The sequence below is a fragment of the Haemorhous mexicanus genome, chromosome 16 (assembly GCF_027477595.1).
Source record: "Haemorhous mexicanus isolate bHaeMex1 chromosome 16, bHaeMex1.pri, whole genome shotgun sequence".
Classification (NCBI taxonomy): Eukaryota; Metazoa; Chordata; class Aves; order Passeriformes; family Fringillidae; genus Haemorhous; species Haemorhous mexicanus.
Window position 1 is genome coordinate 7,573,461 of NC_082356.1, and position 70,322 is coordinate 7,643,782.

Genomic DNA, 70,322 nt, shown 5'->3' on the forward strand with positions numbered 1-70,322 from the left:
GGAAATGGTGGGGATGTGTTTCAGGAATGCAAAGGGCCAAGGCCTGAGCCCCAGCCCCTGGCAAGGCAGATCCTGTCCCTCCCTCCTTGCTCAGGGCTCTTCCCGGGATGGGCACTGGGATGTGGGGATGGGCAATGCCAGGGGCAGGACCATGGAGCGGCCTCTGCCAGGCTGCTGAGCAGGGACAAGGAGGCAATGAGGCCCCAGGGCTGCCAGGGTCACTTGTCCCCTCGTGGCCTCAGGCCCAGGGCCAGCAGCCATGGCCAAAGTGCTGCCAAGGTTGGCTCTGTCAGGGCCTGGCAGCTGCTGCCCATCCCTGTGCCCTGTGCAGCCCAGGCTGTCCTACGGTGTCCCTGCCCTGGCCTCTGTCCCTGCAGGCTGTGCTCATCCCCCGGCTGCCCCACCTGGCTGGCCCCTTCCTTTGCTGACAGCTCTGCCTCCTGCCTGCCTCTGCCTGCCCACACAAAGCGTCAGCCTTGATACCAAAAGGGTTAATTCAATTTTTACCATGCCAGTGAACTTTTAGCACAGGACCAAGGCATGCAGGGGCTGCTTTCCCAGGAAGGATGGTTGGAAGAGAAGAAGAAGACATCTGGCTAAAGAATGCAGTGATAGATAAAAGCAGGACTAAATCTGGGAACTTGGGGTGGGTTTTATGGTAATGGGTAAATTGTAATACACATTTAGCAACTCTATATAAGCAACACACTGGAGAATTACATGTCCACATAAGGTTAGGAGTTATCCCTCACTAGACCTCAGGCCTGAATAAATGATCCCCTCTTAAATAGCAAATTAGTGTTAAGGAGTCTTATTCTGATATTTTGGAGATGTGGTGATGGCAGGGCCTCACGGAACCAAGGAGTCAGCTGTGACACTGTGCCAACTCCTGGACCAAAGGGTCCATTGTGACACTGCAGAACCCCCTGGAAACAAAATCCATTTTGGCACACTGGGCCACACTGAACCAATGGCCCATGGTGAAACTGCGGATCCAAGGAGATCATTGTGACCCGGAGAAACCTCTTGGAACCAAGGGGCCATTGTGACACAGCAAGGCCTTGTGGAACCAAGGTGACCGTGTTCTACTGCAGAACCTCATGGAACAAAGGGACCATGGTGACACAGCAGAACCTCATGGAACCAAGGTGACCGTGTTCTACTGCAGAACCTCATGGAACAAAGGGACCATGGTGACACTGTGGATCCAAGGAGACCATTGTGACTGAAGAACCTCATGGAGCCAAGAGTCCATTGTTACACTGTGGGGCCCTGTGGAACCAAGGGGAGCACAGTGACTTTGGGGGCCTTATGGAACAATGGAGACTCTTCTGACACTTTGGGACCCATGGGAACCAAGGGGACATGTCCTAGGTTGACTGTATGATACTTTTATCCCCAATCATCTTGTTCCGTTTATGCTGAATGGTAAGTTTTGCACCTTTAAGACTTGCTCCAAGGATTGAGGGGGGGAGAGGAGGCGCGCAGTTTGTTTTTCAGACACTGAACTCACTCCTACACATTCCTGCTCCTGGACTGCATTGCCTGCAGATGAACAGACGGCAGGACAGGGCTCTCTTTTTTTTTTTTTTTTTTGCTTTTAGTTAGTTTAGCTAGCTGAGGCAAAGAAGTTCCCAGGACTGTAGGTTTTAGGTTTTTTTTTTCCTTTTTTTTCCCTTTCTTTGGACCTGTTCACACCTGCTCTGGACTGAACAACCATAAGAGCACCAGCAGCTCGCATCAGTGGGCCGGGCCGGGCCTGGGCCACGGCATTTCCAGCGCCAGAGGGACTGATAAGGGACTGAATGAGCTGAACTGGAATCTGGGGAGGGGACTTTCTGGGTTTGTCATCTCTTTTGGAGCAGCAAGGGGTTTTGTTGTTTAATATTGTTTAGGTTTTCTTGTTTAATAAACAGTTTTTTCCACTTTTCTCCAAGGAGGTATTTTCTCCCGGACCGGTTGGGGGAGGGGCGATAGAATCCGATTTCCTAGAGGAGCCCCTTTGGGGGTTCTCTCCCAGATTTGCCCAGAACCAGGACGGGGAGGTGTCCCTGCCCATGGCAGGGGCCTTGGGACTAGATGATCTTTAGGGTCCATTCCATCCTTACCATACTGTGATTCTGTGGTTTCCTTCCCATGCACCCAGAGCAGCTTTGAAATCCATTCAGTGAAGACACAAAGCTCACACAGAGTTTGGCAATGACCAAACTCCCTGGCCCAGCAGCACAGGACTTTGTTGCCCAAGTCCTCCCCTTGTGACACTCAGCACTGTGTTCTATTTGCACAGACTGAGAGCTGCAAAGTGACAACTGCCACAGAGGGAGAGGAGCAGGTGCTGGCCAAGGCTGCTCCTTCTACAAACAGCCTGGGCTCAGTGGGGCTCAGCCACCTCTGCTCTGCTGCTGTCTGGGCACTGGGAGGTGGTCCAGGCTCAGGGAGCCCATTTCTAACTCAGCTCCGACCACCTGATGATGGATCCATGTCAAATGGACCCATCCTGGAGGCCAGGGGCCTGGAGGGGCTCAGTGATTGTTCACTAAAGCTCTTCTGCTCTGGAGCTCTCTGGCCTTTGAGGAAATGCTGGCAAAGCCACGGCATGAAAACCTCTCCCTGCACTGCCTGGGCTGTTCTGGGATCAGTAAGGCAGACCCAGCATTCTGAGTCCTGGCCTGGCACGGGAGACTCCCTGGAAGCTGCAGGGCCAGGGGGGATGTGCCAGCACTGCCCTGCTGACCAGGGACTCTTCCCAGCAGTTCCATGGGAGCCCAGTGGGCTCAGGCTTGCACCATGGCTTCACTGAGGGGCAGAGAAGCAGGGCAAAGGAGCTGCACCTGAGATGCTGCAGTAAGCCACACTTCCATACTCCAGTGCTTCCAAGGGTTTGAAGGTCACCTTGATTTCAGCCGAACAATTCGGCCCGATTTCTCCCTCCTACAACAGAGAGAGACAGCAAAACATTGCTCTGCACACTTCACACTGCTTGTTTGCAACCACACTCCTGTAAGCCTTTGTTCAGAGCATCAGTGATGAGTGAACCACCCAAGGAGCCAAGGAAACCCTCCAAACCCAGCTCAACCCAGCGCTGGAAGCTCTCAATGCTCAGCTGATCAGCTCCCACTCTCCACAAGATTCCTGCTGCTCTGACACAAGCTCTTGGTCCCATCATGCTGCTGGCAGCCACAGTGGGATGCAACTGCCCCTGTGCACTGGTGGCTCTTGGCCTTAGATGGGCCATAGGAGTGATCAAGAAGAGAACATGATGCCCTTCCTTGAAATGCAAATATTAGTTAAGCTGTTTTGAAAGAAAGCAGAGGTTGGGATTATTCTGGGCTTTACTCCAAGATGAGAAGGGATTTTGCACTGTGCACACACCAGGTACTCATCATCTCTCACAATGCCAGCACTCAGAATCAGGGCTCTGCTTGATGGGAGCACGTGGCAGTTTGCTTGCATCACCAGAAAAGGAAAAGGTTTTGTGTCCCTGTGTGCAGGAGAACTCCAAAGGCCCATTTCAACCTTGCATCCTGGTGTCCAGGCTCACAGATGACACTGGAAGGCAGACTCAGAAATAGTGCAAGGCATGCTTACAGGAGGGGATTGGCATTTCTGGCATTACCCTTGGGCTGAATTTGGCCTCCTTTTGCCAGGGAACCATGGCAAGCTTCAGGTCAGTGTGTGAGCTGGCAGTGCTCCAACAGCCTCTGCTGAACCCCACGTGTTGGGGGAGCCCCTGCCTGCAATAACTGCTCCCTGTGACACTGCAGGGACACGCACACAGTGCCTTGAGCAGCTCGAGCCTGACAGCAGAGCTCGGCTTTGTCAGGCTCCCAGCCCTGCCTTGAGCCTGCAGGGCACAAATGCTTTGAGCAGGGAGCTCTGCAGCCACTCCAGAAACTCCATGTCCTCCCTCCCACCACATGGGGCCAGCTGAGGATCTGCCCAGTGACTGCAGCCGGGGAAAGGGGGACGGGGGCAGGGTGCTTGGGAGGAGCAAATAGAAGAGGAGGAGGAGGAGGAAAATGAGGTTCTCAGCTATCACTTACCATTGGCTCCATGGAAAAAATGTCATGGGAGAACAGCATGGGGTCTTCTGGCACCTTTGCCATCTTCTCCTGGACCATGCTTTTGAAGGAACTAAGGGAAAGAAGAGGGTGTATCACCTTTGGAAAGAGGGGCTGGCAATTCAGGAAATGTTTAGGGATGTTGCCAGGTCATGTAGGAAGAAGATTAGAGAGACAAGAGCCCAGTGAGAACCTGAGGAAATCCAGTCATCACAATCGACCTTTCCTTCCCAAAATGCCATCCCTGGCTGGAGTATCAATGGAACTGGAATGCTGAGTGCTGAGCTCCTGAAGGCCAGGGACACACACCCCAGTGCCAGGGATGGTTTGCTTGGCCTAAACCCTTCAAATGCACCAACACCCCCCTGAGGCCAAACATTAGTTTCACTCTTGGGCCATGGATCTCACTGAAATGCATCTTTCAAACCAACCTCCTCTTCTCTTCATTCTCTTCTTCCTCACTAGGAAAAGCCTTCCACTGGAAGTGGGCTGTGATGTTACTCCTGTTCTCAATGAACACAGTTCTGTGGCTTGACATGGTGATGAAAGTCTTGTCAAGCTCCACGGAACTTGTGCTCAGCCCAACGTTGACATCCACAGCTTCTCCGTGGAGCTTTGTGTGGATAATTTCTTCCCCTGGAACAAAGCAAAGGGGAGTCTTTGCTCAGCTCACTGCCTGATGGAAGCACAAGGAACGGAGCAAACCACAGGGCACAGAAGAAAGTGTCCCAGTTTTGAGCTGAATGAGCAGTTCTTGAAGACCAAGGAATAGTTACTGTTGAATTTGCTGTGTGGTTCTTCGGTTTCTTTTCCATTGAAAACATTCTGATTTAGCCCAAAAAGGACACATTTCATTAGCATTTCAATGAGAGCTGCTCTAAGAAAAGGAGCAATTAAAATTCTGAAAGAGTGAAAATGCAGATTAGAGCAATACAGTGACCTGGAAACAAGACCCAAAAGGAGGATGCCATTTACAGTCTGAAGGGTCCAATCCCAGCTCAATGAAGCACCATCAGCAGGAGCACATCAAGGAAACAGAACAGGAGGTTTCTGTGTATTTACCAGCAATGCAGTCTGGGACTCTGGGTGGTCATGCAGACTGGTAACTGCTTGCTTGGCCCACCAGACAAACTCTGTGCAATGTGCTGGAAATAATTATGCAGCTGTGTTTGTGCATGCTTTGGATTCAAAAGGAGCAATCAGCATTGGTCACCAGGTAAAGAGCTCTTGCCTGACAAACACAAGACTCTGTGCTTTGGTGCTCAGGGACAGCCCAGAGGAAAAGTGCTTCTGCCCAGCAGCTGCTGGGCTTTGTGCTCTTCTACAGCCCCACTGAGCAAACAAAAGTTCCTGGCCTTGGTGCTTTGCTGCTGGTCAATCTGTCACTTCAAAGTGTCTTCTGGGGACTTTGGTGATGAATGCATCACACACAAAAACAAAGAGAACATCTGGCAAGCTGAGCTTTGTTCATGTCAGCAGTGACAGCTGATGAACTTGCTTCAGGTTCTGCTCATGAAGGACCTCTGGCTGCAGTGATGGGCTGAGCTGTTCCCATTGCCACTGGGGAGAACATCACTGCTGGCTGGTGGAGAAGCCTTGGGCCAGCAATGTTTATGGGCTGGACGTGAGACTTTGGAGGGAGGGGAGGAAAGACAAGGCCCCAGCAGCCCCAGAGCCAGAGCAGTGCACGTGCTCCTGCATCTGCCCCGGGGCTGATGCCAGCCCTGCTGCAGCTCTCTGCTGGGGCTCGGGGGATCAGTGCCTGCTGGGGGCAAGGCACAGGATTCTTTCCTTAGTCTTTTGCCAGAAATTTCATCAGAATGAGGACATGGAGGAGGACTGGTGGAGCAAATTCTATGCGTCCATGAAGGACAAGGACCCCAAATTCCCGTGGGGAACCAACGAGGACAGACTGAATGTGAGCCAGAGCCTGGGACCTGCACTGGGACAGGGACAGCTGGGGACAGGGATGGGGACAGAGACAGGGAGGATAAAGGGAGTGGGTGAGGACAGGGATAGGGATGAAGGTGGGGAGGGGACAAGGATGAGGATGAGGAGGGAATGGGACAAGGATGAAGAAAGGGCCGGGCCCGCGGTGGGGAGCAGCCCCGGGTCTGATCCAAGGCCAGCCCTGCCCCGCAGATCTACGGCTGCGAGCTGGAGGCGGTGCCCGAGTTCGAGGGGCTGCAGGATTTCTGCCAGACCTTCCCCCTCTCCAAACCCGGCCGTGCCCCCGAGCCCGTGGGCAGCTTCAAGGTGGGTGAAGCCCTCCTCCCCGTGGGACACCGTGGCCGCGGGGCGGGACCCCCGGAGGGCACCGAGGGTCTCTCAGGGGCTGTTCCGCATCTACCCCGTGCCCCAGGAGGGCGGAGCCGCCCCCGCGCCGCGCTGCTTCCAGCGCCTGCCGCCCCGCCAGCCGCAGCCGTGCCTGCTGCGCGTCTACGTCGTGCGAGCCTTCGACCTGTCCCCCCGCGATGTCACCGGGCTGGTGAGGACAGCGGGGACGCCCGCGGGGCCGGGCCGGGCGGGGCGGAGCGGCCGTGTCACCGCGGTGTCCCCTCCGTGCCCCAGAGCGATCGCTACGTGCGGGTGGCGCTGGGCAAGAAGACGCTGGGACAGCGGGACCAGTACGTGCCCAACACCCTGGAGCCCGTCTTTGGCAGGTGCGGTACTGTCACCCCCGGGGCGGGTGGCCCGTGTCACTGTCACCTCCAGGGGGCACTGGGGTCGCTCACCAGGTCACCATTCCCAGTGCTGTTGTGCCACCAGATCCCTGTGCCATTCCCTGTGCCACCACCTGTCCCACTCCCTGTCCTGCCATGTCCCTGTGTCCTCACCTGTCCCACTCCCTGTGCCACCAGCTGAACCATTCCCTGTCCTGAGGGACAGGGAGGGGACACGGGGGGCTGGGAGGGGGGCCAGGAGGGGACATGGTGGGCACAGGAGGATGGCACGGAGCGGGCACAGAGGGGGAATTGGGACACGAAGAGGGGCAGGATGGGGGGCACAGGAAGGTTTGGAGGGCACAGAAGGGTTTGGGGGGCACAGGAAGATGGCACAGAGGGCCAGGGGCGGGCACAGGGGTAACTCCCAGCAGAGGTGCCACTGCCCTGTCCCCAGCGCGGGCCCCGCGTGCTGGCGGGACCAGCTGTGCCCCAGCCGGGCCCTGGAGCTCCTGGCGGGCACCCGGGGGCTGCCCGGGCCCCGCTTCAGCCGCGGGGGCACCGCCCTGAGCCTGAGCGGGCAGCGCTTCGAGCTGCGCCACTTGGGTGAGGGGAGGGACTGGGGGAGCTTGGGGGGGTGTGGGGGGTTTGGGGGGATCTGGTGGGGTTTGGGAGCATGTGGGGTGGGTCTGGTGGGGGTTTGGGGGGGTTTGGGGGGGGTCTGGGGTGTTTTCCAGGGATCGGGGGGGGGGTTTGGGGTATCTGGGTGGGTCTGGGGTGTCTGGGGTAATTTGGGGGTGTTGGGGGGGGTCTGTGAGGTGGCTGTCGGGTGGGTGACAGGTGGGTCGGTGTCACTGAGCGGGGCCACCCCCCGCCGCGACACGCCGGGCCCCCCGGGAGCGCCTGGCCCTGCACGTGCTGAACCTGTGCGAGCTCGTCCCGGAGCACTTGGAGACCCGCGGGCTGCAGAGCCGCGCCCAGCCCGGCCTGGAGCAGGTGACAGCGACGCCGGGGACAGAGACACCGGGCTGGGGGTGACAGCGACACCTGGTGGGGAGGGGTGATGGGGACATTGGGGTGACAGAGAACGTGGGGATGAGGACATCGCAGGGACAGCGACGCTGGGGTGGATGCCAGGGACCCCAGGAGTGGGTGATGGGGCCAGGGGGTGACAAGGACAGGTGCTGGGGGGACAAAGGAACCCCGCGGTGATGAGGAGCCTGGGGCCGTGGGGACAGAGAGGGGACACTGGGGGACACCCGGGGACATGGGGCTGGTGCCACCCTGTCCTGCTGTCCCCAGGGCAAGGTGCAGATGTGGGTGGACATTTTCCCCACCAGCCTTGGCCCCCCTGGGCCCCCTGTGAACATCGACCCCCACAAGGCGAAAGGGTGAGTGAGGGACAGGACACCCTGTGGGGACAGGGCCACCCCCCGTGGGGACAGGGCCACCCCGGGTGGAAGGTGACCCGTCCCTGTCCCCTCCCGAGGTACGAGCTGCGCTGCGTGGTGTGGAACATGCGGGACATGGATCCTGGGGACATCAACCTGCTGGGCCAGCGCATGAGTGACATCTACGTGTCCGGGTGTGTCCCCATCATGTCCCCTGTCACCCCCCAGCTTCTGTCCTGCTCACTCCAGAGCCCCTTGCAGGTCCTTTGTCACCAGAGGGTCCCTATCAGCCATCCCCAGGGTCCCTGTCACCCCAGGGTGTCCCCATCCATGTGGGCACAGTGGTGACAGCAGTGTCCCCTGGGGGGTGGCACAGAGGTGACAGCGGTGTCCCTGCAGGTGGCTGGATGGGCTCTCCGAGCAGCAGCAGCACACTGACATCCACTATCGCTCCCTGAACGGCCGCGGTGCCTTCAACTGGCGCTTCGTGTTCCCCTTCGAGTTCCTGGTGGCCGAGAAGCTCTGCGCCATCCGCCGCAAGGTCAGAGACAGCCAGAGAGGGGACAGAGTGGGGACACAGCCCAGGGACACGTGCGACCTTGCCGTGTCCTCGGGCAGGAGCACGTGTGGGGTTTGGACGAGATGCTGCTGAAGGTGCTGCCCAAGCTCATCCTGCAGGTGTGGGACAATGACAAGTTCAAGGTGGACGATCTGCTGGGTGAGAGCCCGTGTCACCACCGGGGGGACACCGCAGGGGACAGGGGACAGCCAGTGGGGACAGGGAGCACCCATTGGTGATAAGGAGCTCCCCCAGGTGACAAGGAGCTCCCCCCAGTGACAGAGCTGTCCCCTGCCCTGTCCTGCAGGGATCCTGGAGCTGGAGCTGATGCAGCTGCCCCACCCGGCCTGCAGCGCCTGCCTGTGCCGGGCCACACTGCAGGACCTGCCCTGGTTCTCCTGGGCCTGGCTCTCCCTGCCCCGGTTCTTCCGGGCCCAGCTTTCCCGGGCCTGGCTCTCCCTGGCCTGCTTCTCCTGGCTCTGGCTCCCCCTGACCTGGCTCTCCTGGTGCTGGTGCCGTGCCCCGGCGCGGCAGCGCTCGCCCCTGAACCTGTTCCGCAGAAGGAGGGCGCGGGGCTGGTGGCCCTGCACCATGCACAAGGACGGTGGCCAGCGGCTCTTGGTAGGTTGGGAACGGATTGGGGACACCCACACGGGGCTGGGGGACAGCAGGGACAGGTCCAACCGCCCCGCAGGGGAAGCTGGAGCTCAGCCTGGAGCTGCTGTTGGCGCAGGAGGCCGAGGAGCGGCCGGTGGGGAAGGGCCGGGAGGAGCCCAAAAAGCACCCGACCCTGCCTGAGCCCAGGTGAGCCCGGGGCAAGCCAGGAGGGGCTGGTGGGCAGGTGACAGGCGGTGGCTGAGCCCGGTGTCCCCGCAGGCACCCCAAGTCCTCGTTCCTGTGGCTGACATCTCCACTGAGCCTTGTCCGCCACGGCGTCCGCTGGCGCTACCTGCTGTGGCTCGGCCTGGGGCTGGTGGCACTCCTGCTGCTCCTGCTGCTCCATTCCTTCTTCCCGGTCAGCGCCGCCCCACAAATACCCCGCTGGCACCCCTGAACATGCCCTGACTGCCCCGTGTCCCCCTGCAGGGCACCCTCAAGGTGAAGGTGGCTGACCCACGCCAGCTCCTGCCGGCCAAGGAGCAGCCGGGCACGAAGCCTCCCCTGACGGAGCGCTGAGGAGGAGCTGCCCGGCTCCCCAATTTCCTGGCTCTGAACCCCCCTCCCAAGCTGCTCTGGATGTCCTCGGTGCATTCTGCAGCCAGGAGGGGGTTGTCCCATCCGGAACGCTGGGGGAGCTGCCCATGGATGTTCCCTCCTGAACAAAGCCGTGTCCAAGCAGCACCAAAGCATCGTCCCTGTCTCTGGTGGCTCGGGGAGGGCATGGACGCTCTAACCCCAGCCCTGATCCCAAATTCAGCCCTAACTCCAGCCTAGGCTCAGCTCCAGCTCCCAAACTCAGCCCCAATTCCTGCCTTAATCCCAACGGCGTCATCAGCCCCCACCCGAGTGCCAGCCCCAGGCCCCTGGGCAGGACGGGGACACCCCTGGGGAGTGTGGCTGCGAGGGAGGTGGGAGCAGCACGGGCTCCTCTGTGCCTGGTCCCGGATCACGGTGGGATGTGGAAGGAGAGAGCCAGCCGGGTGCCCTGACCGTGGGGCCCAGCTCAGGGAAGGAGGAGGGACAGACACTGGCCGGATCATCCCCCAGGGCAACGACAACGGACACTGGCAGCCATGCCCACTCCGCGCCGGACCCTGGGGAAGGAGGGCACCGGCCGGAGCATCCCCCGGGGCCAGGAGGGCCGAGATGCCCTGGCCTGGCCCTGCCCCAAGGCAATGTGAAGGCTCCTGGTGACCAGGCCCAGTGCACCCAGGCCCTGCCCCTCCCGGGACCCTCTTAGCCAATCACATTGCTCTGTCCTGCTCTATTCCCCACCCCCCATTGTTTGCACTCTGCTCCCATTGGCTGCGGGTGAGGGGGCGGAGCTAAACCTGCCTATATAAAGCAGGAGCAGGTGCTGTGCGATCAGTTCAGGTCCAGCGGAGGCAGCGGAGCAGAGGAAGCAGAGGAGGCAGAGGAGAGCGGAGCTGCCAACACCAGAGCCGCAGCACCAGCCGAGCCCGCAGAACCAGCAGCCCTGGAGCTTTGGCACTGGCCGGACCCTCGGTGTTGCCAGCCCGGAGCTCCAGCACGGGGTGGTCGTTGGGGGGAGGCTGGGAGGGACGGGGACCCACCGATGCGCCGCTCTCGCCGTCCTTGCGCCTCTTCTCACTGCCGCCTTCTCGGTACCAGCCCCTCCGAATGGGAGCGGCACCAGCAGCGGCACCACCCCGGCTCAGCAAAGGTAAGGGCCGAGAACCGCCGGGGCACCGAGGGACCACGCCGGGCTCCCAGATCGGGGGCTCGGCCACCGCCCCGGCCTGCCCAAGGTAAGGGGATGGAGAACGCGGCAGCGCCCCCAAACTGGGGGGGGTCAGACAGCAACCCCGGCTCAGCAAAGGTAAGGACCGACAACCTGGGGCACCGAGGGACCACGCCGGGCCCCCCAAACCGGAGGGGTCTGGCCACCACCCCGGCCTGCCAAAGGTAAGGGACAAAATAAAATTGGCAAAAAACACATTACGTGCCGTGGCTGTTCTTTGATAGCTCCATGCGTCACTCGCCACTCGCACAAATCACAGAGCACTCCCAGGAGTGGGGCTTGGACCCCCAAGAGTGGGGCTGGGACCCTCAGAGACCCCTCCCCGTGGGCCTGGGACCACCAGAAATGGGGTAGCAACCACCAAAGACCCCCACCCCATAAACCCAACCACCCCAAAAATGGGCTTGGGATCCCCAGAGACCCCTCCCTGTGGCCATGGAACACTCATAGACCCCTCCCCATAAACCTGGGCACCCCAGAAATGGGGCTGGGACCCCCAAAGACCCCTCCCTGTGGGCCTGGGACCACCAGAAATGGGAGAGGGACCCCCAGAGACTCCTCCTCATAAACCCAAGCTCCCCCAAAATGGGGCTGGGACCCCCAGAGACCCTTCCCATGGGGCTGGGACCCCTCAGTCCCATGAGGTTCCGTTGTCACGACTCTGCCCTGGGTGCCACCAGGTGTGGAACGCCTGCCGTGTCACAATAGAGCCTCGGTTTCGTCATTCCTGGTGCTGTGACGTCATGGAATTTATGGAGTCTGTCCTCGTCCTGGTGTCAGAGAAAACTGAAATGAAAATTGGACTTAATGGCGTGAGTTACCCTCCGCTAGGATTCCAATTATCCCCATTTCCAAGGATCCAATTCCAACTTCCAATAATCCCAATTTCCCAATTCCAATTTCCACTGGGAAGAAATGAAGAGATGAAAGTGAAAAAATAACAGTCTTTTATTAACAAGCAGGGACGCAACATGTAGAAAAAAGAAGTAAAGAATTTATTGGAATTTTATGGAATTAATGGAATCTGTCCTCATTCGGGTGTCAGAGAAATTTAAAAATTGAATTTAATGTCCTGGAATCCTCCTTTAGGATTCCGGTTATCCCAATTTCCAATAAACCAATTCCAGTTTCCAATAATTCCACTTTTCATCGGGAAGAAATGAAGATCTGAAAGCGAAAAAATACCAATATCTTTTATTAACAAGCAGGAAATGCTCCCAAAATCCCGAATTTAGCGTGGCCCCGCCCCCACCCCGCCTTCACCCCTGCCCCTGGGCCACGCCCCTTTGGAACCCTCCGCCTCTCGACCAATCAGATCGCTCGTCTGCATTTTGGTCACGCCTCCCCTCTGTTTGCTCACAATGCGGACTGTTGGTTGCTCCGCCCCCATGCTGTTTTCTCAATTCCCATTGGCTGTCCTGTGTGGGGGCGTGGCTCAGGCTGGGTATATAAAACGGGTGGCGGGAGCAGGGGGCTGAGTTCGGGATCAGGATCGGCGGCGGACCGGAGTGGGCGGAGACCCCTGGAGCAGGGCAGGCGGACAGCGGAGGATCCCAGCGGTGGACACTGCAGTGGCCAGAGCCTGGAGGATCCCAGCGGTGGACACTGGAACGGCCAGAGCCCCTGGACCGGAGCGGCCGGACACCGGAGGATCGCAGCGGTGGACACTGGGGCGGCCGAACACCGGAGGATCACGGCGTTGGACGTCGGGGGAACCACAGCGATGAACACTGGTCCACAGACCGCCCCCACGCACATTACGGTGAGCACGAACGGAGCCGATCCGCCCCCTCCCAGTAACGGGAAGGAGGACGGAGATGATCTGACTCACCCCCCTGCTCAGGTGAAGACGGTCCCGGCCCCCCACAGCGGAGGAGCAGCAAGGGTCCGGAGACCCCACCGGGCACTCCGCTCCAGAGACCACCTCCGCACACATTACGGTAAACACGAGCGGAGAGGATCCGACTCCCTCCCAGTAAGGGAAGGAGGACGGAAATGATCTGACACCCACCCCACCCCCCAACAGCGGAGGAGCGATAAGGGTCCGGAGACCCCACCGGACACTCCGCTCCAGAGACCACCCCCCGCCCACATCACATCACGGTAAGCACGAACGGAGAGGATCCGGCCCCCTCCCGGTAACGGGAAGCGGCTGGATATAACCTGACTCCCTCTTATCTCCACAGTGGGCACAGACAGTCCCGGGAACTGGGGAGCAGCGGGGCTGCGGAGACCCCCACCCCCCTTCCCCCCCCTCATTAAATTAAACACAAACTGAGACGAGCCGGCCCCTCCCGGTAATGGGGAAGGACGGAGATGATCTGACCCCCCCCCGTTCATCCCCGCACGGGACCGGGGTGGAGCTGAACCCCGAACCAGGCCCTCCTAAACGGGGGACAACCGAGACCAACCGGGCCCTTCCTTAACAGAGGAGAACCGGGACCACCGGGCCCTCCATCATGGGGGAGGACCAAGCCCACCGGGCTCTCCTCAACGGGAGAGGACTGAGACCGGAGCCAGAGACAAGCCTGTCCCACCTGAGGGAGGTGAGGAGGGCTGAGACCCCCAGTGCCCCTAAATGTAGAAATGGAGACCCCAAAAAAGACAGCCAGAGACCCCCACCCCCTGTAAATGGCGGGAGGATGGAGACCCCCCCCCGCCGGTGTCCTTCAAGGGTGAGAAGGGTGGAGACCCCCCCGAGCATCCTGCGGGGTGAGAGGGGCAGGGCAGCATCCCCAGAGCCCCTCCAGGCAGCCCTGGGCCCAGAGAGAGCCCCTGAGCATCCCCCAGGCTCTGGGCAATGGAAACCAGAATTTACAGAAATCAAATTTTACAACAGATGGGGAAAAAAAAAACCAAACTAGAATTTACAAAAATCAATTTTACAACGCATGGAAAAAAAAAATCCAATTTTACAAAAATCAAATTTTACAAGTTGTGGGAAGTTTTGGCTGATATTGACGCCCCCAAGGAGTCACTTGAGGTGAAAACACGAACAAATCACAAAGCCCCAGCCCCCCCCCCGGGGCTGTGCCCATCCTTGTCACACCTGGGGGCTGCTGGGGGTCCCCACCCCTGAACTGGGGGACCATTGGACCCCCCCCTACTTAAGGGAGGGGACAGAAATGAAAAGTGAATTTAGGGAGGGGAACCCCCCGGGCCCCCTCCGACCCCCCAGAGGCAGAGGGGATGGACCTGGAGCGTCTGGGGGCACCAGGCAAAGAAAAAGGGCAGAAATGAATTCTAACAGCTCGTAATTTGGCTGATAATTTGATTTATATTTTGGCTGATTATTTGGCTGTTTATCTGGCTGACTGTTAGTTTGGCTGATACTTTAGCTACTTATTTAGCTGCTATTTGCTCTCCCAAGTAGCACTTGAGATAAAAATGCAAACAAATCCCAAACCCCTGGGCTTGGGAGCACAGGGCAGCCAGAGATTCCATCCTTGTCACACCCAGGGGCTTTCCAAGTGATTAATTATTTAATTATTTAATTGTTCTGTGGATTTAGAGGCACAGGCCCCCCCCAGTCCCTCTCAGTGCCCCCAGTGTGACATGGATGGAGACCTCTCGAGTGCCCCCAGGCTCTGAAATAAATAAAATTCAGTAAAATCTGACAGCACAAACCAGGCGTGGACTGATTATTTATTACAATTTATTATATCATTTATTATTTTTATAGTATTTATAATTTATATTAACTTTATATACATGATATATACTATTTATATTAATTACTATTCCTTATATAAAAATGTGACATTTATTATGGATTTTGTTTAATGGCTAATAATAATAAAAATTGGGGGCTGAATGTAAGGTCAGGCTTAAAGGTGGGGTTTGGTTTAGGGCTGTGGGTTTAGGAAGGGGCTGCAGTTGGGGCTGGGTTTGAGGTCGGGGTTAACCCTAAGCCAGCCCCACTTTTGGGGCTCCCAGGCCCATGGGGAGGGGTCCCTGGGGGTCTCAGCCCCACTTCTGGTCTGCCTGGGCTCATTTTTTTGGGGTCCCACTCCCACTTTTGGGGTTCCCGCGCTCATTTCTTGCCCCGCCCCCGAGTGGGCGTGGCAGTGCAGCAACGCCCAATACAGGGCCACGCCCCCTTCACAAAATTCCCGCCATTTCCCGCAGCTCTCGCAAGACTTGGCGGCGCGGGTGGGGCTCCCTCAGAGCAGCCCGGCTCGGCCTGGCCGCGCTCCCCTCAGCCCTCCCCACTCCCTCAATCTCCTGCTCCCCTCAGCCCTCCCTGCTCCCTCAGTCCGTTCCCTCAATCTCCTGCTCCCCTCAGCCCTCCCCGCTCCCTCAGTCCTCTCCCTTATTCCTTCCCGTTCCCTCAGCCCTGTATGCTCCCCTCAGTCCTTTCCCTCAGGTCTCTCCACTCCCCTCAGCCCTTCCCGCTGGGGAATAAAGCCCTCTGCAAGGACCCTTCTGAGAACGTGGGCTCCAAAACCCTCCTTCAAGGGCCCTTTTGGGCTCCAAGGCTAATAATAATAATAACAACAACCGTCCCCAGGACTGAGCACACAGCACGGGGTGGGGTTCACGCCCAGGAGTGCAGCCCTGGGCCCCTCCTGGAGCTCGGGGCAGGCTCAGCCATTGGGGGCCGAGGTGAAGATGCGCAGGCCGGGCATGTGCGTGATCTCCTCGCTCAGCGTCTGCGGGGCAAGCGCGGTTCAGGGCCGGCTCTGGCCTTGGAGCAGCCTCAGCCGGCAGCCACAGCCCCACAGCCAGGGCTGCTGCACCCTCAGCCCCTCTCTCCCATTCCCTCACACCCATTCCCTCTCCTCTGCTCCCTCTCCCATTCCCTCTCCCCCGTTCCCTCTTTCCCATCCCCTCTCCCCATTCCCTCTCCCCAATTCCAGCTGTTCCCTTTCCCTCTCTTCATCCTCGCTCCCCTGTTCTCTCCCATTCCCTCTCCCCCTTCCCCACACCTGGGTCACCATCCTGTGCTGCTGCACCGGGCGCTTCTCCCGGAACAACTCCGACTCCACGTGGATCTCATACATGTCACCGCAGCCTCCTGGGAACCCGGGACAATTAACACCAATTAACGTCAATTAAAATCAATTAAAGTCAGTTCAAGTCAAGGCTTGAGCACCCTCACACTCCTGCCCTGTCTGGGGGTCCCCGCAGCCTGGGGGGGATGGAGACTGACTGGGTTTAAAAAAAACTGGGTTTGGGGTAACCAAGAGCGGGTTTAGGCCCAGCAGGAGCGGGTCCCTACCTGAGATGCCCACCACCTTGATGGCCGAAGCCCGCGGGAATTTCTCCCGCAGCAGCCGCGCCAGGCGCGACTCCCCGCCAGGAGCGGCAGCGCAGGAACAGCTGGGGGGAAACGGTCCTGAGAGCCCCGGGGGGACCCCTAAAAACAGCCCCGGGAGCGGAGGGGAGGGGAAAGTGAAATAGAAGCTGCCGGCACCGGAGAGGGGCACAAGAAGCTGCGGAACCCCGGGAGATGCGGGCGAACCGGGAGAAGGAGGGGTGGGAATGGGAGCTGCCATCACCGGAGGATCGGGCGGTGGGAACGGGGCCTGCGGAGGGGCGGGGGGGTTACCTGTGCTGGGGGGACATTGTGAGGAGCGGCAGCACCGGGAGCGGTACAAGGAACGGGGGAACACCGGGAGACGGTGGGGAACGGGGCCCGGGGACGGACACCAGGAGGGAGCGCGGGCCGCGGTTACCGGCACCGGGGGGACACAGGGGGAAACGGGCCGGGAGGGCAGCACGAGCAGGGGGAGGGAGACGGGGACAAGGACAGAGGGACAGGGGACTGACGGACACTCACCGGGCCCCGGCTCAGCCCCGCCGCCGCCATCCCGGGGGCGCGCCGGGGTCACCTCCGGCTCAGCCAATCAGAGCGCGCCGGTGACAAAAGGGGCGGGGCCAACGCTGCACCCCACGAGCGCCCCCTGGTGGTTCGGAGGACCAGGAGAGGGCCCGCCCCCCCGACGCCCCCCAAAGGGTCCCCACCAAGGGTCCCCTCCTGCCCCCATAAAGGTTCCCCTCCTGACCCCACAAAAGTTCCATCCTCCCCCCACTCCATTCCCATATCCAGGGTCCCATCCCGACCCCCAAAAGGATCCCAAAATGATCCCATCCCCCCTCTCATCCCATAGATGGGCCCTCATCCTGATCTCCCCCCCAAAGGACCCCCAATTCCCATGCCCAGAACTCCATCCAGACCCCCCAGTCCAAAAAACCCCAACCCCAAAAACCCCACAAATCCCTATCCCAAAAACCCCAAAAATCCCAATCCCAAAACCCCAATCCTGCCTCAAATTCCCGCTACCAGACCCCCAATCCTAAAAACCCCAACCCCAAAATCCCCAACCCCAAAAACCCCACAAACCCCAATCCCAAATACCCCAAAAATCCCAATCCCAAAACCCCAATCCTGCCCCCAATTCCCACTACCAGACCCCCAATCCTAAAAATCCCAACTCCAAAAACCCCAACCACAAAAACCCCAATCCTGTCCCAAATTCCCACTCCCAGACCCCCCCAACCCCAAAAACTCCCATCCCAAAACCCCAATCCCTCAGGAATTGCAGCCGAGCCTGGTGTTGAGTGCAAAAAATAAATATAAAATTTATTAAAACACCCACAATATTTTAAAGGTATCGGGAATAATAACACAGCCCAACTCAGAATAAAATACAAATTAAAAATAAACAACAACAGAACAAAAAAAAAAACAAAAAACAAAACCAAAACCGGAGGGGAGGATCCAAACTTGCAATTTTTAGGAATCCTAAAAAATAAATTTATTGAAACATGGGTGGAAAGAAAAAGAGGGAAAAGGGTGAAAAACAACACAGAGAGAAAGGGAAAATGATACAAAATAAAATTATCGGCATAGATTTCCTGTCCTAGGAGTATCTACAGTTTGATTACATGTTAATTAATTCTTTAATTAATTATTCTTATTGCCTTGAGACGTGGGAAAAAATTCTACCGCTCCTTGATCCACCCCGAAACTTCATTTCAAGTAACCCCAGAGCCGAGCCCAGCCAGGAACCCCAAAGGATTTGGGACCCCCTGGTGCCTCCCCCGCAGCTGCCGCCATCCCCAGAACATGCCAAAAAGCGCAGGAACAGCCCCAAAGAATTCCCAAAATAAAAATCCCATTATTTGGGATTTTCAAATAATGCTGGAACACCTCAGAAAAAATCCCCAAAAAAATCCCAAAATAAATCCCAGAAAGTGCCAGAACACCGCCAAAAAAAAATCAATCAAAAAATGCCAAAACAAATCCCAAAAAAATCTGGAACAACCCAAAAAAATCCCAAAAAAATCCCAAACTAAATCCCAAAATGTGCCAGAACACCCAAAAAAAATCCCTAAAAAAACCCCAAAAAAATCCCAAATAACGCCGGAACAGTCCCAAAAAATCCCAAAATAAATCACACACAAAAAAAAAAATCCATAAATAAATCCCAAATCACGCTGGAATACCCCAAGAAAAATCCCCCCCAAAAAAACCCAAAATAAATCCCAAATAACACCAGAATACCCACCAAACAGATCTCCCTGGGGGCAGAGCATGGAGAGCATCAGCTCCTTGGGCTCCTCAGGAGCTGGGGCAGGAACAGGATGTGCTTCAGGGCTTTGCCCACAGCTGGGCAAACGGGAGAAAAACCCCAACATCAGCAACAAACCTGCCCCAAACCTGCCCCAAGCAGGCCCCAAATCTGCCCAAAGTCACTCTGGATACACAGCAAACAATCTGCCCCAAATCCCACCAAAATCCTCCATGGTTTGACCCAGGGCTGTCTCAGCATTTTTAAGGATTTTTCAGAGTTCCAAGAAATGATCTCTCAGCTCTGTGGGAAGCCTCCTCTAAACTGATGGTGTTGTGAGATCTCCTCTAAGGAATCAGATGCAGCCCCAATTATTATTACAGAACCACTCCAACAGTTTGCTGGGTTTAAAGCATCTCTGTGCTGGGGGAATTTTGGAGGAGACAGCTATTGGATGGTTCATTAGTCTGTCACCCCCAGACCTTCACTCCTAAGTGCCATTCTCTAGAGCCTTGTTTTAAATTACCTTTAGGGAATTCTCTCCCACTTAGAGCTTGGGTGGTGGCCAGGCCTCAGCTCTGCCTGGACAGGAATTTGCCAACAGAGCCAGATGTTTTCTGCATCAAAACTAGATTTGAGTGGCTTGCACTTGGCAATCTGACCCTCTAGACATGACTGTTGAACTATTTTTAAAGGGAGCTTGGGAATTATTGTCTGGAAATAATGATCCAAGTCCCCCCTGCATGGAGGTTTGTCAGCTGTTTGCAGACTCTGGGATGATGGTACATTATTTCAGAGATTGCTATTTACCTAATTCCACCTATGTTGTTAGCTTTGCCTGCTATTTGAAATATTCCTGATTGTTGTATCCAAATTATTCCTAATTGCTGTAAGTTTCTTGTCCACTGCATGTATTATTTTACTGTGATGTTGCTTCATACTCATAACAAAAGACATGCATCTCATTCTTGAAAACAAAAAAGAAGAGGAATGAACGCCTTAAGAACGTTCAAATATTGCAATATGGACATGAGAAATTTGGACAACTAATCATTCTTAATAATGCAATATTTACATGAGAAATTTGGAAAAAAGCTCACCACATCTAAATCCCAACTGAGTGCACCACAGTGAAGCCCAATTGATTCATTACCTTCAGGAGAAGATGTGCCTGTGTTTTATCATCAGCAGCTCAAAGCTGTCACCTGTTCATTCCATCAGACACTGATCAGCTCTGAAAAAATGAGGCCCAGTGCAAAGAGAAATAACCTCATCACCTTGCAGCCTCTGTGGCCAGAGTAGGAGCAGGAGGAGGACTGCCAAGACATGGCTGGGTCTGGAAACTGACAGAGGCACTTTGCCAACAAAAGCCTCATGGCACCCTCATGGTACAGTGCTCCTACTGACCTTCTCCAGTTATTCTCTGTTCCAGCTCCCAGGAGGACATTCAGGGATGGCAAAGATCAACATTTCCAGCTAATGGACTTTCTCATCCTTCTCAACTAATTGGAAACAATGGTCCTTTCTTTCCATTTCCCCAAGAGACACTGGACATTATTCTTCTGTTTTCTCAGGCTGCCAAACCCTGTGTCAATGACTTGATAGAATTTGGTCAGTTTTGTTGATTGTAATTGCTCTTTATCTATCTTATCCCATATCTAATAGATAACCAGTGATAACCTTGATAATACCCTCACAAGAGTGAGCAGTTTCAACATCAGAACAGAGGAGCCTTTTTTAAATGAACAAAAAGGGGGAGATGCCATAGACAGGTAGAAAATTGATAAAAGAAAGGCCCTATGAAATCAGGCCTTGCTCTGCTCTATTAACAGCTGGCCTGTCATCTCCTCTGAGTGCAGCTAAGCAGTTACAAGTTCCCAAGTGAAGCGATTTTGAGAATGAGACTTTGTGAACAATCTATTCTGAGGGTGAGAAACAAATGCACCTGCAAGAACAAGGGATTTGTGCCATGAGAATCAGTGAAGAGAACAGAAAAACAATACAATAGAGAGATTTGATGCACAACTAAAATCTATTTATTAAACAATAATAGAAAAACTGCTAAGAAATTTGTTAACTAGCTAAAATTAAACAAGATGTCTAATAAACTGAGTATAATTAGTTGTGTGAATAAAAAAATTAGGAGTCCTTCTCCATCCCATGTGGTTTTTCTGGAATTTCAGTTCCCCCCCTTCTTTTGGACTTTGGCTTTCCCCTTCTGTGGGGCTTTGGTGACCTTCTTCTCTGGGGCGTTGGTTTCTTTCTTCTCTGGGCCTTTCTTTTCCTTCTTCTCAGGGGATTTTGTTTTTTTTTTTGGGATTTTGGTTTCCTTCATCTCTGGTGGTTTGCTTTTCCCCTTCTCTGCTTTTGGAGGCTGCTTCCCCACACAAACTCCCTTCTTTCCCTTCTTCCACCTCTCTTCCTCCTTCTGCCTCTTTTCTTCCTCTAAGGTTTTGGCCTCCTCCTGAAGCTTTTGAGCGGGCTGCTTCAGTTCCCTTCTGCAGACAAAACAGAAAACATGGCTGAGAGTCCCACCAGAAACTTGGGCTCACCAGTCCTGGCTGGCCCTGCACTTCATTCCTTCACCCTGAGGCCATTTCCGTGAATTCTCCTCAACCCACAGAGGCTGGGAACATCCCAAGTGAGGGCACTGGTGGAAGGGGACCTCCAGGACCAGCCAAACCTGAGCTTTGCCATCATCAGCTCTTGACTGTGCAAGCTCCCTCTTAAGGCTCAGCCAGAGCCCTCCAGCCCAGTGCCAAAGGCTGATCCACCAGCTCTCTGTGCTGGTGCTGAAAACGCCCTTTGTCTCTTGGCTTCCCAGGTTAGAGCAGAGCACAGATTGCTCACATCTGCTTCTCTCTCCTACCATTCTTACTCAGCTCATTCAGCCCCTTCTCCCCGGGCACAGCTGAAGCATGATTTTAAAGGGTTAAGATTTCAGCTGAGGGTTAGAAGCAATTCCCATGGATCAGGATGTAAGGTAGATAGGCAGACCATAGGTTAATGATTATGAGATGCTTAAGCTGGAGCTGATTGTTCCATTGTTTACCATTAGGAGCTTCTTTCTAGAAGGAAGGGGAGTAAGTGAACTGTTCCAAGAACAAATTGAAACCAGTAGAACAATGGTTAGCACCTGGGCTTGATGTCAATCAATCACTAAGCAGGGGACCTTGGATCATGCCAGAGGGTCACAGAGACCTGATGAAGACATTCCTGACTTCATCCCTTAAAACCACTGACCAATTTCAGACCACCGACCCAATTCAAGAGAAGAATTGCACAGGTGTGAAGGACCAATGGCCTCATTTGAATACAGAGCAGGGATGGGAGGGGCTGGGGCTGTGCAGATGTATTGTATGTAAGATCTTGGGAAATAAAGAGAGGGCAAAGAACCTTGGGCAGCGTGGTCACGCCTTTTAGGGACGGCTCTGGTGCCGCCCGCCGGTGTTAATAAACACACCACTGTCTGACTTTAATTAGTTAGAGAGTCTCTGTCCCTCATCTTCGGTTTTAAGGACTCCTAGCCTGCTCCTTAATGAGAACAATCCTGTCAGTCAGAAAGCAAAGGCTGCAGGAACTCCTCTCCTGCCAGACAGGCTCTTGTCAGCCAGATTTCCTGCTGGAACCCAGCTGTGACCAAGCAAACCAGGGCTGGCTGCCGTGGAAACCATTGGAAGCAGCCTCATCCATCTCCTCCCCATGAAACCAACTTCAGCCTGGCCTGAAGAAGTCCTGATGCACAGGCTTGCTTTGAGCAGCCTCCCCTCCCAGCTCCACACTTGGCCTGTGTGTCCTGAGCTGGGCTGCCTTGCTGGAGCTGAGCTTCTCCTGTGCTTGCCTACTGCTGCAGCTGAAGGGGAGCCTCAAGGACATGAGCTTTTCTGGGTGCTGTCCCACCACAAGGAGAACCTGGCAGATCAGCATTGCAAGGACTTCATCTGGGGCAGGAGCAGGACCCAAAGCAAGGTTTGGTCTGTGCCCCATGCCTGCCCATCCCACAATCCCACTGCTTTGGTGAAGAAGGGAGATGATGAAGAAGATGCCACTCAACACCATGGACTTCAAGACACCTCCAGAGGCAGTGCCAAGGCAAGCCCAGAGCCCAGCTCCCTGCAGGCAGCAGCTAAGCCAGGAGGGCTCAGCACTCCAATAGAGCAGATGATGTTCTCTCTCAACAGAAGAAGGTCCTTCCTCTCTTGGGAGCCAGGGAGCTCAGAGTGGCCATCCCTGTGTTGCTTCTGGCCTTTGCTATGCAGCACCTCTGAGCTCAGAGTCCTTGGAGCAGGGAAGCCCTGCAGGGACAAGAACCCATGGCAGAGCAGTAACCCATGCAAGGCTCACTCACCTGTCCCTGAGAGGTGCCTGAGAGCCACAGTTGATCTCCCGGGGGCTCAGGGAGGAGCTGACACTTGAGGCCTCCCCGGTCACCAGCACCTCGCAGGTGGGGCCTCCCTCCATGTGGCACAGCTCCGTGACATTGGAGGTGCTGCTGAGGTGGCCAGAGAAGGTGGAGGAGACCTGCTGGCTCTGTCCTGGCTGCAGCACACCTGAGAGTGGCAGGATACTGAAAGCCTGGATGGAAGACAGGAGAGATTGAGGTGTTGAGCATGGAAATGGATGCAGAAGAGCATCTTGGAGCAAAGTGCAGCTGGACCTGGAGGGGCCTATTCTCCAAACACTGCCAGAATCACCCTCACCTCATCCTGCATCCATGCCACTGACCAGGGCAGGGACCATGGGGAAAATCTTCTCCCATGCTCACGGGTCAATGCATTAATTAGTACATTACATGAAAGGGAACTGGGATGTCTCCCGGCAGTAGAAATTCTCTCTGATGCACAACTTGCCTTGAAAAAGTTTAAAAACTTCCTGCTTTTAGAGAAGGAGAAGACTCAGAGTGAAAGCTCTTGCAGCTGAGGGAAGGAGTCCAGCCCAGCTCATCTGACTCCTGAGGCTCCTCCCCTCCCTCTCTGATTGAAATGCTGCTTTCTCAAGGTGCTACAGCAAAAGCTCCTGCAAAAATTTCCTATGGACCACCTGAGGAGTTCCAGGGGGAGCAGTGCCCTCCACAGGTGCTGCACAGCGTCCTTGGGCAGCCCCACAACGTGTCCTGCACGGCCTCTCCAACAAGCAGCTGCTTCAGCAGCACTTTGTGCTGGGCCTGGAGGGAGGGGAGGCCCCTCTGTGGCCAATGCTGAGGGCCCCCAGTGGCACTGGGAGCTCCAGCCCTGCTGGCCACACTGACAATGGGCAAGTGAGACAGATTCCCTCTTGCCTTCCAGGGGAGTGTGCACTACGTCCAGGGAGCACCTGAATCCCTCCAAGCCTCGTGGGAGGGGAGGGTTTTCAGGAGTTTGTGCTGGCACCTGAAAAACAAGCCATTTTCTGTGCTGGGAGGAAGAGACAGCCACTCTGCAAAGTCTCCCTTTGTAAGAGAGCTTCAGGGCCAGCAGTGCAACAGCAGCTCTGGGGTGAAAGCAGAGCCCTGCACACAGGGAGTCTGGCTGGCTTGGGAAGAGGCTCCATGGAGATCAGGACTCATCCCAGCTTGCTCTGGGAAGGAAGCTGGAGCTCTGAGCATGATGATGCAGATAAAAGTCTCATCTTACATTGGGAAGGAAACAAGGCAAAACATCCCACACTCAGCACAGGCCTGTAGGATCTGAGTCAGCTTCTCCAAGGAAAACTCTCCTCTTTCTCCCTCCCACTCACCCCATGTCCAGCCACTGGCCCTGCTGCCCAGCCCACTGCCAGGGCACAGGACAGCAGGGCAGCAAAAAGGGAGGTCAGCACGAGCATGACTTGGTGCTGGCAGGCTGGGGAGGCAACACAAGCACTGGGTGGACAAGAAAATCTACCTCTGCTCCTGAAGACTGGGCAAGATCCTGCACTTCTCTCAGGGCTGGGACTGGCTCCTCCCTTCTGATCTTGAAGTTCCGCCATCGAGATGCTGAGGAGTCCAAGCCGGTTCTCTTCTCCTTGGGTGGTTGGGGCTTGAATTTAGGTGGGTGAAGCTCATCTCTGGAAAATAAGAGAACTATGAACAGGGACCTGCAGTGGGAGGGAGGGACACCTGCACCAGCAGCTCCTGGTCAGGATGCAGCCCCTGGCTGGGTGCTGGCACCTTGAACTGAGAAATGGTTTGATCCAGCCCTTCCCAATCCAGGCTGGAGCAGCTCTGCTCTAAAGGCAGCCCAGGGATGACACTGAGCTGCTGCAGCAGCTACAACTGCTTGCACTGAGCAGCTCCAGAGGACAGGCATGAACACCTTGTGGGGATGCCAAAAGCACAGTGGGAGAGGAAAGGACAGAGAAGGCAAGCAAAAAGGTGAGATCTGAGGCACCCAGGGGCAGACCCAGCCAGTGCCCAGCCAGCACAGCCCCCCCCAGTGCCCAAGGCCAGAAACTCTGCAGCTCCAACAGGGATTTATCAGGAATGTTCCCCTGACACTGCTGGGGTTTTGGTTGACATTTTCCAGCACTCCCAGGTGACTCAGGTCACATTCCCCATCCATACATACACAGGCTGTGGTGCTGGGATCCTGCCAAGCTCTGTCAGCCTTGGGCTTGGGGAGGTTTCTGCCAGCCGTCCTGAGCTCCGTAACTGTGCTCTCTGTGCCAGGAAGCAAGCAAGAAAGATTTTTAAAAAAACCCAAACCAAACTACAACAGGGAAACCTAAAAAACCTTCAACAGCTCAACCCTGCTCACGTTATTTCTTTAGGGACACCTAGCACTCTCCAGCTGAAATGCTGGGCTTTTGGGGAAAAAGAAAATTACATGTTCACCTCCAAATTGAAAAGGATTAAGGTAAGAGAACCTTTCAAAGTACAAATTATTGGCCCAAAGGTAAAAGATTTGCCAGAAATCTCTAGTTAAGACCATGCTGACAGTTAAACAACTGGTTCTTCTGGTGGGGAGAAACCCTCCTCTTTAAGGGAAGCAGCCTGAGAGTTGAAAGCAACTGTTTTGTCAAACTTCAGGCTCCCTGGCACAGCCTGCACTGCCTGTCCTTCCTGTTCACTGAGTTACAGGCAGTGCCACAATGGCCCAGGTTCAGATGTTTGCTGCCATCCAGGGAATTTGGCATCACCATTTCCATATGTCTTAAGATAAGTTTCAATCTTTGCATCCACACTTCAAATGCCAGCTTTCCTTTCTTTTATAGAAAGCTCAAGGTTCTTAGAAGTCTTCTGACCTCCTCTTTTGTGCTCAGAGAGATGGCATTTAAACCAGATGTTTCCAAAGTGAACAGCATTTTAAAGAACAATGAACTAAAATGACCCTGGATCCCAGCTTAGCCCAACTCCATTCTGTGTCAGACACTGAGATTCCCACCTCTAAGGCACGAACTGTTTGTGCCACCCATCCCTCCTGTCCTTCTCCACAGCAGCCTGTGCCTGTTTTCCCCAGAAGAATCCCTGTCCCTGTGCCCCCTGCCAGGAGCAGTTGCCCACAGGCACACAGCTCCCCTTGCCCTCACCAGGGGGTTTCTCTCATCCCCGAACACGCCGATGAGAACGTTGGTGCGATGCTCGCCCAGCGCCTGCACCTCCACCACAACTGGGATCTCTGCTGTGCTCTGGGGCTGGACAATCCCACAGGGCTGGGGGCTGGAGTAGAACACAGCAGAGTCCTCCTTGCGTTTCTGGAAGGGACAGAATGAAATGCAGCTTCAGAGGCACCTCTGAAGAAACTTTAGACTCCTTAACATCCACCGCAACAGCAACTTACACACACGTTTAAAACTCCCCAGGACAAAGGTAAAAGGAACAAACAAGATGCAAGAATTGGAGGCTTAACATTCGCAGGGGATCCTGCAAGGAGGCTGCCAGCACAGGCACTGGTGTCTCTGGATGCAGCAGCTTTTCACAACCCTCTAAGATCTCCCACAAGAAAACACCCTGAAGACTAGAACATCAACTGTTCCCTCAGCAGCTTACACTGCCTCCTCAAGTTTACATTCGGGTAGGATCCTGTTCTCAGACGATCTTTAAGACTGAATAGAAAGCAGCAAAGTCTTATCCAAACCATTTTTTCCCCTAAGAATCTCCTCAATAATATTTGACAGGAGGAGGTGGATGTGATGCCAAACCTGGGGAATAAGCCCGTAGCAGCCAGGGAGGTGGCTGGGATTCCTGATGACGAGCTTCTTCTCATAGGGCACCTTCAGGTGGCACTCATCGTACTGGAGCACATAGGGGGACACTTGGAGCTCAGGAACGAGACATCTGGGCAAAGAGATGACCCCAGGGGAATCAGAGATACTGAGAGAATGGAGAACGTTTACCCCCAAAGATTGTGCAATGCAGCAGAACACATTGGTCACTGTCAAATGGACATTTAACAGCCCTACAGGGATAAATTGCCTTCTGCCTCTTCTCACTCAAACAGGTCCTGTCAAGGAGGGGCAAACCCTGAGGCAGCACCCAGAGGCTGCCAAGTGCCCCAGGCAGAGCACTTTGTGCCACAGCTGCCTCAGCCCCTCCTTTGCCCAAGAAGCCTTGCAAGGACTCCTGTCACAGTCCCAGTCATCCACGAGCTCTGGGGGAGCCTTCCCAACAAGGATCAGGGCTCACTAAGGCTCAAGGAACACACAGCTCCAGTGTCTCAGGAAAAATGACTCCCTTCTCTGCCATGGTGCTGTTGCCCTGCCTGAGAACTCAGCTCTTTGCCCCAGCCCTGGAGGGCACGAGACACCAGCTGCCCTCCAGAGTGGCTGATCACCCCCTCCCAGGCCCTGCAGCTCCCTCCCTCCTTCCCTGCACAGCTCCAGGCACTGAATGGCCCCAGCTCCACCTGCTTTACAGAATGGCAGCCCAGGCACTGACTGGATGGCTCTGCCTGGGACAGGGAACAGCACCAGGGAGCTGCATCCCTCTGGGCATTCAACTGGCACCCACAGCAGCACTGCAGGATGGAATTCTGCTGCAGCAACAACGGCCTTTAGTCTCAACTCTGAGAATATTAAAGCTCAAAATGGGAAGGAGAGGGAAGGAGAAAAACTGGACTGAGCTGCCACATCCAGGGCTGCTTTCCCCTCCTAAGACCTTGCCCTCGCCACTCTTGCTGGGAGCCACTTCCCCCCTGCCAGGTGCCCTCATGAACAGAAGCAGAGCCTGACTCTCAGCAGGCTGCTTGCTGTGGCCCAAACCAATGCACGCTGGTCACAACCAGCACAACTCCACCTCTTGCAGCAAGAAAGAGAGGAGGCCCTCGGGAAATTTGTTCCACCTCAAGCACCAAAACCCAGGCCAAGAAATGATATCATTCCTGGTCCCTTTAGAAGAGGGCCCAGGACCGTGCTGGGCTGTGAGCAGGGCTGCTTTTCACCACAGGCTGCTGCCCAAGCCCTGCTGTTCTCATGTCCAGCTGGCACAACATGAGGCCATTAAGCAGCACTTCTCCTTGGCAGCTGCAGCCAGCAAAGCCTGTGCAAGGCAGTGCCTGGGGGAGGCCAGGCAAGGGCTGGTACCTGGCTGTGATGAACAGTTTTGTCACTCCCTTGCCAATGCCCTCCAGGTCCACCAGCATCCTCCGGCGGAACTCCATCACCGTGTTGGAACACAGGGTCACCTGGTGGAAGAGAAGAACAGGAAATTCTTCCTTACAAAAGCTCATTACCCATGTGTGATATCCTCCAGTTCTTGAGGAGGATTTGGCCTTCATTCTTCTGCAGCTCCATGTGTAGAGCACAGTCTCAGAGGAACAAAAGCCTTCTGGCAATACCAGATTTGTTAAACACACCTTGCTATCAGGGCATAGGTCAGCTACATTCAGACATTAGACTAAAGCTCTTTGCAATACTGAATTCAAATTAGGGGTCCAATTTCTCATCTGACTACAATGACATCCATGCAGAGGAAATCTGACTTGAACAAAATGAGTTCAGCTTTACAGCAGCAAGCTGAGGGCAAAGTGTGGCCCAGCAGGTGCTGGGCACTTCATGGCTGCCGTGGGACCCAGAGCCCGGGCTGGCTCTCAGAACTCTGGCCCCATGCCAGGAGTGGGGAACTGCCTCAGGATGGGCACTTACCAGAGGCAGAACCCTCAGAGCCACTTGCTCTATGGTGCAAGAGACAAGCCACGACAGGGAGCAGGCAGAGAAGAAAGGAGGAGGCTCCCTGTCTTGAAGTTCCACAAGGAAAGGTTTATTCCAAGCAAGGGGATCAGAGGCAAAAGAGCCCTGGGCACTCCTGTGAAACGGCTTTTGTACAGACACAAATCGGGGGGGGGGGGGGGCGGGGGGATACAAACAGCAAACCAAGAGGGAATCCTCAGGGGAGCAGGGAGGGGATTACATCAAGTGTACATCTGGGGCCACTTGGGGTAGGAGGGTGGAGAGGATGGCTCACAAGGGCCAATGGGACCTCCAGGAATAGGGGAATTCCAAAGGAGTGTTGCAGACAGGGAATGGCTTGAGGTCAAATTGGCAAAGAAGGCTGGGGAACAAAAGGGGGTGGGTTGCCTTGAAAGGCAGGGAAAGAGCTGGAACAAGGGGCAAGGAATGGCATGAGGGACAGCTTTGAGGGAGGGTGAAACCCAGGGGTAAACCAACTCGGGGAGAACATGGGGGTACAACAGAACAAACCACTTAAGAAGAAATCAATAAAATAAATTTGAACCACTACACATGGCTGCAAAGTTTTCTGTCCCCTCTAGAGATTCCTGCAGTGAACACAAATCATTCTGCTCCCCAGGAGGGGGGAAATGAGACCAAGAAGAAAAGCTAACTGCTTTATACAATGACATCTCTCTAACAGCCACCTTCTGCCATCATCCTTGCTCTGCCCACTTGCAATCAAATCAATTGCTCTCAAAAACACAAGAATGGCTTCAGGCCTTGACCATAAGGTATGTGACCTCAGCAGATGATTTTGGAAACCAAACAGTGCTCCTGGAGGAACATCCCGAGTAAGCCAGCTAGCAGAGGCCTCCCAGCAGTGCAGATCTCTCCCTCCCACCATGCTCAAAGCTGGCACCAGAGCTAAAGCCCTCCCACACTCCAGTGCAGCTTCAGCCCTGGTGCTGCAGCGTCTGTGGCTGGACTCTGGCTGTACCTCGATGTCCTGGTGTCCCTGGGGGAGGATGGTCCCTCGGCTGGGATTCATGGTGAACTCCCTGGGCTCAACATAGAAATGGATTCCCTTCCTCCAGGCTGGGTCGCTGTGCCTGCGGATCTGATCCACGCTGTCAACAGCCGGCTGCGTGCCATCGTCCGACATGCGGAGCTGGAACGTCAGCGGCACCGCGGAGCTGTTGGTGAGGCGACAGCGCTGGGTGTAGGGAAAGCCTGGCAAAGGACACAAATATCCAGTCAGGCACCCATGATGGCATGATCCTGGGGTGAATATCCTGGCAGGATCAAAGTGGGATTGGAGTTCAGCTCTTTATTATCTGAACTACAGCTCACCGAGAAGGTGCGTGAGGAATTAATCGTCACTTAGTTCCCTTTGACACAGTTTCCAGATTCCAGACTGCAGCCTTGAAAATGCCCACTCCTAGCCCTGCTCAACACTGCAAGCTTCTCTCTTTGGGATGGGGAGGAGCTCCCTCACCTGCCCCAAACCAGCACCACTTATCTCTCAGTGATGGGTGTGCATCCAGACCCAGCATTTACTCTGAGAATTCAAGCTGTCAAATTCCCTGGGAAGCCTGCCAACACTCCCACTGTTTTCAAGAGATATAAACAGGGAGTCGTCATTGAGAAGAAGCTACAGCAAAAGAAAGTGAGGATGGAATCAGGAACTAGAACGTGAGGCAAAGCACCCTAATGCAGCTTCTCTCTGCAGCATCCTTGAGGCATCTCTTGGTTTGGGCCAAACAGACTGAGCACGGGACAGCTCAGAGCCCACTCAGCTGGGGGCACACCCAAGCCTTGCTTTGAGATTAGCAATTAGGAATCAGGTCCCACCTCACCCAACAAACAGGGACATCACAGCCATGCTGCTCACTGGGATTGCTGCCTGCAAGGGTTTAGCCCACTTTAGCTCTGAGATTTGCTTTCCATCCTGGAAAGCCAGAGATACAGCCACTCATGGTGGGGATGTCCTGCAGAGCCCGCAGAGCAGCCACAACCTGCTCTGCAGGGCACACCTGGCTGGGCTGGCCAGCTCTGTGGGGAGGAGACTTCTCCCCAGGCCTGCTCACCAAGAGTCCCTGGAACACAGATGGGGACTGCAGGTGCAGCCCAGAGCTTCTCTGGGCCCATCCAAGTGACCACTGCCAGCTCCAGCAGTGACTCCAGCAGGGAGGTAGGAGAGGCACAAAAAGGACAAACCCAGATGTCAAAACCTCAAATGAGACTGAGCTCAGCACATGCAGACAACAGTCAACAGTTACAAAGAAGCAAAGATACAACAGCTGCCTTCAGCTGGAGAGACCTTAGGAATGAAATTGGATTCAGCAGGATCAATCTCCTGGTTCAGAACCATATTTCCATCTGTTGCCTTGCTTGTTTCATTTCTTCACAAGGCAACTTGACAAGTGCCTCCATGCCGATGCAGGCTGGGGAAGAAGCAGCTCAGGAAAGGCAATGAGTTTCCTTCCAAAGTTCAGGAACTTCATTGTTCTGGGTTTAGGCTTGGCAGTGAATGTTGCCCTTGGTCTGGGAAGGGGGTTTTGGAGTGTTTTGGCCCTGGGGCTGGGCTTTTCCCTTCGGGGTTTTTTGGGATTTCGGGCGTGATACTGGGGGCGGCTGTGCAGTCGGAGCTGAGCTCGGGCAGGGAGCGGAGCTTCCCTTCCTCCCGCTCGGGGATCGAAGCTCGGCCGCTGCTGCTGCGGGAGGTTGTGTGCTTGGCCCCGGGACTGCCCTGGCTGCAGCTCAGCGCTGCCATCGACCCTGCCTGCCTGCCCTGCTCCTGCCTGCTGCTGCTCCGCACTGCCGACATCCCCCTGCCCTTTGGCAGTTTGCAAAAGGAGCATTTCCTTCCTTCCTCCCTTCCCTTCCCTCCTTCCCTCCCTGCACCGGCTGGGAGGGGATCACTGCCCTGCCGGATCCCACAGCTCCTCCTGCTGGGACCCGAACTCCACTCAAGGGGAAAAACGGGACTTGGCGCCTGGGAAACGTCTGTTCTTGCCTTCTTATCTGTGCTCTCCTGATCGAGTCTAGGAAAGAACTGTTATTCCTTTTCCCATAGTTTTGCCTGGGAGCCCTCTCATTTCAAAGGTAGAATTATTTGGAGGGATGGGCTCATCTTTCCATTGCAGGAAGATTCCCACCTTCCTTGACAGACATCTGTCTTTCAAAGCAGCACAGAGACACCAGAAAACACTGACTTTATATTCCTTGCTTCTGTTGGATCTCCCAATGGCAAAATGCCACCTGAGGCAGCAGCAGCCCTGCAGTTCACAGCCTGGAGAGGCTGCTGGGGCAGAGCGTGAGTGAGGGATGCTGTTCTGTTGGAAGGCACAGATTCCTGAGGCTGTGTCCCAGCCCAGGGAACACTCACCAAAGGAGATGTCCCCGAAGTCGAGCTCAGGGAGGTCGAAGTGTAAACTCAGTGCACTGACGCTGCCCCTGGAGGGCGAGGACAGAGGAGGAAACGGCTCGGTTAAAGGAATTGCAAAGGTCCGGCTGTCCTGGCTCGGGGGCACAAAACCTGGGCTCAGGGCACCCTGGGTTTCCAACCAACACAGCCCCATGTGCTCAGCACAGGGCCCCGTGCACAGGAGGCAGCTAAAGCCAAGTGGCCAGCAGCCAACAGCCACTGATGGGCTCTGGGCACAGGGCAGGCAGGAGAAGCCCCCAGGTTGTTGCTGGTCCCATGAAGGACCCTGAACACACACCCAGACATGGCTCTGTGCCTCAGTTTCCCCGTCTGCAAGGGGATGGACATAAAGGTGTCCCCACACACTTCTGTAAGCAGCCCTTGCAGCCACAGGTTTCCTGCTTTGCTCCTTCTTAGCTGGATCTGCTGTTCCCATGGAGGAGCTTTCTCAGCAGAGTTTGACCCACACAATCATTACAGACAGAATTCTGAGACATGAATCCAGGCCATGCCCAATCATCCTCTGAAAGGAGCAGCAACAGTTCTAGCCAGGGGACAGATGGATCCCAGAGGAAAGGACCAGCTTGTCAGCAGTGCACCAGCTGGCACAGCCAAGAGCAACAGCTTCAGCAACCAAACCAGGGTGTCCTGAATCCAGCACAGCACCTCAGCTGTTCTTGAACTCAGCAGACAAACTCCAAAAGTCACCAACATCCACTGAAATCAGCACTTGAAGCTGCACAACACTCACCAGTTGATTTCATGATTGCTGCCAATCAATGCCCACTCTGCCTTTTGGTTCAAACTCAAGGAGCAGTGACCTGGGCCTTGTGTTGTGTTCACAGGACTGCCCCTGGCTCTGCTCTGCACATCTCAACAAGAGACACCTGCCCTTGCCCAAGGAGAAAGCTGCTTATGCAGAAACACCCCTGATCACTTTTGGGGAGGGACAGAGGAGAATCAATTATTTGATGGTGAAAGGTTCCCTCTTGATTTCCAAAATACAAAAGCAGCACTTTTCCTCCAAAAACAAAGCCAGCATCATTGTTTCTCCACTGTGGGCACACCTACTTGCCACTTTTCTCTTGCTAGGTAAGAACTTCCTTGCTCTTTTTTATCCCTCTCCCTTATCTTATTGGTGTAATCCAGTGCAGATTGCTTCCATTTCTTTACTGCCTTGAGCCAGTGCCTGCCAACAGCAGCAGCCCAGCTCCAAAGCTGCAGAGCAGCCAGAACAACTCTCCTGCTCCCACTACATTATCCCAGCAGCACATGGCTCAGCCTGGCAGGGACAAGGCCTCACGCTGCTGTGCTTCTGAGGACTGAGCTCTGCTTCCCCTGTGATCAGCCCTTCTCCCTTGTGCTGGGCCAGGATTATCTCTTGCCATGGCCCCAGCCCACAGGAGGATGCCCAAGTCCTTGGGACAGTTCCTGCTGCAGTTCCCTGACTCCCACCTCAGCCCTTTCCTGGCTGTGCCAAGGAGGCACCAGAGCACTCTGTGCACAGGAGCTGGGAGCACAGCTTGTCCCCCCCAGCAGGGCTGGCAGAGGTGAGCTGAGGCTGCTGCTGCCCACCTGCAATGGATTATTAACACAAGTTTTTACAAGCACTGCTGCTGCTGCAGAATCAGCCTGGCTGGCCCATTCAGGTGGGACATCCCAGAGCAGCTGCTGCCCAAGTCTGATCCATCCCACTGCCTGCCATGGCCCAAGGCACAGGGAGATCTCTGCAGGGAGGAGTCATTCCAGCTCCCAGGCACCACCAAGGGCAGGAGGCATCCTCACACTAAAGCAGTGCCAGCATCAGAGCACAGATTCAGACCTCAGGAAACACCTTTTTTCTCTGCTCCAGCCCAACATGAGGTAGGTGGGGGATGTCCCAGAGACAGCTACAGATGTGCCCACCCAGCTCCTAGGGTCCTTACTTGATGGTCAGGATGGCAGGCATAGGAGATCCAGCCACTCTGAGCTGGAACTCTTCCTCAAAGCTGCCCAACACGGTGGCACTGAAGGAGATCTGCACAGTCTGGCTCCCTCCTGCTGCAATGATGCCCTCCTCGGGTGCAAACTTGAAGCAGGAGCCCACCTTGGTGGCTGAAGGGATGCAGGTGAAGGGAGCAGCAAGAGCTCCTCGGTTCATCAGTTTCACCTGCAGCAGCAAGAAAGCAAAGTGGAAATACATGTGGAACCTTCCCTTCTTGGGAGTTATTGTCTCATGATGCCAAGAACAGCCAGAAAAGGCAGAAGATGCTTTGTGCTGCTGAGTGGCAGAAGTCAAAAGATACAACAGGACAAGTTCTGCCTTTGGGTTTTCCTGCAGAACAGAGGTAACTCCACAGAACTGCACTCACCCTGGGGTGATCCCATGGACACAGAGCTGTGCACCTCTGCTCAGCATCACCAAGCTCACTGAGAGCTGGCCCTGAGAGCAACGTGAGCTGATTGCAGCTGCGTAGGGAATCACCCCAGAGCTGCTGCTGCCCCAGTTAGCACAGTTCCACCAGCACCATCTGCTCATTCACCTTTCCCCACACCATAAAAACAATACATTGGGAATGAGGCATCAGCATCAAAATGTACAGACAGCACCATCTTTTGGTAAGAAAACTCAGGGTGTCTTTCTCTTCCCCAGCCAAGCTTTTGAAAATGTCTGGCATGATGCAGTGCCTCACTTTCTACCCCTTCAGTTGATCTCTCATGGTTTTTTTTGGCAAGCTTGATACTATTGTGCGAGAGGCAAATAGGTAGAAAAATGCTTTGCTTTATTCCCAGGAACACTTTTCTCTTTCTAGAGCCAGAGATGCACCAAGGCTGAAGTGTGCTGAGGGACTGGTCAGCAAGGGAGAGAACTCCCAAGGCTTTCCTGTGCCTTGCAGCAATCAGCAGGAGACACTTGCCTGGAAGCTGTTGCAGTGGGCTGAAGCTCAAAGGCAGCCAGTTTGTGTCAACTGCTTCTGCAGAGCCCAGGCCAAAGGAACCTTGTGTCTGCACTGCCACAAAAGCCTCTGAACATGCAGCTTTTGGAGCCAGTGCTGGGTTCATGGGCCAAGGGGTTGTGGTGCAGGAAGCCTCCCAGCTGATCCCTAAGGAAGGCTGCCCAAAAGCAGGGACTGGGGCTTCAGGAACAACAGACACACCTTCCTGACCCCCCCCAGATTTGAGCAGGACATCAAATATTCCCTGCTCACAAGTGCCCAGGGTGGCAGGAATTCCACAGCTCCAGCATGCTTGCTGCTGCCTCAGGAGCCATCAGGATCCATCCCAAGTCCTGCTGCTCACCTCATAGACGTGGGGGGTGTTGACAAAAACGTTCCCAAGGTCCAGAGTCTGAGAGCTGAGTTCAACCAAGGGTCCTTGGCCTTCCCCTCGGAGCTGCAGGGGCAGCCTGCTCTCACGGCCTGGGGAGAGATGTCCATTGCAGTGCAATCATTCCCTCTGTTACACTGCATTTTCCAGGCTGCCTCAGTGCTAGTGCCTGAATGAGCTGGATGCAACCAGCTCCTGATGCTGCAGGAGAAGATCTGGACCCTTCTCTCCTCTCAGGAGATATCCCTTGGGGCTGACTTCTAATTTCTAACCCATTCCTCAGGCTGCTTTCCAATTTGAGCCACCACTTTGCTGAGTTTAAAACATCTCTGGTGTCCTGGAGTGGCAGGCCAAGGAGTAATGGGTAGAAATTGAAAGAAAGGAAATTGAGGTTAGATATCAGGCAAGGAATTTTTTACTGTGAGTGATTGGAGCAGGTTCCCCAGGGAAGCTGTGGAGGTTCCAGCCCTGCAAGTGCTCCAAGCTAGGCTGGATGGGGCTTGGAGCTTCCTGGTCTAGGGGGAGGTGTCCCTGCTGACCAGGGACTCTTCCCAGCAGTTCCATGGGAGCCCAGTGGGCTCAGGCTTGCACCATGGCTTCACTGAGGGGCAGAGAAGCAGGGCAAAGGAGCTGCACCTGAGATGCTGCAGTAAGCCACACTTCCATACTCCCGTGCTTCCAGGGGTTTGAAGGTCACCTTGATTTCGGCCGAACAATTCGGCCCGATTTCTCCTTCCTACAACAGAGAGAGACAGCAAAACATTGCTCTGCACACTTCACACTGCTTGTTTGCAACCACACTCCTGTAAGCCTTTGTTTAGAGCATCAGTGATGAGTGAACCACCCAAGGAGCCAAGGAAACCCTCCAAACCCAGCTCACACCAGCACTGGAAGCTCTCAATGCTCAGCTGATCAGCTCCCACTCTCCACAAGATTCCTGCTGCTCTGACACAAGCTCTTGCTCACATCATGCTGCTGGCAGCCACAGTGGGATGCAACTGCCCCTGTGCACTGGTGGCTCTTGGCCTTAGATGGGCCATAGGAGTGACCAAGAGGAGAACATGATGCCCTTCCTTGAAATGCAAATATTAGTTAAGATGTTTTGAAAGAAAGCAGAGGTTGGGATTATTCTGGGCTTTACTCCAAGATGAGAAGGGATTTTGCACTGTGCACACACCAGGTACTCATCATCTCTCACAATGCCAGCACTCAGAATCAGGGCTCAGCTTGATGGTAGCACGTGGCAGTTTGCTTGCATCACCAGAAAAGGAAAAGGTTTTGTGTCCCTGTGTGCAGGAGAACTCCAAAGGCCCATTTCAGCCTTGCACCCTGGTGTCCAGGCTCACAGATGACACTGGAAGGCAGACTCAGAAATAGTGCAAGGCATGCTTACAGGAGGGGATTGGCATTTCTGGCATTACCCTTGGGCTGAATTTGACCTCCTTTTGCCAGGGAACCATGGCAAGCTGCAGGTCAGTGTGTGAGCTGGCAGTGCTCCAACAGCCTCTGCTGAACCCCACGTGTTGGGGGAGCCCCTGCCTGCAATAACTGCTCCCTGTGACACTGCAGGGACACACACACAGTGCCTTGAGCAGCTCGAGCCTGACAGCAGAGCTCGGCTTTGTCAGGTTCCCAGCCCTGCCTTGAGCCTGCAGGGCACAAATGCTTTGAGCAGGGAGCTCTGCAGCCACTCCAGAAACTCCATGTCCTCCCTCCCACCACATGGGGCCAGCTGAGGATCTGCCCAGTGACTGCAGCCGGGGGAAGGGGGACGGGGGCAGGGTGCTTGGGAGGAGCAAGTGGAAGAGGAGGAGGAGGAGGAAAATGAGGTTCTCAGCTATCACTTACCATTGGCTCGATGGAAAAAATGTCATGGGAGAACAGCATGGGGTCTTCTGGCACCTTTGCCATCTTCTCCTGGACCATGCTTTTGAAGGAACTAAGGGAAAGAAGAGGGTGTATCACCTTTGGAAAGAGGGGCTGGCAATTCAGGAAATGTTTAGGGATGTTGCCAGGTCATGTAGGAAGAAGATTAGAGAGACAAGAGCCCAATGAGAACCTGAGGAAATCCAGTCATCACAATCGACCTTTCCTTCCCAAAATGCCATCCCTGGCTGGAGTATCAATGGAACTGGAATGCTGAGTGCTGAGCTCCTGAAGGCCAGGGACACACACCCCAGTGCCAGGGATGGTTTGCTTGGCCTAAACCCTTCAAATGCACCAACACCCCCCTGAGGCCAAACATTAGTTTCACTCTTGGGCCATGGATCTCACTGAAATGCATCTTTCAAACCAACCTCCTCTTCTCTTCATTCTCTTCTTCCTCACTAGGAAAAGCCTTCCACTGGAATTGGGCTGTGATGTTACTCCTGTTCTCAATGAACACAGTTCTGTGGCTTGACATGGTGATGAAAGTCTTGTCAAGCTCAACGGAACTTGTGCTCAGCCCAACGTTGACATCCACAGCTTCTCCGTGGAGCTTTGTGTGGATAATTTCTTCCCCTGGAACAAAGCAAAGGGGAGTCTTTGCTCAGCTCACTGCCTGATGGAAGCACAAGGAATGGAGCAAACCACAGGGCACAGAAGAAAGTGTCCCAGTTTTGAGCTGAATGAGCAGTTCTGTGAATCAGTGCATTTATCCCATCCTGACAGCTCTGTGTTAGAGTGTGGGGATGTCCTGAGCAGCTCCTTAAACACCTTATTTCTGAGGGTGTTTGTGGAGATTTGGCCCCAAGGTGACAGTATGGACAGGGAGATTGGTCCATGTGCTCCGGTGACCACTCAGATCACCAGGATTTCTGCATCCAAGTCCTTCAGGTGACAGGGCTGAGGAGACTTGCTCAGTCCTGCCTTGCCCAGACTCTCCCTGGGCATCCCACCAGACTCTGTCTCTCCTGATCCCTTGGATCCCTTGTTGCTGACCAGCAAATATGCCTGGGGGCAGGTGGGCAGCAAAAGGAGGCCCAGAGGAACAAGTGAAGTGACAGCCCCCAGCAGGAGGGGACACAGGGGAGGAAACACAACCAGCCTGGCTCTGCAATGTGACAAACCACTGCAAAATGAACACCATGAAAATCATCATCATCATCATCATCATCTCCCTGGCCAAAGCCAAAGCCTCATCAGTCTTGAAATATTTGATATTGTTCTGATCTGAAAAACCAAGCTGCAGCATTGCAAATGAAATAAAAAAGGGACAAAGATGAGTAAGTACAGAGCAGCTTCTCCATTAAGACTGAATGGGATTCCTCAGTCTAGAAATCAAATGGGAGACAGATGTGAGAGGTTTGCAACAGCAGGAACAGCCTGGGAAATGGGGACAGGGAAAAATTTGTTTGGGTTTGTCACAAAAAAAAGAACTAGAGCACCTGAAAAGGTTGTTAGACAGAAACTACATCTATGTGTAAGGGCCACAGAGAAAAAGGGTCTGTGGCAAGCCAGGGGAGAAGACACACATGGGACAGAGGTGTGCAAGAAATCCACTGCATTGGAGAGAGTCTGATGGAGACCTCACCTACAGCACTGCCCAGGAATCAAATAAAACTTCAGCCAGGCATAGCCACATGGGAGTGGAGAATCAGGGATCCTCTTTCCTCCACTCAGCAACTCCCAGCACAACAGGAGTCCAAAATCTCTGCCTGTTAGAGGGGATTCACTTTCTCAAGCCCCTAAAGACCAAGGAGTTCTCAGTTTGCTTTGGGGTGAAGCTGAGCAGGGGAGGTACCTCTGGAGGGAATGCAGGGGATGGGACAGCAGGGAGCCATGGTGCAGAACTGTCCTGTGCCCGTGCAGGGCCCAGCACTCACCTGTGCTGCAGCTCACTGCCAGGGAGCCCCAATGGTCACCGCTGGCCCGCGGGTGAAATCCCACTGTCACCTGCACGGTGTCACCAGCGCCCAGAGCTCCTGTGGCCGGCACCACGGAGAAAGGACTGCAACACAGAGAGAGGGAGCAGGGCTGGGGGGACACCTGGCCAGGAGATTCCTTCTGCACTGCAGCTCACTGCAGCTCCCTGGGGCAAGCAGGGAGCAAACCAAGCACAGGCAGCAGAAGACAGCCAGAACAGACAGCATCAGAAACAGCCACTGAGCCACTGCTGAGGAGATCCAGCCCTCACCAGATCCTGGGGCTAAAATGACCTCAGCTCCCCCATACTCTGCATCCAGCTCTCTGCAATGAGGCTCAAGGGTCCCACTGCCACCAATCCCATCAGAGAATGGTTTCTGAAGAGCACAGAGAGGGTTCAGAGCTATCTGCATGACAACTTGACACTGACTGCCTCAGGAATTTCTCTTTTCCTGCTGCCTATGAACCTCATCTCAGGAGATGCAAACGTTAGGGCACTCCCTGTCCTGGCAGATTACAGCCTAGCAATCAGACAGGGAGAAGGAACTATTCCCTGAAGACCAAGGAATAGTTACTGTTGCAGTGTGGTTCTTTGGTTTCTTTTCCATTGAAAACATCCTGATTTAGCCAAAAAGACACATTTTATCAGCATTTCAATGAGAGCTTCCTTTTCTAAGAAAAGGAGCAATCAAAACTCTGAAAGAGTGCAACTGCAGATTAGAGCAATACAGTGACCTGGAAACAAGACCCAAAAGGAGGATGCCATTTACAGTCTGAAGGGTCCAATCCCAGCTCAATGAAGCACCATCAGCAGGAGCACATCAAGGAAACAGAACAGGAGGTTTCTGTGTATTTACCAGCAATGCAGTCTGGGACTCTAGGTTGTCATGCAGACTGGTAACTGCTTGCTTGGCCCACCAGACAAACTCTGTGCAATGTGCTGGAAATAATTATGCAACTGTGTTGGTGCACTTTGGATTTACCAGGAGCAATCAGCATTGATCACCAGGTAAAGAGCTCTTGCCTGACAAACACAAGACTCTGTGCTTTGATGCTCAGGGACAGCCCAGGGGAAAAGTGCTTCTGCCCAGCAGCTGCTGGGCTTTGTGCTCTTCTACAGCCCCACTGAGCAAACAAAAGTTCCTGGCCTTGGTGCTTTGCTGCTGGTCAATCTGTCACTTCAAAGTGTCTTCTGGGGACTTTGGTGATGAATGCATCACACACAAAAACAAAGAGAACATCTGGCAAGCTGAGCTTTGCTCATGTCAGCAGTGACAGCTGATGAACTTGCTTCAGGTTCTGCTCATGAAGGACCTCTTGCTGCAATGATGGGCTGAGCTGTTCCCATTGCCACTGGGGAGAACATCACTGCTGGCTGGTGGAGAAGCCTTGGGCCAGCAATGTTTATGGGCTGGACGTGAGACTTTGGAGGGAGGGGAGGAAAGACAAGGCCCCAGCAGCCCCAGAGCCAGATCAGTGCACGTGCTCCTGCATCTGCCCCGGGGCTGATGCCAGCCCTGCTGCAGCTCTCTGCTGGGGCTTGGAGGATCAGTGCCTGCTGGGGGCAAGGCACAGGATTCTTCCCTTAGTCTTTTGCCAGAAATTTCATCAGAACAGAGAAGTTGCCAGTTAGGGGAATCCCTGGCCAGGCTTCAGCACTCCCTTCCATTCCATTCCCTTCCCACTCCTGCCCCATGTTACATGCTCCTGCCCTCAGATGGCAGGATGGGAAGAACATTCCTGGAGGTGACTTCAGGGCTTGCCTGAGAAAGAAGGTGTCTTCTTTTTTTCAAATTATCAGGAGAAGAGGATCCAGCCAAGTCCAGGACTCAGTTTCAGGCCGGAAAAACTGAGTGCAATTCAGCCCCTTCACCTGCTATATCCCACCCTGGGCTGGACCCACCAGACTCTTCTGTTCCTGCTGTAGCAGTCATCTCTCAACTCCTCTGAATTTCAGCCAACAGCACTAAGCTGTTCCCTGAGCCCACAGATAGAAGAGCTGTGCAGGAGACATCCCTGACACTGTAATAACCAAATGAAAACCACTGCCAAGAGATGGGGCTGGCAAGCTCAGTTTTGGCCTTTTCTCTGTTCATTGTGAGCTGCTCCTTAAGACACTTCTCACCCTGTTAGATCCATCCTCTCAATGAATCACTACTGCAACTGACAGGCAGAAAAGATAAGGGACGGAGGGGGTTTTCTTGAAAAACACGTTGTTTTCTTCTGCTTTTTAGCTAGGTCCATTGATATGTTTGTTCCCTTCTACGGCATCTAAAGCCAGGTCCAGATCTCCCAATGGCACCTTGCAGTCCCCAGACTCTGCTCTTGCTTTGAGCAGTGTGTTTGCTCAGATGATTGCCAGAGGTCCCCTCCAGGACCACTGGAAAGCCACGTGCCTGTGGCCTCTCAGGGAATGGGTCTATTTGGCTGACAGTGCTGAGGAGGCATTTCAGGAGCTGCTTGTGCTCAGGAGGGTGCAAGCCAGCTACCAACATGTTCCAGCAGCCTCCAGCAAATCTGGGACAGAGAAAGCTCCAAGGCCACTGAAAGCAAGAGCAGATGCCATCCATCCTGCTCCCTTCCAGCCAGGCTGCAGGGCAGCAGCTGCAATGCTCTGGTTCCTTTTGCTGCTCTTTCCCAGCTCTGCTGTCCCCCAAAGGTGTTTTGCACAAGGACAGATGAGCTGCCTCACCTCTGGGTGCTAGGCTGGTAACGAGCTGCCTGGGTACCGACACTGCGCACCAGCAGAGTCTTCTGGGTGCTGCCCTGGACTGCACACTTGGAGAAATCCAGCTGGGCAGGGAAGTCCAGGACAGCTCGGGCACCAATGGCCCGGATGGGCACAACGATCCTTTCCCTTGCAGTCATGCAGACCAGCTGGTGGCAATAATCCTGCAGGAAAAGAAACTGCCTCAGCACAGGGCATTTAGTGCCATCCCCATGGCAGAAGAAAAACTTATTGTTCATTTTAGGGTGCAATAGGTAAATTGATGCTCCAAGGGCATCGATTTACCTATTGCACCCTAAAATGAGCACTAAGTTCTACTAATATGTCACATTTTAAAGGCACCGGGGCACTTTTGCAAAACCTATCTCTGTGGCATTCAGCTCTTGTATCACTAGGTCATACCCATACCCTAGGCCACCACAATTTTACTCTAAATTTTAATGATTGTTAAACAATTCCTAAGTTCATTCTAAAGAACATGGTGCTTGGGAACACAGGACATTCCTCTAGGTTTCTATATTCCAACTGTCTGAGAATAGGACAAAGTCTTCAACTGGCTCTAAGCAGCAAAAGGAAGATGAGAAAACAGCTGCACCCAAAGAGATCCTGCACCTCTGGCCTGCTGTAGAAACATCAGTTGGCTCAGAACTCCTCTCCAACTTTGCCTCTCCAACCAAGCCAGGAGAAGAACAGTGCCAAGAGGTAGCAGGATGCTGTTGGAAAGGGCCTCTCTTTGTTTCCCTGCAAGGTTTCCTCCCTTCCATGCCATGTCCTAAACCCTTCCCTATGAACAAGCCTCCAGATCAGAACATGAACCCTCCAGATCCCAGCACTGAGATCAGACTTGCCAGGGCCTCAGCACTGCTGTTCAAACCTCCCCACAAAAGCACCTTTGGCATGGGATGGGTGCCAGCTGACAGAGCAAGCACAGGGACAGGCATGAAGACAGAGCCCCAGTAGTGTCACTGCCACAAGCCCTGGGCTCACAGCTCTGCCTGCAGCTTGTACCTGCCCTGCACAAGCTCCTTCAGGCAGGTGTCCCAGTCCCCTGCAGCTCAGCAACCTCCTGCTGACCAAGGGCACCCAGAGCCCAGTGTGCCTGTGCCAGGCCGGGCTCACGGGCACAGCACATCCTCTGCCCTGGCCCTGCAGCTGTACCATGCTCACTTGTGCTCTGGGACAGCACAGCTGCAAGGCTGGAGAGCAGAGGGGGTGAAAAAGCACCGTCTTTGCTCCAGCCCAGGGGCAGGCAGGGAAGCTGGTGCCAGTCAGCAAGGAGGAAAGCTCTCTGACCTCTTGGTTCCTCTGGTGTTTTCCATCATCATGAAACCCCTTCCCCTAGACCTAGAGATGGCCCAACATCTATCAACAGCCCTCTGTCATTTCCATCCTGTTCCCTCTGCATCTTCCCCTGGGAATGCTCAGGGATGTGCAGGGAGGGGAAGCAGAGCCTGTCAGGCCTGGCTGCAGTGCCTGCCAGCAGGGGCCAAGGTGTGACTGGCTGCAGGCTGCCTGCCCATGGCCTGAAGCCAAGCTCACAGCATGCAATGGGCTGGAGCCAGAGTGCAGGGAAAACAATGGCTGTGCAGATCATTCTGTGCTTTGGCTCCTCCACTCTCACCTTGTTCTCGGCGGGGCTGAAGCGGATGCGCACAGGGGCAGAGGCGCCTGCTGGCACCACATGGTACACATCCCTGGGGCATGCCAGCTGGAAATAAGGGCAGCTCTCCATGGATACCTTCACCAGCCAAGGAATCTGCAGCAAAGACACCAAATGATCATTGTGCCACTTGTGCCAACAGGACCAGAGGAGACCTGTCCGTGCCCTGCTGGCATCCCTCCTTGGGCCCTTCCCAAAGCACTTTCAGCTCTGCAGGCACAGGCACATCCTTCACAAGGGTGAACTGGAATCCCTTCTGTCTGCCTCCAGCATTTTGGCCAGGGCCAGTAGGGCAGTGCCTGCTGGCAAGGAAGGGCTGAGCAGGTCAGCACCAGCAGGATGGAGACAGAGCACCTGAACCAAGTCATCTGCCTATTCAACAAGGCCAAAAAACCTGCTGGCTTCTGCCTCCACACAGCCATGCAGTTGTCATGTTCCAGAGGGGAATGTGCTCCCTGAAAGCAAACCAGCACATTGTCCTGGGGGAAGGAAGAAATTCCCTTCTAGCAAATCTAGCTTTGGGTAAGGATGTTGTGGGGATACAGTCAGTCAGGCAGAGCAGCAAGAGAGGAGACCAAGCCCTGTGGCCTTACTGGGAAGAAAAGCAAACCTGAAAAGCAAAAGAAGGAAGGAACACAGCAAGACAACCCCTAAAACAAGGAGATGGCAAAGAGAATTGCAATGGGCAGTAAAGCAGCAAGGAAGAATCATTAAACCATGAGAGCAATCAGCTTGCCAAAAGTGACAGAAACACAGACAGGCTGTGCCTGTTGACTGTGGGCTTCAAAGGCCTTTTCTGCCTGGAGAAACATGACCAGCACTGACTGACAGTGTGGTTCCAGGATGAAAAGCCAGTCTTGGCTCTCCAGGCCTTCTTGCTGCCTGTGCAGGCAGGCTGGGCTGCTGGGCATTCCTGTCTGCAGCCAGCAGGCCAGGTTCTGCCCTCTGGCATTCACAGACACAGCAAACATGCATTTTCTGGCACACTGAGAGCATCAACCCCTGAGCACCAAAATGCTCTCCAAAAGTCTAAACCAGATGATTTGGATTCCCTCCTGTCTCCTCCCACCAGCCCACACTTGGCACAAGCCCCCCTTGAGAAAATAATTCCCTGACTGAAATTCCAATGGTCTCAAGTTTTCCTCTTTACGCTGGAACACAACTGCTGACATTTTTCAACTTTTCCCCCCTCTCAGCTCTCTTGGCAAAATGCAAAACAATCCCAATTTCTTCAAGTGAAGCTGGAAACCTCCAGGAGCACATGGCTTTGGATCTGCTGTGGTTCTCCAAAGGGAAAGCAGAGCACTCTGTTCCTTTTGGAAAAGCTGAGCAGAACTGGATGAAGCTGAGCAGGAGCCTGAAGTGGCACCTAAAGGCCTCTCACTGCTTCTGCTCCATCAGCCTGATTGCAGGGCTCTTTCAGAACACGTTTCCTGCAGTGCCAATGCCATTGATGAGAAGTGATTCCAGCACAAAGTGCAGAAGACTCAGCCCCTGAGCTTTGACTGTCAGCTGCACAAAGGGAGCCAAACTGGCTGAGAGAGGCAGAGATTCCTACCAGGAGCCAAGATTAATTAAGGAGACACAGGGTGTGGGATAGACTCAAGGCACAGCATGAGAGCAGGAAAGAACTGTACAGCCCTCAACATTCCTGTCAATGCAGAGCTTGCAAGAGAAGGAAACTCCTTTGGGATAGACACTTTCAATGCAGGGCCAAAATCAGGGGACAATTCCCAGCACAGGAAGATTTCCAGCATCTTGCAGAACAAGGTGCTGAGACAGTTCCTTCTGCATGTGCTGCAGCAGACAACTTGCTTTGCTGTACACTCAGGGAATGACAGCACTCTCCTCTTCCAGCACAGTTTTAAAGCTCCAGGTGCCAGCACTTACCTTGTCCTTATTAATGAGAGACAGCTCCATCTCAGAGACCTCCCGAGCGACGAAGTTCTGAAATACCAGCTCTGGTGGGGAAACCCCAAACCAGCTCTGTTTCGGGGCAGCTGACGGCAGCTGGAGAGGCGAGAGAGAGCAGGGAGAGCTTCAGCTGCTGGGAGGAAGGTTCATGAAGGAGAATCTTCCACTGATCCCCAGGGAAGTACAGACTCTGGGCGAGCACATCTGCCCAGCCCACACTGGGCAAACAGTGGCTCACCCACCTCTGCTCTGAGTGATCCAGAGCTGCTGGGCCACACAGAGCAGGCTCAGGCCAAGCTGCTCGTTTGGCATCTATTTCTCCAGGTTTCTTTCTCCACAATGCCAGGCAGCACTTCCCTTAAGCACAGCCCTGTGCCCATGTGGTCACAGAGCTCTGGGGCACTGACTGAGCATTCATGGAGTAAGTCAAACCCATGGATTTACAGGAGACTCCATGGGAAAAAATTCTGGGATGTCCTTTATTCTGAGACAGGGAAACCCAGGCCCACACAACTGCAAATATCTTTTTTGCTCTAGACCTTAAACATCAGAAGAAGAGCACAGGACCAGAGGAGGTCAAAAGCAGGTCTCCTATGGGACTTCACAGCAGACACATTCTGCTGAAGGGAATGGCTGAGCAACACTGTCCCTTAGTTGTGCCCTTCCCTGAGGTGTTCCCAATGCCCCTCTCCAGCACAATCCTTAACCACTTTGTTCCATGTCTCCTGCTGCCAATTTCCTGCTCAACAGCCCACCTTGGTCACCTACCCCTTTGGACTGTGCTTTCTACTGAGCCCATCCTGCCAGAAAAGCAGCTTTAAACACACCTCTAAGTAGGCACTGATCCTGATAAAGCACATCCATTGCTCTCTGCCCAGGGCCAGTCCCCTGCACATCTGGCACCCTGCATAATCTAACACCCTGTCAGGGTCCAACACATTCTTCCAGCCCAAAGCAGGAATGCAATTTGTTTTGCTAAATCTGAAGTAATTCCTGCACATCCTTGGCCTTCAAAGGCCAACACTGCCACTCTGGAGGGAATCCTGTGACCCCAAGCATTTGATGGTGACCACACCAAAGCTAGAGGAGGCTCTCTCAGCAGGAGAATGGCAAATGGCAATGTTGTGCCTTTGTGTCCCCAGCCTTCCCCCATTAGCAATGGCAGCTACACTCCAGCACAGCCCAGCAGCTCCAGCAGAGGTTATTTGTGTAACTTAGTGCACACCAGGACTCCCAGTCCACCCCTTCCAGCAGTTTGCAATGACAACAGCACCTGGACACTGAGCTGTTTTGCTGGAGGCAAGCCTGTCACAAGCACACACCCCCTTCAAACTTCATGTTCAACAGAAAGGAAAAGAGCAGGAAAAGGCTACCTTTGGACCAGTCTCACTCCTGTCTGGAAATGGGCCAATTCTGGGCAGAATACTCCCCCCAGTGCTGGCCTCCTTCTTCCTGCTGGGAGTCTTCTCCCTCTGGAACTTAGAGGGAAGCAGCTGAAAGGCAAAAATACACCAGCTAGAGCCTCAGAGATGGCTTGTTCAGAAAGGCTTTTCTTGAACAAGTGGCACTGGTGAATAACTTGTGATCACAGCCACTAGGACAGTCCTGGGAGCCCTGGAAGTTTCCTGCTGAAATCCTTAGCATCAGTAAATTAATAATACAGAGTGCAATACACACACTCCAGCCACATGGCTCCGTCCCATTGGCTTCTCCAGGACAGGATGGGACATGGTTGGGGATTTCTGCTCTTTGGGCATTTGTTTCCTCTTACATTTCCTTGGACTGAGGCAGCGACCTTTCCAGAGAATGGAAAGGAGCTCTCAGAACTGCCTGAACTCCATCCCTGCACAACACTCAGAACTCACAGCAAGGAGATATCGCTGCTGGCTGAGTCCAACAGATGCAAGAAAACAAAGCTGTACCAAGAGGGAGGTGCACAGGAATGTGTCCAGGTTTTGGTTCTCCCTGTTAAATTGCTTTCTCTGTCTGGGCTGACAGAGCCCTCCACAGAAGAAAACAGAGGGATCTCCTTGACAGAGCCTCAGCACTGGGGCATCTTCAGCCAAGGGAGCTCCAGACAGCAAGGGACCTTTGTGGCCATGGCTCCAGTGCTGCCTGCAGGGCTGGATCTGTGCCCACACAGCAGCTGGGAGAGAACAGCTGCTTTGGAAGCTCTTCCAGCTGGGACCAGCCGTGGTTCCCAAGGCTTTGGGCAGAGTTTGAGGTTTCCTCCCCGACATGCCCGGGTGGCCAAGGGCAGGATGGTCAGAGCAGCACAGGTGAGCGCCCAGTCTGACAGAAGGAATTCCTGTGGCAAAGGGAAAGGGACAGAACACCTGCTCAGGGCTTCAGCTGTACATTGGTTTCACTTGGCTCCACTGGCACAGCCAGGCAAGACACAACTGAAGCATCCCACAGTGTTCCCTGCTGCACCAGGACAGCCCCCAGCAACAGGAGCACGGCACAGAGGGCTGGGGAGGGGCTCTGCAGCTTCACAGCGCTGCTGGACAACAGGGCCAGGGAGAGCAGGGACACCAGGGCAGGTGCCAGCCTTAACACAGCCCCAGTGGCCACTCACAGTGTTTGGCTTCAGCCTTTCCCTGAGCAAAAGACGAGGTGGTGGTGTCTTCTTGGGCAATCCAGACGCCATCTCCAAGGGATGATGTCACAGAGGGAGACAGTGCCTCAACAAAACTGGAAGGAGCAACAACGGAACTCTGAAAATCCACAACCCAATCCATGGCAGTTTCAAGGCATATACTGGTGCTAAACAATTTGATATGATTTGAAAGTAGCTGAGTGCTTGTTTGGCATAAATAGCTAGTATTGTTAGGCCTCTAGTTGGACTTTATTTGAGCTATATGGCTGCCTTGTGCAATTCAAAGATGGATTGTACTGAAACCTGGAGCTCAGAAGATGAATATTAAGAATAGTTGGAACAGACAAAGCTGTAGCTTAAATATTACTTAAAAATAGCTAGAGTGGGCCTCCTCTTCTTTAGGCTAAAGCACCCCTGCTCTCTCAGCTGCTTCTCACAGGACTTGGGAGAGACTGGAATGTTATGGCTAATGGCTTAAATCTTGTTAGGAAGGACTTTTTGCCCATTCTGACAAAACTGAATAAGGAAGCTGCCTCCACTGAAGCCCAGCCCTCCCTGAAAATGCCTCCTTATTCGAACTTGGGACTGGGAGTTAAGCCACCTAAGGGAACTTGAGACAAGATCAAGGAGACACTATTGTCCTCCTAGCTCAGGTCTGGGGAGAACTAAACAAGGCTAATTGAGAAAAATGTATCCACAACCAAGCCAAACCCAGCAGCTGTCCTGAAAATCAGCTCTCTCTGCCTTCAGGCTGGGGAAGTCATAGCTACAGACTCATCTGCTGAGGCCAGCTTTGCACACAAACCTCCCATCAACATAGGGGGAAAGAGGAAATTTTGGGCTTGTGGCACAACCTCTGGTAAGGGGCAGTGGACACCCATCCTCCCTCAGACAAACTGGCTCAGCTCTAAAACCCCCCAGCCCCAGAAGGCCACATCCAGGGCACATTCCCATCAGGGGCAGCTGACGGGGTGTCAGAACCCATCAAAGACCTCCAGAGTGTCCCCAGAGCCATTCCTGAGGCCTTGCACCAGGTGACTGCATGGCATGCAAAGGAACACAACAGATCTGAAAATCCACAACCCAATTCACAGCAGGCTCAAAAGGATATACTGGTGCTAAAGATTTTATCTTATTTGAAAGTAGCAAGAGACAGAGTCCAACTTGCCCCACCCCAGGCAGGAACCTGGGCAGTCCCACCTTGCCCAAATCTGCATGAATCCATTGGAGTCTCATGTTTTGTGACACCTCACCACAGAGAAGACCAGAAGAGTATTTCATGGAATGCCAGTGAGATCCATGCAATGGTGATACTTTCTACTTTCTATTTAATTGGTCACTCTCTTTCTCTCCCCCTCCCCAACTCCCTTCTCTATTTCTCTCTCTCTCTCTTCCTCACATTTGCTGTTACATCAAATCCAGACAATTGACTTTGGCATATGGTCCTGTTTGCACCTTAATTCAGGAGCATCTCCCTAATAATTTTAAGAACCAGACCATAACAACCCACAGACACCTGAGTAGAACTCATTCACCTTTAAGCAGTTTAAGTCATCACTATAGGGAAAAAAAATGCCTATAGACTACTACATTTAGGAAATTCTGCATTTCTTCAGTGGAAAAAAAGCACCATCAGTAGACCATATATCGTTCATCTATTCAGCTGCACATTATCCCATCCTCTGTTTCCTTTTGGAATTCTCTTTCAGAGCACAGATGGGACAAAACAAAAAAGCACAATCAATCTTTACCTTCAAATGAAATTGAGGACTCCTCGCTGGCAGAGACCAAAGCTCTGCGAGTCCAGGGATGGCTGGCAGAGACAATCTCTGTGAAAAAGTCACCGAGCGAATCGCTGAGTGCAGCCGTTGCAGGAGCCCAGGCTGCGAACAACCAGCCCGGAGCGCGCTCTGCGGCAACTGAGGCGGCGGCGCCGTCACAGCCGCTGTGGCCGCGCCCGCGGTTCCCCGGCAACCGCAGCACCCGATTGTCGGGGCCGGGCCGGGGGCGGTGACGCCGGGCGGGCCTCGGTCCCCGCTCCTTCCAGCCCTGCTGCCCCCTCGGTCCCCGGCCGGAGGGGGAGGAATCCGCTCCGGGGCCCGGAACGTGACGGGCCACAGCGGCAGCGCTCGATATCGCCGGGGCCTCGGCCCCAGCTCCGGGCTGCTCCTGCACAAGGAAGGCGCGGCCGGGGGGGAACCCAGGCTCTCGACACTTCCCATAAGTGTCTAAAATCATGCACTTCAATTAAAACAGTGAGATGATTGCACAGAAAGAAGGAGTGCCCAGCCTTGAAGTGGAGGGAGAAGCAAAGGCTCTGATCTGTCTGTCCAAGTGGCTCGACTTTGTATTCCGTTCCCTTCAATCCCGTGTCTCAGATCTTTGCCCTTCCATGCAGCAATGCACACTAGAATAGCACAGAGGGGGAAGCATGTCCAAGTGGCTGGTAATGATTTTAGTCGGGGGAAGGGAGAAAAGGACAATTTCTTCTGCAAAATCATATCTATTCTTGCTTTTCCTGTGCACTTCAGAAGAACCTGAGAACCTCCTGGACAGTCACTAGAAAGACTGTCTGGATACCTGATGCTTAAAGCAACTGTTTTTACAGAGCATTGTGGTTACTTGACAGACACAGGGATATTCCACACAATTTCTTTTGAGATCTACTAAAAGCAGATCTAGAATGCTACTTGAAGTCATCCTCCCAGGGCTGACAGACTCTCAGATTCTGAAAACCTCTATGGTTGACAGTATGAAGAAATATTCTGAGTGTTGTCATTCTAGTATGGAGGCAACTGAGGTGCTGTTAGAAAAGCTATGGAAAGAGCCGAATTTCCTTCAAACATAAAGTAAGAAACAGGGAATCCATCAGACTTGATGACTGCATGGCAAGAGCCATAAAACCTTTTTATAATTATCTGAGCAGTGAAGATGGCAGTGCCCTGGTCCCTTTCCCAGCTGAAGAAACAGTTAATTTTTCAGCAGCTGGATAAGGATTACTTCCTGCATTTGCTTCCTCCCATTCCAAACTTCAAGCCAAACAAGCACCTGTCAGCATACACTGCCTATTGACCCAAATGATTTGAAGGTGTTAGTTAGTGGCTTTATCCTTGTACCTTACAAGGATCTACCTCTTACCATCCCTTGGTTTCTTGTCTTTTATTTTGGAAAGCAGAGCTTTCATTGTTCCACCAGTCTCAATCATGTCCTGAAAGACATAAAAAAGGAAATGATCTTTCAGGTTGGAAAGGAAACCAGACTGTCAGTGGATGAAATGAGAGCATACCAACCTGGCAGCAGAGTAAGATACTTTATTTTATGCAGTATGTATTAATTTGAAAAGAAGGGGAAAAAAATCCATGTCATTGCACGCCTCCTTCAGTCATTACCTACCTCTACTACTAACACATTCTCTAGGAGAGGGGAGGTTATATATATATATATATATATATATATATATATATAAAAAATATCCACCATTTGGGGTAGATCAGTAAGTCAGTTCCCACAGCCATACAATCCTGAGCATTTCATGCACCCAAATATTAAAATTACAGGTTTGAATGTCTAGCAATTACAAATTACTTCAACTTCTTTTTCTAGCTTATAGAAAATCTGGGTTTACAGGAAACTAGAATACTTCCTACAATACAGATGCCTCCATTCTCTGCACATCTGTAACTCAGGCTGATCTACAATACTGATAAATGTTGCAGGTTGTCGTTTCACACAAATTCGACGTTTTTTCCTGGGTTTTTTGCTCACATTGAACTTATCTTAAGGCTTTACTTTTGCTTGCTCCTTAAACTCTGGAAAGATGTGATTAGTTTTATCCCATTTCGGTAAGTAGGCCAACCTCATCATGCTGTTTTTCAATTGAGTTTATTCTGTGTAAAATTACTTTTGCTTTCTTCCAGCTATCTTGCAGACATCTTTTTCTGACTTGCATATCCAATTCTTCTGCACTGTTCACATTTAATGAGTTATCATATCATTTCAGAACAACTGTTCAGCTTTATAAAATATAAACAACATTAATAAATAAAATTTTATCATGTAAACACAACATTTAAGAAGCATTTATTACATTTTTGTATGCTAAGGGACAGCCCCAATAATTTAATGCAAAATTACAATTTTTATAAAACTAAGATTTCTACATAAATGTTAACACACTTGAAATATAAGCTGCTGTTACAAAAGGTGAACTTGCAATTAGAGTTCCTACAAACTGTTTCCACAATGATGCTGTGAAAGAAAAAAAAGCTTTTTCATTGAATTAACTCTGGGTTCTTCACCAGTACGAGTCACTGTTTTTTTAAAAAAACAACTCCACAGTAATGGACACTACAAATCTCCACACCTCAATCTGACACAAACCTCTTTGTTGTGCTTGCAGCACAGAAATGGAGATACAGGTTTGTTTTTTCCTAATTAGCAACTGCACACCCTCCATGCTCTAGAGATTAGAGGACAAGGTCTCTCTGCTTCATGGGAGGGATTGTACAGATAATTTATAAAAAACTGAAACAGGGGGCCCAAAAATACATCCTACTTTAGAAAAAAAAGATCAAGATTTCTTCAGATTGGAAATCAGTGCAGACACAGTGATTTCAGGCTTGATTATCTCCTGGTTTATTCCCTCCCTCTAGTGGTACACCCCCAGGAAGAAAGTATCCCCTGGGTGATAAATGACAATGTTGATCTTTTCCACACAATTTAGAGATGGGAAAGCTTTAAGAATTGGCCCTACATGGAGAGGTTTCACAAATGCATTTTTGCAACACTCTTGGAATTTTTACTTCTTTTTTTTTCTGCCTAAGTCAGTTCTTAAAGACAAATAGGCAACTTTCTGTGCAGAAAACAAACATCTTTTGGAGTATACAGAATTACAAAAAAAGCTGCCACAGAAGTTAAAATCACTTGGGGAATCAGCAGAACACAGAGATGGAAACAATCCCTCTCCTTTTTAAAGCAGTCACAGCAAGCTTACTCATTTGTTTGCAGCTCTGCAGCACAAAAGTAGCAGCTTTGACGAGCTCCTCGTCCTGAGATTCTGTCAATACCTGAACCATGAGTGGCAGACCATTGTTCTGAGGCAGCTCACACTGGTTCTCTTCTAGAACAGGACATGGTAAAGGAAAGGTTTGGTTTCAGCCCCACACACCTTCACCTTACAGTCACTGTAGGGGCCAATACTGGCAACTCTCTGCAAGTTTCTGCAGAAAGAGAGATTTTCATTCCAGACCCGAGCCTGCTGCAGTGACAGCAGGAGAGCTTTACATCCCACAAGATGATTTGACCAGAACTCAGGTTGCTGTAAGAAAACTGAAGGACTGAGACCACTTATTTGATGGAGTTCCAAGCTCATTTAATTGTGGCTCAAAACATTTGAATAATGACTCCTGTTTTTCTTCTCTTTCACGACCTGCTCTTGGAGTAGATATGCAACATTTCTGTGAGGCCTGGGATGCAGAAATATCAAAATCTCAAGGTTTCTATTTAGCAAAATAAAATTAGTAGCTTAAGCCTGGTCTAGCCAATCTGTTCCTCCTCATTTCTTCTGTCATTGGCTGAATTTTTATTGTGCTCTCATTCCCATATGGAATCATATAATGGATAATTGCTAAACATAGTTCTTTCTTCTTTAAACTTAACAAAAAAAAGGAAATAAAAACTTTTACCATTTTTATTTTGACAGTGTTGGCATTTGAAGAAAAACCTTTTTTATGTTGAAATAATTTTTTAATAATTTTTCTTTTCAAAAGACATTTTCCATTAAGTCTTGTTTCACTAGTTCTTAATGAAAAAATGTCTGTTAAAATAAATTTATGACCTCTTGAGCTAATTATTGAACATGTTATTGGCACTCAGAGGATAAAAATCAAACTTTCTGAACACAAGGTCTTTTTCTTGTTTCTCTAAACATACATGAGAAACACCACAAGTACAAATGAATTTCCCTTTCTCTTTGCTTGCACTACCACAAAATACCAACTGAAGTGCTGTATTTGTGCCAGATAAGCTTGGGCAAGCCCTGAGGAACACGACAAAACCATTTTAGAGCCACCAACTGCTTCTGTGTCTTGAAACCAATGCTCTTACATGGCTTTTACAAATATTCCTGGCCTTGTAAGCAGTGGAGAGAAGCTGTATGTGCCAAGGACCATGAAAAGGGTGCTCAAGACAACCCATTTGCTAGGTCTGGATGGTAGTAGCTGTCAAGTCTGGATTAATTATTCCTTGAGACACCTAAGCCCAGCTCTGAATTCTTGCATATTGAGTCTACTTTTCAAAGCTACTAAAGACACTTCCTGCTAACAAGCTTTAAAATTTAAAGATGGAACATTCTAGAAAACTTTTTGTCCAAATACTGACATTGTATTATTTAACTGAACTCTCTCGTGTTCCAGTCTTGATGAAGTGACACCACAGGAGGAGTCAGTGGATGAGAATTTAGGAGAAGCTGACAGACAGGAAAAAGAAAAAGCAAATCTTACCACAAACTTCAGTACAGTGTCCAATTGTTAGAATATTACTGATTTTTTTCTCCTGTGCTCAGTGTCTCATAGGACAGCAGCTTCAGCAGCTCTGACACAGTGGGATACTTTGCCAAGACAAAACTCATGGCAGCTATTGGTTAAAATGATTGGAAGGAAAACAAAGTCGATTGTGAGTGTACAGGAATTATCCAAGGATCAAATGCTGGGTTTGGAGGGAACTGTACAGAGCCCTCAAAGCCTTGGGCCTGCTCAGCCCTGCCCTGCTCCACCTTGAACAGCTCAGATTACCCCACCCCTCCTGTGCTGCTCCCAAAACCAGCCCTGCCCATCCTCCCAGCCTGTGCTCCACGGAGAGGAGGCAGAAGATCTGATGAATGAGGAGGGCTTTGCACTGTGCAGCTTCTGCAGATCCCTGCTGAGTTTCTCCATGTCCTTGATCAGCTCCAGCATGGAGCCAGAGAGAGTTGAATAAGCTTTGACACGCAGAGTATCTGCCATAAAAAGAGCAGGGGGCAAGCCCTTCCTGGCACTGGCAACACCACTGCTAGAGCATCCACGCTGAGGCCCAGTCCTGTCACACCCAACTGAGCTGAAACTACCCTCACAACTAGTGCAGGCTGATGCTTTTCAACTTCTGGGAATTTCCATTTGAAGCTCTTATGGCAGAAGTGTGAGGTACAGCAACCATGGCCACAGCACAGGCTCGTCAGGATCACAGGTTTCTGCAAACCTTCTGTGGAAAACACAAAACCTCATCAGGAGAGCAGTACCCGGCCAGCAAACCAGAGCAGAGTGTGCTGTGCACAAACACCACGTCCGTTCAGCTCCACCTCTAAATGACTAAAGCTTCCTAAAGCTACACAATTTATTATTCAGCCATAGGCATAACTCCAGGATCCAAACTGACTGGTCAAATCCAGGCCCAGAGCTCAGCTTTACTTACCCAGCAAGGGCTGGAGCATCTCAAACTTAATTTTCAGTTGGGTTTAAATTTCACTGCATTCATTTGAGCAACAATGGGACAGTAATCCACCTCAGATGAACTGAATCACTCCCCACTTACACCTCTGAGTTTTAAAAAGCATCGCAACATCCACTGGGATGTGGAGAACTTAACTGCCTTTAAGCATTCATTTCTGCAACTTTTCCAACAGCACAAGACTTTAAAAATAGCATTTTAAAGTTGCCATAGATCAAAAATGTCTTTCCACTCACAGTTGGTAGCAATACAGGCATTCAGAGTCTTTGTTACTACCACTTCAAGTTTCATGCTGGAGTGACACAAACAGGAATCAGGCACAAGCTCAAGGAGAACTTTGGCTAATGTATCCAATCCCCCAATAGGAACAAAAGATTTCTGCACATCTGCTCAGTGGAAAAAAGAAAAAATGTGATTTAAGCAAGAGAGTTTGCAAATTCTTTTAGCATTTCACCAAGTAAGTCCATCAGAGTTTTTCTGTGCATGTGTCAGTCATTACATTTCTTCTACAACAGAAGCTGGAGATACATTAATCTCAAGAAATGCAGTAACTGCATATAAAATAGTTCCAGGAAAACATGACCTTGATATGTGCACACCAATGGCAAACATCATGCCTGAGTTCTACCTAAGTCATTGTTTTCAGCCATGTCACAAGGACTTTTTTTTGGACACACTTTTAATCAGAACAGCTCCCAGCAGTTCTACTGACCCTATCAAATGTAAGCAGGCTGTGGCTATTTGTGGCCTTGAGCACAGCACAGTGTAAGTAAAGATGGTGGAGTACAGTGGTCAGAGTAAAAGTGGGAAGAACAGCAAATGACTTTGTAGAGATTGACAAGAAAGGAAAACCCATTTAGCTCTCGAATTAAACTTCCTTTTATCAAATTCAAAGCTGTGTAAAGGTTGAGCTGCACTTCCGGTTGTTTGCAACTGTGAGACCAAGAAATGAACAGATGGGACGAACTATCCCAGGCTCTGTGCAACTCTCGAGCCACCCTTTGGCATAGGGAAAAACCCCACAGCAAATGTTCTGATTATCTTCTAGAAAAGTAAAAACAAATTACCCCAAATCAAAACGCAATGAAATCAACTTCAGCTGAACAGTAAAAATGAAACCAAAGTGTTACCGATTTGGAGAATATCTCTGAACTTCTTCCACAATTTTCAGAGCAACACGTCCCGTTCTGGGGGTTGTTGACACAGGCACAGAGAGTGCTGCACACTGAGGACCAGAGCTGATAGCAGGGATCAGTGTTTTCAGCTGACAGATTCTTCTCAGACCTGGAGAGAGTTGTTCTGTTAAGGAAATGCAAGCAAGGCCCAGACAGTCAAGGAAACATAGCTGCTAACCAGCCTACTATCTGTCTGTTTGAATTGCAACCCTGTTCACCTGAACAACTGCAGCAGCAGGCTGATGCAGCCTGTGTCTCTGACATGGGTTTGCCCATTTTCTAAAAGAGAACACACACAAGACTCCAGAGACAAATGCAACTGCAGACAAAATCTTAACAGCAAGTTGAATTTACATACATACATTCCCTTTCCTAAGCACATATCCTCCCCACAAGGAAATACAAAATCATATCAACATATTGGTAAATAACCTTTCCATGTCTCTCTCTTTCTAGACACTCTCAGAAACTATGGGTTTGCATTTGCAAACTCTCTTCTTAGAACTAAACCACGTTCTGCTGTTTAAGGAAATCCCAGTGAGCAATGACCTACTTCGACAATTCAGGTTCGGTTACATGCAAACATTCATCTTTATAAATTCACTTCACCACAACATTGCTTATTGCATGTTCCAAAGTTTGGACTGCAGATTGGCAAATAGAAAAGGAGAGTTATCATAACACAGAAAAAAAAAACCAACTTACCATTATTTGACACCAGTACTAAGATGACAGAAACAGACATTCTTTTCAAGTTCACATCAGAATCCTTTTTAATTCAAAATAAAATGAGTTCTTCAAGCAACTCAGAAGTACACAAGACAGTGTACTTGTCAACAGTGTCTGTTGACAAGACACTGAAAACAAAAAGTGAAAACCTCAAGTAAGCTACTCATCATCCTAAATTATTAAGTTTCAATTGTGGCCAGTATGTGGGGAGCAGAGACAGGGCAGGACTATGAAGTGCCTGAGGGCTTCCCCCTGCAGTGAGTTCTACACCAAGCAGGACCCTGGCAAGCTCTGGAACAATCCAGGAGTCACTGAACACTTGCTGCTGAGGGAGAGGGGGAGTGCAGCTGTCTGGTAACTTAAAGACACCCTGTGTGCACAAGTCAGCAAGGCACAGATCAAATCTGGGGATGGACAGGGCAACGGGGGCACCTTCCCTGCCCTTGCTCCAACTGACAATCTTGTAGTCTCATTTTGTGAGACCAAAAGAAAATGGAGACAAAGCAGGAGCACAAGTAATGACAGGGGGCCATAGCACACTCAGAAATACAAACAGTGTTATTTTTATTGCCATTACTCTCTAGAATAATCCCCAATGTAAATAAAGCTGCTTCCTTTACGATGCAATGAGCACTCGACTTGGCAAGGTCATTTCTAAACATCAAACCACCAATTCCTCCAAAGTATTCGCTTGCTTCACCTACAAGAGGAAAAACTTTTGCTTCTGTTTCTCTGCAAAATGATAGGCTTCTAAGATTTTCCAACATCTCAAGCCTTATGTCCTTTAGACATTTTTACAGTGCCCACCAGTTCCTTGGCATATATGGGGAACATAAATGCCTGCATTGTTTCTAAGGAAAAGCCTTTCTTACTGTTTTGTTGGCAAATGGAATAGACAGTGACCACAGCCTCCTGCTGAGACAGAGGGCAGTCCAACTGAGATTTAAGGAATTCCAGCAGTAAGTTCAGGTCTGTTTTCATATCTAGGAGTAAACACAAATAACTTCATTAAAATTGTTATCTTTTCTCTCCAAAATGCAGTATGTAGGTGTGTTTTAAAAAAGGGGGGGGAAGTGAGCCAAAATGGAGCTACATCACTTCTATTCAGCCACAAACAACACACCTAGAAATATTTCTGTCCATCCTTTGTTATTTGAGCATGAGTTCCTGTCAGAGTAACAGCCTCCTTTTAATATTTCTGGCCTTTCGTTACTAGTAACTCTTAGTAAGTCTGATGTAAACTACTAAATGTTAAACTCACAGTTGCAAGGTGCATTAAGTGTAAATAATACAGAGCCATTAAAGTATTCAGAGTGCAAATAAAATTCAGGGTGCAGTTGAAAATCTGTGTAGTAGTAAGGAAAGAGTCCAAGAGCACAAGGCTGCTCCGTGGTACTGAGGTACAGGAGACATAAACCATGCAGCACAGCAGCAGAGCCCTCAGTCAGGTGGGTGGAGACAGAACACAAAATATTCTCTGGGCACCTACACACAACCCTGGGTGGGAAAACAGACTTGGAAAATCTGCTTCTTAGACTTTGGGGTTATCATTAAAAGACTTAGTTGATAATTATTTCTAACAGTGACAGAAGGTATTGTTAACAGTAAACCCTTACAAGGTTTGAGGGTTCTTAAAGAAGTTAAAATACAATAAAAATGTGGATAAATATTAGCAAATTAAAAACAAAAAATGTGACTTCGTAATGGTGTGTTTTACTATGTGTGCAGGTTTGACATTGGATTTACCCTTTGCATAGCCAATACAGTATCCAAAATGTGGAAATTAGGAAAAAGCATGTTCTCCCAACTGCTCACCACCCCACAACAGGCCTAGCACAGTCTACTAAAACTTTGTAAAATTGATGCAGATTATAATGACAAATTATATTAGGTATCTTACCACACTGATTTATCTGCACCTTTTGAGTGTTAATTTTTTTTAAATCTCTGTTCTTGTTCTACAGCAACAAGGAAAAAGTTTTTTCAGTTCTGTTCAGATTAGCAGTGTTTATAATATATGCAGTAGAAATGACATCATTTTTCTAAAATGCACTTTTCCCAGTTTTCTGCTTTTACTTTGTCATCTCACACACACACAGTTGAATGTATTGTTGTATGGCAGAGTTTTCCTTTGGAAATACAGTCTTTTATGACAGCCCTGCATTTGTAACTAACAGGTGATCATCTTTTGAGAGTGGACATTCTGCAGAAATCAGGTCATTCCATGTTACCCCTGAGGGGCACTGTCAGTAAAGAACATCCCCTGCTCTGTGTCACTGATCACAACAAAGCTGATCCAACTTTCCTTACAAGAGTGGCCGACTTTGCCATCAGCCAACAACTGGCACTAAGACCAAGTCATGTTACTTAGGGGGTGAACACTCTAAAACACTCGGCCTCCTGCTGCTCAAGGAGCCACCAAACCATCAGCATTGTTCTGGCAGCACTGATCAAACCAAGGGCAGTGAGCACAGAGACATGTTCCTTACAGTGAGAACCCACTGAAATTCCCCAAAGACATTGCCACATTCCATGAACCATGCAACCCCCCAAACCCCACAGCATTGCTTCTTCACAAACCCCACGGGGCAGCCTCTGAGAGCAGAGCAGCAGAGTGACATTCAGCTTTGGAGGCACAAAGATGCTCCCTCAAACACGCCCCAAGTCCCAAACAGAGAAGGTTGATGCAAGCATCACAGTAACCTCTTACAATTTCTCCAAAAATGACTTGGCTCCAGGTAGAAACTTGAAATCAGTGGCAAATGCAGCTTAAGAATGGATTCATTTTCTTTCTCCAAGTGGAGCAAAGGCTCAAAGCAGAAGCACTGTCATCCTAATGAAGACAGCCAGCCCTGCTTTCTCTTGGGAGTTACTGACTGCCCCCATTCCTTTGCTGCTTCCCTTACACAGCGAGAATTGAGAGTGGTCATCTCCCTGCAGCCTTTCAGAAGTGATAACAGACATGGATTTCATTTTCCTGCAAATCCAACCCTGCCACAACAAGGAAAAGCTTGCCAGCCTTCCTCACCTCTTTTTGTCCTACTGCCACCACCCTGCCAGCCTAAGAAAAAACACAACCCACCCAAACAAAAGGAAGCCTGTAAAAATGAGTTCGCTCTGGAGCTAATTGCTTTTCAGAAGAGTTTCATTTAATACATGTTTATATAATTATGCAATATAAGAAGCACAAGGGGTTTAAAACTGGATGTATACAAGGATGTATATTTTGACCTTTCCCTGCATCTTTTTGACTTTTGCAACCTACAAGAGGCATGGAAAATAGCATTGATAAGCCAGCATACATTATAATTAGATGCAAATAGCTCACCTCGGTTGTTGCATCAGAGAGCAAGGTGGAAAGACAAACAACTAGATTTGCTTCAACAAACAGCTGGCAAATGTTGCATCTAAAACTCTTCTCCATCAGTTATAGAAAATAATCCAGTAACATCATTTCAAACCTCAGAAACCACTCCTGGAGAAGTGCAGATCTGTCAATGTGTGTGCTCAGCAGCACCAGAGCACATGGCTGGCACGGTCAGTAGACCAGCCAGCCTGGGCAGGACTTATCCTTCGAAACCCAGGGAGCAAAGGCCAGAGGGGAGAAGTGCGGGTTGTTGGCGCCCTGTGAAAACCAAACCCCACAGCAGCAGCTGAGGCCGTGAGGACGCTGCGCTGTGGAACAGGACTTGGGGCTGTCCTGGCCTATTTCAGCTCCCTCGCACCCTCCTCCCTCAGATGGGCCATGTGTGATTTACAGCTCCTTATCAGAGCTCCACTCTGAAGCCTTAGCAAGCACCCCAGATCAGCCCAAATATAAAAGGGAAAGAACACATACATATTTAAAGTAAGGGCGGGGGGGAGGGATAGTTGGAAGGCAACAGTTTAAAGAGAAACAGCAGCTGCATTCTTCTGTGTGAAGGCTGGGGAGTCCCGAGGGGGAAAATGGGGCACGGCTCGGGTACCTGTGATCCAGTGGCGCGGGTGGCTCCGGGCAGACCCCGAGGCGAGGCGGGTGCCCGCTGCCGAGCGCTGTCCGGCTGAGGGGTGGGAACTGCGGGCTGAGGGGTGGGATCTGCGGGCTGAGGGGTGGGATCTGCGGGCTGAGGGGTGGGAACTGCGGGCTGAGGGGTGGGATCTGCGGGCTGAAGGACAGCGGAGGCCCCGCCGGGCTGATCTGGGATCTCGCGGAGCTGAGGGCAGAGCCCGGCCCGGCCCCTCAGGAGATGCCGCAGCCGCAGCGCCGCCCCAGCGCGGCCGCCCTCAGCCCTCAGACTCGGGACAGCCCTGAGCCTTCCCCTCGGCCAGGCGGGAAGCGCTTGGAATTGTAGAACCGAAAGGGGTGAAAGAGATCTTGAAGAGCATCAGTTCAGCGTTAGCCCAGCACTGACACTGCAAACCCTAAACCACTGAACCATTTGCCAGTGTCAGATCCAGAGGCCTCTTTAACACCTCCAGGAATGGCAAGTGCACCACCTCTCTGGCCAACATATTCCCAGGCCTGAACACCTGAGCAGTGGAATTTTTTTTCTAAAGTCTAACCTGAATTTCCTCTCAACGTGAGGCCACTTCCTCTGGCTCTCAGTGCAGGCCCAGCAGAAGAGAGCAGCCCCCCCTCAGTGCACGCTCCTGTCAGGGAGTTGGAGAGAGCGGTGAGGTCCCTCCTGAGCCTCTTCTCCAGACTGAACAAACCCAGCTCCCTCAGCTACTCCTCATGGGACATGTTTTCTAGAGCCTTTGTGAGCCTTGCTGCCCTTCTCTGGACACACTCAGCCCCTCAATGTCCTTTTTCCCAAGGGGCCCAGAGCTGACACAGCCCTCGAGCTGTGGCCTCAGCAGTGCCCAGCACAGAGGGGCAGGCACTGCCCTGGTCCCGCTGCCCACACTGCTGCTGATCCAGGCCAGGTGCCATTGGCCTCTTGCCCCCTTGGGCACACTCTGGCTCACACTGAGGCGGCTGGTGACCTGCAGGATGTGGCACTTGGCCTTGCGGAACCTCAATGGCCTTGTCCTTGGCTCATTGATCCAGTCTGTCCAAGTCTCACTGCAGAGCCTTCCCGTCCTCCAGCAGATCCACACTCCCACCCAACTGGGCATCTGCAAATTTACTGAGGGTGCTCTCAATCTCCATCTCCAGATCATCAATAAAAAAGTTAACCAGGCAATAAAGAAGTTAACCAGGACCAGCCCCAAAACTGAGCCCTGGAAAGCACATTTCAATGCAGCTCACTTTGCATACTCTGCAGTTGGAGGCTGCAATGCCCCCACAACAGAAAGAGCTGCCATCCCTTGGCATTGGCCACACACACAGGTGCAGGAAAAAAGCCTTTTACTCGGTGAATATGGCTGACAGAACTGAGCTTTCAGGCACACAGTCCCTTTCCCTAATGCCCCTGAACTCAAGAGAAGGTATTTCACCTTCCAGCTCTTTGCACCATTGCATCCTCAGACCATCAGAGCTCCACCAGCCTCTCTCATCCTTTTGCGCCTTCTCCCCACTCAAGCTGAGGAGCAGCTTTGATAAGAAAAAATGCAGTTCTGCTGCCAAGGAGGTGAGCCAATTTGCAAATGCAACTTACCCTACCAAAAACAGCTACTGCCTTTTTCTTTCAGAGGTGAGCCATCAGAAGTAATGAAATTGTGTTGCATTTTAAACCAAAGTGGAAAAGAAACGAAAGCACTCACAGAGGATTTGGCAGAGCCAAGAGATGCCAATGTGGCTTATCCTGTTGGCTGCTCAGTTATTGCAGCCCTTTGCTACTTTACCATTTGTCTTGTTTGGAGATTGTGCTCAGATAATTCAGTGATGGGTACAAGAGAAATTTAAAAAATCATAGCTGATTGCAAAATAATACAGCCTAGGAAAATTTTAATAGATGGTGAAGTATTTACATCAGAGTGATGACAGTTACCACACACAGAACAAAAGAAGCGCTTTTAATAAAACTTTAATTACATCCTTGTTCCTCAAGCCCTACTATCCATTTGTTTGGCTGATGTAGTATTATGTAAAAATCCTGTTCAATATCTTGTATTGTTTATACTTTCCAACACTTCTGATGTGTTTTCTAAAAGCTGTTAGTATTTTTTATTTTGAAAAAAAAAATCTATTATTTTGGTAGCAACATTGCAGTTCTGTGTTTCCTTTTGGTACTCAGCTGAAAAAAATAAAGAAAAAAAAAAGAGCAGAAAAAATTGCAGAGGGGGAAAGTAGATCACAAGGAGCAAAGTTACAGGAGATGAGTACATGACTACTGCCACTGCTTAAGAGCATCTCTCACAAAAAGCAGACTGGCTACACTGTCCCAACTCCATAATTTCAACTCTCCATGATTTGTTTCTTACTTTGCAAAGCTGATCTGAGCCATTTTTGCCTATTATGAATAACAACTAGTAATACACACTTACAGTTCTCTTGTATTACTGCAACAGCACTAGGTTCCCTTAGAATTTTTTAGGGCAATTGCAGTGCTGTCTCTAAATTTAAACCGGTTCAAGATATTATTTGTAGCTTATTCTTGAAGGTAATTTGTAGCAAAAGTAAAAAAAATTATTGCAGATGGTCAGTGACTGGACTGTTATGTGTATGGGATGCACAGGATGATTTAAGTGCTGCTTCATTCTGTGTGACTCCAGGCTTTGAAAAGAGTAATCCCACTTGGCATTTGGACTCCATTTGGTCTCAGGAATTATGGATCCAGAGTAACTTGTTAGAAGCTTGTGAAAAAATGTCTCTGAAGTTTACAACAGAGCTGAAGTGTACAGAAGGATGAGAATTCAATGAATAATTCAATGAATACTAAGAATAAGTTTGAAAAGCATATCCAGTTATCCTGCTGGCTATGTCCAGTGGCTGTCCCCTGCTACAGTACAGTGCACAATGTCACCAGGAAAATTGTGAATGTCATCTTTAGACCAATCTATTCACACATTTTATTTTTGATCAGAGTTACTTTCTACAAATTACCAAGCTGTTTTGCCTTTTTGAGGCTCTTGGTTTTTTTCGTGTGAAGTATTCACATGTATAATACAGGTGGCTCCTGTGTCTTGGTTTGGAAAGACAGGTGTTTGCTAAGGAAGGCAGGAGCCTTTCTTGAAATGGAAAAATGGAAACCCCTTCCTTCTCAATTGCTAAAAATTTGAAATTAAAGGGGGCTCTCAGGTAACAACATGGGGGCAGGAATAACAGTTCTTTATCAGGGAAGTGTCGGCGATGGAGAGAGACGGGGAGACTGACTCGGGGATCAGAATCCGATTTTATTGTGGGATAAAAGCACTTATATACTATTTTAGGGAGACTAGTAATGTGCACTACAATGATTAGGTTAAAATCATACACAAATTTATATATGAAACAACATCCCTTGCTTGCAGTTGTGGAAGGGGAGCCGGCTGCTGGCCTTGCTGACAGCTTCTGCCAGCCAGACTGGCACGGGCTGAGGCAGGGGCAGCCAGCCTGACAAAAGCATCCATCCGTGTGGATGGGGGGTGCGTTTACGGGAGGAAAGGTGGGGATTTTCCCCACCCTTGGGCAGGTTTAATTCTTTCATTGAGTGGTCAGACCCTCCTCAGGCCTGTGGAATGGTGACAGGCTTTGTGCTTTTTCTTGTTTCCAGGTCTTGTTTTGAATTGACTTCCATGCAATTGTTCTCTCTTTTTCCCAGGAGGATTACACCTGGTGCCCAGACTGGAGGGGGAAGCGCCTGCAGCGTCTGTGGAGCACGTCCAGTGCCAGCACTACCCCAGGGGTCACGGTCTGCAGGGACAGCCCCTTCCAGAAGGACGAGGACCTGGTGCAGGATCGGCTCCTCTCCTGGCAGCAGCTCTCCAGAGGTGGGCACCCAGCTCCACAGCTCGGCTGGCAGAAGGGCTCTGGGCAGGCGGCAGCGGGCACACGGGCATCCCGCTCTTGCAGCTGCTGAGGAGTTGCTGTGCCGTGATTAGGCGGAGGAGGTGGAACGTGGCCTGCCATGCTGCCCTTCTCTAAAAACAGAGACTAGGACTGGAGGTTTGGGCTCTGAGCACAGCCAGCAGCCTGGCCCGGGCACAGGCCATGGCAGGACAGGGGGACAGGAGCCTGCTGCGACTGACCGTGGCTCTCTGGTTTCTCTCCTCAGGCTGCCAGCACCCCATGCCATGGGAACGGCACCGCTCGGCCTGCCAGGCTCAGGGGGCTGGAGGGCAGCCCATGTTCATTTGCTGTCAAAGATAAATTATTTTGGGTTTTTTTTTTGTTACCGTCGTCATCGGAGCATTTCTTTCATCCTTTTCCAAGCTTTTGGCCTGTTGTGATAAATGGATATGATTTGTGCTAACAAAATCTGGTGGTTTATACCAGCTGGACTCTATTGTGGTCTATACCATGTTTTATTTCCTGCATAGGTAAAATACCATGTATCAAATTTGATCAAAAAGAGAAATGAGGGAGTGTGAAAACCTGGATTTGTGGGATGTAGAAGATACCAAAATTCAGTCTTTAATAAAAAGCATGAATTAATATTATCCAAAGAGAAGATGGGGGAAATTGTGATAAATGGATGTGGTTTGTGCTAACAAAATTGTAATTATATCAATATTTTGGGAAGAAAATTGGAAAGGTATATGTGATTCATAGTATGAAGCAGATGGGTTTCTTTGTAGATGATACATGTGGGAAACAGGATACAGGAGATTGGAATTGGCCTTGATGAACAAAAGTTAGGAAGACTCCCAAGTCAGAATTGGCATCAAGACGAAGTTAAGACAACTCCCAGGACAGGATCGGCCATGACATAAATAACATTGGGATAATTCCAGACAGGGAGCATAAAAGAGTGTTCTTTTCTATAAAATAAAAAGGCTTAATTGGAGCATAGTGCTTACTTACATAACCCAGGACTTGGGGCACATGCACAGCCTGCCAGGTTATTCAGAGGACAGTGAGGAAGACTGTTGGCCTTCCTCAGAGGAGAGCCCCAGAGAGCCAGAAGCCCCCTTAGCCACAGTGGGAGCATGCGCTGTGAGTGTGGTGATGTTGATTTCAAGAATCAGAAACAGAAGGAGATTTACAGGAAAATATTGATGAATATGTATTAGCCCACAGTACATAAGTTGTGTTTGGATCCTTTTGCCTTTTGCACGTGAGGCAGGGTGGGAAGCCCTCTCCGTACCCTGAGCAGTTTTGGTTATGCTTTATCCAAACCACTGCCAAATTTCTTTTTGTAACTACTGGATTCTATTTGATTGTATTGTTTTATCTCAGTTAAAACTGCTGCTAAATTTTAAGTTTGTGGTTTATTGAATTAGACATATGGGACCCCATATATAACATGAAGAATATGACTTAATAGTTTACAAAACCAAAATGAATATCATTCAGCTAAATTAACAAGGAATAGGAAAGCATTTGAGACTTAATCACAAAGGATAAAATAACAGAAATGATGATACTTGATTAAATGAATACATTTTAACCTAATGAGTTAATAGCTCAGTCTCCTCTGGCTTTTGATCTCCTCCTCAGAAGGGGAGCAGTTCTTTGATCTCCTCTTCACGAGGGGCACAGTCTTTAGGGTTTGGTCTCGGCTGATGATGACTGCCAAAAAGCCCCCTTAAATCCCCCCCAAAACCCCTAAACCCCCCCCACCAAACCTCCCCCCAACCCCCTCAGGATGAATTTTTCATTCATTTCAGGTAATTTTGGATGGATTTGGGGGATTTTGGTACTTTGTGGATGCTGAAGTGGGCATAGGATTCAAATCCACTCTAAATGCCCCCCTAAAATCCCTCCAAATCTACCCCAAACCCCCTCAGGATGGATTTGGAGGTAATTTTGGGTGAATTTCAGGTAATTTTGGGTCAATTCTGGGTGGATTTGGGGTGGTTTTGGTACCTCCTGGACACAAAATTTGGTGTAGGATTCAAACCCAGACAAAATCCCCCTAAATCTCAAAACCCCACAAATTTTCCCCCCAACCGCCTGGTTGTTGGGTCTACTTTTTGTGGATTTTGGGTTAATTTGGAGGAAATTTTGGGTGGTTTTAGTACCTTGTGCATGCCCAAGCGGGTGAAGGATTCAAACCCAGCCAAAATCTTCTCAAATCCCCTCAAAACTCCCCTCAAATTTCCCCCAGAGCCCCTCAGGATGGGTTCTGAGGTAATTTTGGGTGGATTTGGGGTAATTTTGGTTCCTTTTGTGAAGTGGCGAGGGCCCCGGGTGCAGGGCTTGGAGCGGGGCTGAGCAGCAGGGCAGGAAGGGGGGGAAGGAGGGAGGTGTGAACCCCCCCTGAGGATCCCCTGATGGGGACACCCCTAAAAAGTTCTGTGCCAGGATTGAGAAACAAACGGGACCTTTGGTTTTTTCAGTCTTCAGGCTGTTGTTCATTTTTCTCTTACCAAAAGTTCAGCACACCGTCTGCACACCAGACTTAGCATACAAAGAGAAGGCACCAAAAGTCATAGGACACACAGGTTCAAGGTCTTTTAAAATCATTTTGCCTAATTAACTCTTAGAACGCATTTTATTTCTACCTTTCTACCAGTAACTAATTCTTTGTCTGCCACTCAGCATCTGCATTGCAGCTCTTTCCAACCAATCACCCTGTGCTCCCAACACAACAGAAAATGGAGGAGATGAAGAACGAGAAGGAGATCAGGCAACGCCCAAAATCCTCTGTCTTGTCTTCTATCCACCCTCATACTAAACACCCAAAGCTCTCAGTTTTTCACCCTGTGATAAACTACACTAATCTCTATTTCACACACTCGTAGATTCCAATTCATCCCAAAGTCTTGGAAGCTTTCTCCATGGACAAAAGTTAAAAGCAGTGATCTCTTGGGGATCAGGACTTCTCAGGACAGGCAGGGAGACATTCCCTGTGCCCTGGGTTCCAACAGCAGGGGGGAAGGGGAGGTTGGGGACAGGAAAAGAAGGACTTGGGCAAGAAAAAAGGGGAACCTTAAACAGCGTGGTAAGCGCCATTTCTAGAGGGAGGGCCCGGGACGGCGCGGCCGTCACCTTCCCGGGTAGGTGTGGATACACAATCCAGGTCAGATTTCCCATGGATCCGTCTGGGAAACATTAGGGAGCTGGAGATGAAGAATCCTGAACAACCTCGCAGGTGGTGTTTGTGACAATTGTTTTCCTCATGGATTGTTTACCCCAAGGGGTTTTCTTAATTAGCCAATCATGTGAAATGTAAAATAACCAATCAGGTCCACCGAAATCAGGACTGAGTATAAAAAAATCCGTCTCCTAATAAAGATGATTTTTGGCTTTCTGAAGATGCATGGAGTGTGTCACTCATTTATCCGTGTCATTTCTGACTCAGCAGTGACAGGCAGGGAAGGGGAACATGGAAAGATGGGGGGGAGGAGGACACAGAATGGAGAGAGGACAGCAGCGCTCCCGTGTCACCTCTGGATGGATTCTGTCCCTTGTTCTGCCCTCAGGAAAAGAGAGACAGGGTGGCACAGAGTGTTGGGAAGGATGAAAGTTTGACAAGAAACTTTAACAGATATGTGTGCATGACAGAAAGATTTTTGAATGCAGAATCTGAAGAAGGAATAGAAATGAAAGCAAGTTTTGATATAGAAGAAAAGAAGTGCTGGGCCAGTCTTACTGGGTAACTAAGGCAAAGGGTGTGCTACTTACAAGGGGTTTTTATGGCTTAGAGCAAAGGATAAACCCACCTCAAACAAGTAGATGTTTTTACCAAGCAAAAAGATTCCATAGGTAAACAAGACTGTCAATATTGCAAATAGAAAAAAGGTCTCAGAATTTTCCATTGCAAGAAAACTGAAAAACAACTTCTAGCTTAAACTGTAAGGTACTAACTTTTAGTGACTGGAGAATAGTAATATGAATATGGTAATTACAGGAGTTATGATAGGCTATAGATAAAAGTAAAGGTAATGATTGGTTCTACTGTATTAAGATGCTCAGCAAAGCAGAGTATATAATGCACTATAACCAAAGCTAAAGGGTCCCCAGGCTTGTCTGCAGCTGGAGCTGACAGCTGGAGGCACAGGCTCTGTCACCAGACCCTGGACTGCTGTAACATCTTGGATACAATAAACTGCATTTTGGAGAGCTGCCTGGAGCCCCTCATCTCTCATTCAGGCTCTTACAGGAAAGGGACATGGGGTGATGGAGAGATGGCAGCAATCCCGTGCCATGCTGGCAGTTTTCACTCCTTGCTGCACACTTGGGAACAAAAGGTTAAGGAAAGATATGGGCAATGTTATGGATACATCTTCTAATAGTGGCTTTTAGCAAATATTAAAATGGATTTTATATCTGTGATGTTAAAGCAACTTTGTTGTAAAGATACAGCTTTTATTTCTGTTGTTAATTAAGCTTCATGAAATAGCTGCTTGTGTTAAAATTCCTGCTGGGATGGGATAACATCCAATGCACACAGGATGAGGACACATGCACAGATCTGCCAACTATCAGCACTCCCTGTCTGAAGCCAGAGTGACCAAGGCCCAAAAACTGGAGGTGATAAAGAGAAGGAGCCAAAACCACAGCCAAGAAACACACATGCTCTGAAAAGGCAGACCCAAGGAGGGGCCATGTAAAATCATTCCTGGAATATGTGAAGTAGTTTATGGATATGCATGAGGGTCTATGAATATGCAACAGGCTGGTGTAAGGGAAAAGGCATTTCAAGGGGATCCCCGAAGGGAACAGGGTGCTCCTGGCTGAGTGCCAAGATGCACCCAGCCATAATAACCATTGCTCCATGGTCCTGGTCTCCCACTGTCCTTTATTAAACTTTTTACATTTTCACAGGAG

General features: G+C 51.2%; 2 protein-coding genes and 1 pseudogene across 2 annotated transcripts; all 3 read right to left on the reverse strand.

Annotated features, from left to right (window-relative positions):
- Positions 1-14,858: 14,858 nt before the first annotated feature.
- On the reverse strand, positions 14,859-16,940 carry LOC132334839 (bolA-like protein 3). Its single transcript, XM_059861023.1, is given in 5 exon segments — positions 14,859-15,748; positions 16,025-16,113; positions 16,318-16,394; positions 16,396-16,418; positions 16,879-16,940. Coding segments are annotated over 5 exon segments (285 nt in total). The 5' UTR covers positions 16,909-16,940; the 3' UTR covers positions 14,859-15,682.
- An 8,568-nt stretch (positions 16,941-25,508) lies between these two features.
- Positions 25,509-50,396, reverse strand: LOC132334631 (hydrocephalus-inducing protein-like). The gene is made up of 14 exons (XM_059860732.1): positions 49,910-50,396; positions 44,239-44,255; positions 43,607-43,741; positions 41,950-42,149; positions 39,234-39,342; positions 36,048-36,147; positions 35,385-35,503; positions 34,031-34,254; positions 32,067-32,134; positions 29,676-29,908; positions 28,091-28,191; positions 26,711-26,846; positions 26,099-26,203; positions 25,509-25,562 (listed from the first exon to the last, which is right to left on the reverse strand). Exons 1-14 carry the CDS (start codon positions 50,394-50,396, stop codon positions 25,509-25,511), a joined length of 2,088 nt encoding a protein of 695 aa, XP_059716715.1.
- A 2,322-nt stretch (positions 50,397-52,718) lies between these two features.
- LOC132334633 (telomere repeats-binding bouquet formation protein 1-like) lies at positions 52,719-68,585 on the reverse strand (annotated as a pseudogene).
- Positions 68,586-70,322: the final 1,737 nt, after the last annotated feature.

Coding starts and splice junctions, on each gene's coding strand:
- LOC132334631 (XM_059860732.1), bottom strand. CDS start 50,396: ATGATTTTAGACACTTATGGGAAGTGTCGAGAGCCTGGGTTCCCCCCC. Junction 34,255..35,384: donor ACACCCCCCACGTCTATGAG/GTGAGCAGCAGG, acceptor TTGCTGCTGCAG/GTGAAACTGATGAACCGAGG. Junction 29,909..32,066: donor CTTCGGGGACATCTCCTTTG/GTGAGTGTTCCC, acceptor GTCCTTTGCCAG/GCTTTCCCTACACCCAGCGC.